A 60948-nucleotide genomic window follows, 5' to 3' on the forward strand; every position below is an offset into this window, starting at 1 on the left:
CACTGCATAGGCAATATCTGGCCTAGTGTGAGACAAGTAGATTAATTTTCCTACCAGTTTTTGATAACCAGTTATATTCGATAAAGGACCATTATTACTTTCCAGAAAACTGTTAACTACATGACTTTGATCTATGGGAACACTAAGAGGCTTACAGCCTAACATCCCATATTCAGTTAATAAATCTGTGCAATATTTTCTCTGAGACAAACAGACCCCATTTGCACAGGACAACACTTCTATTCCTAAAAATATTGCAAAACCCCAAGGTCTTTAATTAAGAACTTTGTTTTTAAGCTTTGTTTTATTTTTTTCAATTTCAGAAACAGAACTACCGGTAATCACTATATCATCTACATATACTAACAGTATAATACACACACCACTGGTATTTTTAATGAACAAAGAGGTATCACATTTAAACTGATAACCCTTGGGTATTGACATATAAACTTCCTCATTTAAATCCCCATATAGGAAAGCATTATTTACATCTAGTTGAAATAATTGCCAGTTATTTTGAATAGCAAGTGACACAACACATCTAACAGTAACAAGTTTAACAACCGGAGAAAAGGTTTCCTCATAGTCAATCCCCTCTTTTTGGCTAAACCCCTTTGCAACTAGCCTAGCTTTATACCTCTCTATTTCACCATTTGCCTTATATTTGATTTTATATATCCATTTGCAACCTACTACACTTCTATTAGGTGGTTTGTCTACAATATCCCAACTCCCAAGTACTATTTCTATGTAAAGCATGTATTTCATCATTCATAGCATTAATCCAATTAGGATCCTGCAACGCCTCTTTATAAGTACTTGGTTCAACACTTTTAGACAAGACCGATGCAAATGACTTGTTCTCAACAGACAAGTTAGAAAAATTAATAACCTTTTCAATCCCATATTTGACTTTGCTATCAACAACAAAGTCATCAAGTTTCTTAGGAAAAACAGAAGACCTTGTAGATCTTCTAGGTAACACTGGTAACTCAGAACCTACTGTGTCCCCCTCAGAAGCATTCTGAGCTTCATTTGTGGTACTCATATGCTCAGCCACGTCAGGTGATACACTGACCTCACTGGTTTGCTGAGTATTAGCCCTACCAGTCGGAGAATCAGGTAAAAGTGACTGCTGAGGATCACATGTTCCCACATCAGACTCACCTAGATCCCTTCTATCATCATCAGGAATATTCACAGTCGAAAAAATGTTCAGGGTCTGAGTTATCATATAAGTCAAAAAAATTCAGGGCATTTATAGTTTTTATTGGATTTGAATCAAAATTACAAAAAACAGACTGTTCTTTAAAAGGAAATATTGTTTCATAGAATTTTACATCCCTTGAAAACAACACGGGCTTTGAATCAAGACTATATACTTTATAACCTTTTTTCTCATGTGAATATCCAATAAAAACACATTTTTCAGCCCTGCTACTTAATTTGTCACTATCATGTAAATTTGTACAAAAACACAGACACCCAAACACTTTTAAATGATTTAAGAAGGGCTTAAATTTGTAAACTACTTCATAAGGGGTTTTGCCAGCCAGAACAGAGGATGGAGTCCTATTAATAAGATACGCAGCAGTTAAAACACACTCATGCCAAAACCTAACAGGGAGATTACTTTGGAAAAATAAAGCTCTAGTAACATTCAATAAATGCCTATGCTTCTTCTCAACAATACCATTTTGTTGAGGAGTATAGGCACATGTTGTTTGATGAACTATTCCTTTAGACTTGCAAAAACTTGACATTTGGTTATTAACAAATTCTGACCCGTTGTCACTTCTAAAACACTTTACAGATTGTTTGAACTGTGTTTGTACAATATTAACAAAACTTTGTATATTTTCAAAAACTTCTGTTTTAAATTTCATCATACACACCCACACAGCCCTGGAATAGTCATCAACAATAGTTAAGAAATACTTATGTCCTTCCCTGCTAGCAACCCTATAAGGTCCCCACACATCCAAGTGAACTAATTCCCCTATATGAGTACTTTTATGTTCACTTAAAGGAAAGGGATCCCTGTGTTGCTTAGCCTTATGACACACATCACAAGGACCATGATCAGTATCAAATGAGATTTTAAGAGAATCTTTGAAAACTTTAACAGCTTGATCAGCAGGATACCCTAACCTAGCATGCCATAGTTTATATAGAGTAGCACTATTAAAACACACCTCATTAGACATAACAGTATTTCCACAAACATACAGTCCTTCTAGTTGATTACCAATCACCAGGACTTTCTTTGTTAACAAATCCTGTATATAACATTTATGTTCATCAAACCCAACATACAATTTATTATCTCTTGTTAGCTTATGAACAGATATTAAATTCACAGAATACTCAGGGACAACAAATACATCATGTAGAATAACACCATCAACCAATTTTAAAGACCCAATTTTAGTTACAAGAGCATTTGTGCCATTTGGATGTTTTACTTGAATTTTCAAATTTGACACATCTACAAAATCTGATAAGTCTTTTTCAGACTTAACCATATGATTATTTGCCCCTGAATCAATTATCCAACCTGTACCTTTTCCAATATTATTCCCAAAAGAGTAAATGGGTTTGATAAACACATTAGAACAAAAAAACTCACCTGAAACGTTGCAACTCTGTGCTGTTTCAGGTACTTTTTCCTTTAACAAACTCAACAACTTAGACACTTGATCAGAAGTCAAAGAAGTAGCAGGCATATCAGACTCTTCTAAAAAAGTATTGTTACTAGAACTAGTTTTCCTTCTTGGATTCCCTCTTGGAGGTTTGATCCAAGAAGGATATCCAATCAACTCAAAACACTTATCAATAGTATGACCCACTTTGTTACAGTGTGAACATTTCAAACTTTGATTTGAACTTTTATTCATTCTCTTATTAAAAACAGTCCCCTGATTTGACTTAGATGTAAACCCCACTGTTTGATTCTTTTTAAAACTGTTATTACTAGAATTTCTATGCGACTCCTCTCTGGATACTACAGAAAAAGCTTCTTTAACAGTGGGCAAAATCTCTTTAGTTAACAAAGTGGTTCTAACAGACTGATAAGTGTCATCTAGTCCCATAAGAAACTGCATGAGTTTAATCATATGACTAAAATTATTAAACTCATTTGCAGCTTGACATGTACATGAAGGAAGTTGTAAGATTTGATCCAGTTGCTTCCACATAATATTCAATTTGTTATAATACTCAGACACAGATTGACCATTTTGACTAAATGAATTGATCTTTTGATATAAATCAAATACTACAGATCCCATCTATCTTATTATAAGTTTCTTTCAAGTCCTTCCAAACTTCAGAAGCAAGTTTGGAGTAGACTTGTCCTAAGAAAAGCTCTTCTGAAACAGAATTAAGTATCCATGTTAACACCACAGAATTGCATCTTTCCCATTGATTAGCCAAAACCTCATTTATTAAAGATTTCTCACAAGTACCATCAATAAACCCATACTTATTTTTAACTTTCAAAGCCAATGTTAAAGAATTAGCCTAAACAGTATAGTTTTCAGTACCCTTTAACTTTATACTCGTTATAGTTAAATTTGTAGTATCACTAGGATGTAAGTACAATGGATTACTAGGTTCAAGTTTGCTAATCAATGTTGCAAATGGATTACCCTCAATCTCAGCCATGACACACAAAGAAATCTATACAAGACAAACACCAAGTATTTCACACAGAACAACCAATCAAAAGTATGAACCAGATAGTAAAAAAACTCAAACCCAACAAAAACTGTGCCAGTGTCCAGATGGTAGGATCGTCACTCAAAAGGTGCCTACCCAAGTCTTTGCACAGACGCTGAACCCTATTTCAACTACAAGCAAACAAAACTGACACTAACTCACTAAAACAGCAAGAACAATATCAGCCAAACAGAAAACAATAACTCCCAGCAAGAACCAAAAAATCAGTCAAGCTAAAACAACAAACACAAACAAAGCATAGAGGAAATGCAACAGGAGATGGCCCGTCTAGTGTCCCAATCAATCAAGCCGGCCCAACTAGTCTGATAATAAGATGCCTAGATGCAAGACAAAAAAATAAAGAAAGCAATAACAAGAAACAATCTCACCAAGATAGCAAACCCCAGCAAGGGTTTCTCCAGTTCCGACAAGGATTTTACAACCTTCAAGGGTTGAACCCTAATCGGAACAGCAGCTTCCTTTAATCTCTCTTTATGAAGACGGAAGATATGAACCGACAAACCCTAGGTTCACCACGACTCCGCAGATCTTCAAACAATCACCAGATCCTGAGTCAGCAAACCCAGGCTCACCAAGACTAAAAGAACGATCGGACAAGATTTGTTACACGAACAAACCCTAAGAGAAGGGATCTTCACATAAACTTCAAGATCTGATAACAACAGTAATACTGCTACCCAGAAATCTGTCAAGAACACAATAGATGAAAAAACCCCCAAAATGCGAAACCCTAGTTCCTGATGTTGACCAAACAGACCGATGAATCAGCGGAAGCAAATACAAATGCCCAAGAGCTATTAATGCTCTGATACCATGTGAAATTTATGATATCAACTCTCAAACTCAGGAAATACCCAAACCTAAAAAAGTTTTATTAACCCAAATAAAGAAGCTGAACAATACAAGTGAGAACAGAGAACTTTTGACACTCTCTCTATCAAAAGATCATCAACACGATGATCTTAACTAAACACTCTAGAGATCACAACAGCCTGTGAATCAACACAATTCAACAGAATGAAACCCTAGTCTCTACTGAAGAGAGAGAACGATGTGAAAAGAAAAATATCTGATCTAGTTGATAAATGGACTTTGATGTCATATATATAGATCCGGACAACTACTTGATCCAACTTGATAGGAATCTTGTTATAACCGCATAGCTCCAAGCCCATCTCCTGCTAAGCCCAAAGCTTTGATCCAGGCCCATCACCAGCAACTTATTCATCCCATTTTATCCAGCAACAAAACATGAAAACATCAAAGTGAACATAAGTAAGTAACACACAGATATGTAAAATAAATGAAATTGAACCAACATATTTTTAACACCCCCCCCCCCTCAATTTCATTTCTTAAAAACATCAAAAAGCTTTAACTCTTTACATAACAGATGATGTGTTTTGACCAAAACTCCTTTAGTAAACAAGTCTGCCACTTGATTCTCAGACTTTACACCAACACATCTCAAAGTTCCTTTCGAAATCAAGTCTCTCAAGAAAAATAAATCAATCTCAAAATGTTTGGTCCGATCGTGAAAAACTGGATTCGCCGCAATAGAAATTGCAGCGTTATTATCACAGAATAAACTAATAGGAACTGATATATCTACTTGTAACTCTTTTAACAAATTTTTAAGCCATATTATCTCACATGCGGCTGCACACATAGATCTATATTCAGCTTCAGCTGAAGATCTAGATACCGTGGATTGTTTCTTGCTTTTCCAAGAAACCAAACAATTACCCAAAAATACACAACACCCGGTAACAGACTTTCTACTAGTCAGACATTTCGCCCAATCTGAATCTGCAAAAGCTTTAAGTTCAAAACTATCACCTTTGCTAAACAATAACCCTTGACCAGGTGCAGACTTTCAGTATCTTAATAAGTTAAATGCAAGTTTTAAATGACCATCAGTTGGACTATGCATGTACTGACTTAAAACGTGCACTGCATAGGCAATATCTGGCCTAGTGTGAGACAAGTAGATTAATTTTCCTACCAGTTTTTGATAACCAGTTATATTCGATAAAGGACCATTATTACTTTCCAGAAAACTGTTAACTACATGACTTTGATCTATGGGAACACTAAGAGGCTTACAGCCTAACATCCCATATTCAGTTAACAAATCTGGGCAATATTTTCTCTGAGACAAACAGACCCCATTTGCACAGGACAACACTTCTATTCCTAAAAATATTGCAAAACCCCAAGGTCTTTAATTAAGAACTTTGTTTTTAAGCTTTGTTTTATTTTTTCAATTTCAGAAACAGAACTACCGGTAATCACTATATCATCTACATATACTAACAGTATAATACACACACCACTGGTATTTGTAATGAACAAAGAGGTATAACATTTAAACTGATAACCCTCGGGTATTGACATATAAACTTCCTCATTTAAATCCCCATATAGGAAAGCATTATTTACATCTAGTTGAAATAATTGCCAGTTATTTTGAACAGCAAGTGACACAACACATCTAACAGTAACAAGTTTAACAACCGGAGAAAAGGTTTCCTCATAGTCAATCCCCTCTTTTTGGCTAAACCCCTTTGCAACTAGCCTAGCTTTATACCTCTCTATTTCACCATTTGCCTTATATTTGATTTTATATATCCATTTGCAACCTACTACACTTCTATTAGGTGGTTTGTCTACAATATCCCAACTCCCAAGTACTATTTCTATGTAAAGCATGTATTTCATCATTCATAGCGTTAATCCAATTAGGATCCTGCAACGCCTCTTTATAAGTACTTGGTTCAACACTTTTAGACAAGACCGATGCAAATGACTTGTTCTCAACAGACAAGTTAGAAAAATTAATAACCTTTTCAATCCCATATTTGACTTTGCTATCAACAACAAAGTCATCAGGTTTCTTAGGAAAAACAGAAGACCTTGTAGATCTTCTAGGTAACACTGGCAACTCAGAACCTACTGTGTCCCCCTCAGAAGCATTCTGAGCTTCATTTGTGGTATTCATATGCTCAGCCACGTCAGGTGATACACTGACCTCACTGGTTTGCTGAGTATTAGCCCTACCAGTCGGAGAATCAGGTAAAACTGACTGCTGAGGATCACATGTTCCCACATCAGACTCACCTAGATCCCTTCTATCATCATCGGGATCATTCACAGTCGAAAAAATGTTCAGGGTCTGAGTTATCATATAAGTCAAAAAAATTCAGGGCATTTATAGTTTTTATTGGATTTGAATCAAAATTACAAAAAACAGACTGTTCTTTAAAAGGAAATATTGTTTCATTGAATTTTACATCCCTTGAAAACAACACGGGCTTTGAATCAAGACTATATACTTTATAACCTTTTTTCTCATGTGAATATCCAATAAAAACACATTTTTCAGCCCTGCTACTTAATTTGTCACTATCATGTAAATTTGTACAAAAACACAGACACCCAAACACTTTTAAATGATTTAAGAAGGGCTTAAATTTGTAAACTACTTCATAAGGGGTTTTGCCAGCCAGAACAGAGGATGGAGTCCTATTAATAAGATACACAGCAGTTAAAACACACTCATGCCAAAACCTAACAGGGAGATTACTTTGGAAAAATAAAGCTCTAGTAACATTCAATAAATGCCTATGCTTCCTCTCAACAATACCATTTTGTTGAGGAGTATAAGCACATGTTGTTTGATGAACTATTCCTTTAGACTTGCAAAAACTTGACATTTGGTTATTAACAAATTCTGACCCGTTGTCACTTCTAAAACACTTTACAGATTGTTTGAACTGTGTTTGTACAATATTAACAAAACTTTGTATATTTTCAAAAACTTCTGTTTTAAATTTCATCATACACACCCACACAGCCCTGGAATAGTCATCAACAATAATTAGGAAATTGTCACACCCCCAAAATACCACTTAGGGAGTGTCCCTGATAGGCGTGTGACGTACCAGCAATGAGCCACTAATTACCTATAACCCATACATGTTTCTAAAATAAAGTTCTTGATTAATAATAAAACACCATCCAAGTTCAAAAGAAAACCAAAGTATTCAGCGGAAGCAAAACCAAACGAAGTTAAATAGTTTAAAACCAATATAAGGTATCAACAAATCAGAACACAAATCCCTCCAATCGACTCATGAGACTCCAGCTACTCCAGACAGCAAGTTCCAATGCAACAGCTAACGACCTACAAGCATGCAAACAAGTGTGTCAGACTACGCTGGTGAGTTCAAAGTATTGTTACCGAGTTTAGTTACCAGTCACATGTGTAAAACAGTTTAACAAATTTATTTGATTTGATGTCGTTATTAACTCGATTACCAAAATGGCTACAACATGTGTTTGCCCAACCCCAATGTCTCTATCAAAACATTGGTCATGCTTTAAGGAAATTAGTTCACGCCCGACCTCCCTGAGACGGTGTGAGGGTGCCAAACCTAATAGCGCTATCAACTAATAACCTCGTTGCCTTCCCGGCAACTGTCGGTAGATGTAAGGGGTCTTATATGATAGAAACTGAGTAATAACCAACATCCCAATAACCTGCATTCCCCCTGGAATGTTACCCAATATCCCTTCACGGGATGCATGCTTGGAAAAGAGCAGTGAACTCACCTTTGATTGCTCGGTTGAACTCTTAAAATAGCTTACGGTCAGGGTTGGTCAATCATGTCCTATCATAGGTATTTACCTCTAATCAGATTCACATACCATTAATCACGTATTCAAGTAGCACATAGATCACTTTTCATATAACCACACATACTTAGTCAAATTTCATGAACATTATCACATATTTGGATTTTAACCCCACTCACTAGATGTTTTTATTGTCATGTTTACGAACCACACTTCCTAACAACACGCTCAATACATGATATGTTCATGACTCGCTCTAAGTTTCGGCCCCCTAATAACCAAGATAGAACAAAACGAAACACAATATTTACTGAAGTTATCGGTCCAACAGTTAACATGCCATTCAAGTACTACCCAAAAAATCAAGCAGGTTCATTTAACATCTAACCGCCCAAAACTAACTATAATTCATCGGCCCAATCCAGCAAATACTTAAGGGGTTAGTTGGTCCATCCTTAGTTCGCAGCCCATATTGTAATTTCCCCGACACACTAATGAATTGCTATCATATAATTATAAGGAATGGGATCAACATGACCCACAAAAGAACCACACAATTTCCACTAATTTATTTGATGTCATCTTTGCTTCTTACAAATTAGAAAATAGTATAACAATAATTGAATTTCAAATGAATATTGTACAACACAATCATCACATGATTGGACCAACTAGTTAGTGGGTCTTGATGCTTTGGATTTTGATATTCAAATCAACTATCATTACTTTCACTGGCCGACAAGACTGTTGCTATATTATATGCAATTGGACCGAATATAGTACAAGATGAATTCATTAACCTCATGCAATTAAGAACACAAATTATATTACATGCGATTGGCCGACAAACATAAATTAAATCACATGCAATTTAGAATATAGTGGTCGAGAATTCACATGTATCCATCTCATGCTATCAAAATACAGTGTCCGATAATTATATATATATATATATATATATATATAGTGTGAGGTTCATTGGGGAATACTAAAAAAGTGGGGAACAGTGGGGAACCGACACAAACGAACTCCGATTGGACTCATTCCAGCGGCGTTGGAACCGTCCCGTCGAACCCTAACTAGGATCTCTAACCCTAAACCCTAAATCATAACCCCTAAACCCTAAATATATTAGGGTTTGGCTTTTAGGGTTTAGCTTTAGGGTTTAGCCTTAGGGTTTAGCTTTAGGGTTTAAAGTTTAACTTTAGGGTTTAGGGTTTAGCTTTAGGTTTTAGCTATAGGGTTTAGTTTTAGGTTTAGCCTTTAGGGTTTAACTTTTAGGGTTTATAGTTTAGCTTTTACGGTTTAGCTTAGGTTTTAGCATTATTTTTTAGTTTTAGGGTTTAGAGTTTAGGAGTTAGGATTTAGGGTTTAGGGTTAAGAGATCTTAGTTAGGGTTCGACGAGCCAGTTCCAACGCCGCTGGAATGAGTCCAATCGGAGTTCGTTTGAGCTGGTTCCCCGCTGTTCCCCACTTTTTTAGTGTTCCCCAATGAACCCTCCCCTATATATATATATATATATATATATATATATATATAGGGTAAGGTTCATGCGAGAACCGCCCTTATTGCGAGAACCGCGAGAACCAATGTGAACACGGGGCAATTTTGTAAATACATAAAACTTGTAAATTAGTCGCTCCTCCTCTCCCTGCATCTGTACTACTGGACTTCAAACAAAAACTAAATCACAATCTATCAAGAAATCACGTCCGACAATCCCACAAGCATCATCAATCTGCGATTCATCACAGCGATTTACAAAAAATCAAGTTCGACGCTCCACAATATCAGTAGTTCATCATCAAACTTCATCGTATGTTCGATATTAGTGCAAAAAGAACATAATCATCGATTTCACATTCCTCTTCGATTCGAAATTAGGGCAAAACGACCATAATCATCAAGATTTGTTGTATAGATAGGGATAATTTGAAGAACATATGTCGTTTAATGGAATCGCGTCTAACGGAATCACGTCTAACGGAATCACGATTCGTTGTTGCATCGTTCTGTGAATTTGTAAGTTCATACACTTTGTTTTGTAGTCGTATGTGACAATACAACTCTTAATCATCGATTCAGATATGTTATTATGTGATTATGACACTTAAACAGTCGTTTCATACCTGTTTCATATCTGCAATATTGAAAATTGTGTTATATATATGATTTTTTGAGTGAACAGGGGCGAATGTTGTGATAGAACTATATGTATTGGGGTAGTTATGTGTTTGTTCATGTAGTTTTTCTTGATGAATAATGTTACGTGAATAATGCTAGATATGATGGGCAACACACAACTTGATTTGGTAAGCGTTAGGGTTTTTTTTTACTGAACTATAACTGTTGATAAGTTATGTCATGTCGATGCACATGTGCATAGCTATAGTTATGCACATGTGCATATTTTGACAAGATATGCTTACACGGAACAGGATAATAAGGTAATGTTGTGATCTATATAGATATGCACATGTGCATATTTTCTAACAGAAACAGAACAAGATAATTAGGTAATGTTGTGATCTATATAGATATGCACATGTGCATATTTTCTAACCGAACAGGCTTACACAGAACATGTCGATTAGGTATAATTGTGTGATATATAGTTATGCACATGTGCATATCTTGACAGAATATGATTACACATAACAGGATGATAAACTAAATTTGTGATCTATATAGTTATGCACATGTGCATAAATTGTTATAATAGGTTAATATGCACCTGTGCATAGTTTGCAATAATAGTCTAACAAGGTAGATAATGTTGATGCATATGACTTTGATCTATATGGTTATGCACAGTTATGCTAACATGTATTTCATCTTGGAATATGTTAATAAGGTATAATTGTGTGATATATAGTTATGCACATGTGCATAGATTGTCAGAATATGTTAATATGCACATGTGCATAATTTATCAACATAGGTTCTTAAGGTATTTAATGTTTATGCACATGTATATAATGATGCACGTGTGCATATCTTATATGTTGATCATAAATTAATGTTGATACACATGCTCATTGTAGATCATCTATGGCAAAAAAATACACGGATTAACAGATGATAGAGTTAAGCATATGTTAGACGAAGAGGCGTTGAAGCAATAGGAATGCTGGGGTGTGCTCAACAACTGGAAAAGGAACAGGCAATATGATGTTATGGATGTTAGATGTGGGTGATTCAAGGATCGAAACTGTTGGGGCGGATACGTGAAATGTTGTCTGTGTGAAGATGGCGATGAAACAGCTGAACACCTTCTTTGTTCGTGCAGGGTCTGGTATCACATCAGTCAGTGGTGCAAGGTGAGTCCTTTTATCCTGTTTTTGGTTAAAGATATCATAATTGACTCTGAGTTTTGCAATCTGGATAGAGAAGTGAAAGTTGCTTTACATGGCATTATGTTCGTGACAAGATGGTGTATATGGTTAGCCAGGAACAATAAAAGGTTCTTGGAAACTCAAGTTAAACCCGGAGAGATTATCCGTAATATTAAGCCCATCGGTTTTTATGGTATAAGAATCGGTCCAAAAAATAGGTCCGTAAGTTGGAAAAGTGGTGTAGTTTCGATATAAGGTAGCTGCTAGTCTCCGGTCTTTAGGTTCTTGTGTTGAGTTGTTTTACGTTTTGATGTAGTGGTTTGTTCGACCGCCTCTGTTTTGGATGTTGGCTTCTGTGAATAACATTTACATTTAAAAAAAAAAACTTATGCACATGTGCATAGTTTGTCATAATGGTTTTGTTGCTAGTTAATGTTAAATATGATTGGTGGTATTACGAAATTTGATTGGTAAGGGTTAAGTTTTGTTATTGAAATAAACCTGTTGATAAGGTCAGTCATGTTAATGCACATGTGCATAGTTATGCACATATGCATATTTTGTCAGATTAAGTTAATATGAATGTATTAAGGCATATGCACACGTGCATTATTACCTTAAAACATAAACATTGTACATATTGTATGTAATATGTTTATTTCACATGTGCATACATGAAATAATTAATGTAAAATATGTAATGTATGCAGGAAAAAATTATTCGAAACTGCTCATGGATTGACAACAAAGGCGTATTTGATTAATAGGTTAACGGATGAAAAATACCAGGGAAAATGATGGACGAAGAGGCGCTGAAACAGGAGGAGTGTTGGAAGATAGTTATGAAATGGAAAGAAGATCAGAAGGTGTGAGGTTGTGAACTAATGCGAATGTTATGTAGGTAGTTTGTGGATATGCAATTTATAAAGACATTTTTTTTTTGTTTTCTTGATGTCTTTTGATTGTAATATGTGGGTAGTTTTTTACGATAATGGTTGATATAAGAAGTTTGACGTATACGATGTCTTATATGGTGGTTGATGGGTTAAAACTTTATTTGATTGTTCAGGTATATTGGTATGTTTGTTAATATTCGATGTATTATGTTGTTTGGTATAGAAAATGTTGGTATTGTACATGTGCAAAGTTTGATATAGCATATCATATTACGGATGTGGTACCCTATTACGTATGGGGTACCACATTGCATATGATTATGTATATGTAAAGGAAAACGAATTACATGTAGTTAATATATTCATGTATGCACATGTGCATTGGTCGAAACAATAACAATATGTAGTGAAACATTAAACATGTATGCACATGTTTATTGTTTGAAACAATTACCATGTGAGGAGAAACAGTAAATATGTATGCACATGTGCATTTTTCAAAACAGTAACCATGTTGGTAATATTTGTTAGGTGGTCAATAATGAAATTACATACGCTTATGTATAATAAGTAATTTAATTGATATCAAAGTATCATGATCACAATCATAACATATGAATACGTATACAGACAGTGCAAAATGTTTGTAAACAAAAAGAATAATGATTAGAAACTGTTTGTCATTATATATAGGATAATCAAGAATCGTTGAATGTTTTATGACGCCTGGATGAATGTCTACGAGGTTACTCAGGTTCATATATATATGCAGGGTCTTTAGCATCATCATCAACATCTTCATCAGTATCATTGGATTCAACGTACTCCCAACTGTTAAACGTACTGTTTATAATAGGGATGTATGCAGCATCAACATCGGGTATCCAATATGGTGTGCTATTAGGTGTAGAAGTCGTAATTGTTCCTGTATAAAGAAAAAAAGAGAAAAGCATATAAGATTATGATTAATATGGTATATGGTAAATGGTGTGTATACGCACGATGTATAAATGTTTAACATTTTTTTTGGTGATGAGTATGGGGTGTTGGTAATGTGATGCACATGTGCATAATTATGTACTGATGGTTAACAGTTTATATGTGATGAGATTGTTGGCACATGTGCATGTTCATGATAATGATGGTTAACAGTTTACGGATGACGAGTATGGGTGTTATCAACATAATGCACATGTGCATGATCAGTGACGAGTATGGGTGTTATCAACATAATACCTTTAGTCACAAATCGAATGAATTGCAACTCTTGATGTTCTGTATTTGTAGGTGTATTGTGACTGTCAAGTGTATTATCAGCAGATGGACCAACCACCACCGTAACCACCATTGTCCCCAAGCCCGATAATGGCGGTATTCAGCTCTCCTCTAACATGAGCAGGAACTGTCACAGTAGCTCTGCGCACTAAGAGTGAATTTGGTGATGCTGACATGGCATTTGTAGAACGGTTAAATCCCACGGGTTGGTTTCCTGGGAGAGACATTACCGTAGGGCCTGCTCGGGTGACATTTGGGGCTGAGAGTTGCGGACCAGGAGACGCAGCCGAATTGTTGGAATTAGTTGGTCCGGCTGATGGTTGACCACCATCGAAACCGTTCAACTCCTGAGCAACATGTTCCATGATGAAGGGCCGAAACTGTGGACAGGGTAAAGAACCTCCAACTGTAGGACCTCCTTTCGGTGGCGTTGCAGGTTGCAACCAAACTTGATCACCCGCAAAGCACCTCATGTTAACCGCAAAATATTTCCGGTATATTATCCGAATCCAATACGGGCCACGAAGAACAAACGACACATCAATCGGTAACAGAGTACTAGGAACGATTCCCATGCCACCTCCGCTAGCCACAGTAGAAGCAGTTAACATGGCAGATGCACCAGGGTTTCCACCAGGACCCGTACCGGGACCATAGACATGACCAACATTTGGGTTTGTACCATTTGGGATTTGCCCATTAACATTTGCTCTTGATAGTGTCGGGATAGATGAAGCCGCACCAGAAACTGCAGAAACCGGAGCAGCCCATGCAGGACGTGTTGCCGCATCAAGAGCATGCAAAGGTCCTGCTGTCAGACGAATGCAGTCCAAAAGAGATGAAACTTCCGTCCCATTGATAAAATCCTCGAGAAACTGAAAAAAAAAACAGAACTTTAAGCAATCAATCAATCAATCAAAAGTTTAATACCTGATAGAAGGATAAAACTATCTGAGTTTTCGCAGATTAGTACTGAAACATTCTTTTGCATGATTAGAGGCTTACACTTATTAAAATTTAACAGAAAGTAGACTTTTAATCTAATTTGCAACATAATGCACATGTGCATATGATTTAATACCATATCATTTACAATCAACATAATGCACATGTGCATATAATTTAATACAACATCATTACAGTAAGTATAATGCACATGTGCATAACAGTTAATACAATATCATTTACAAAGTATATACATCAGTCAACATAATACATTTAGTCACAAATTGAATGAATTGCAACCAGTAGATGTGGTGTTACCAGTAGATGCAGTGTCAACTGATAATGATTGATCAGGTAAATTAGCAGTCTCAGAGCCTACGTTGCCTGGTGTAAACATGGAATCAAACGTCTGTATTTCAAACCCATGAAAGGTGTGTCGATTTGCAACTGTTGTAAACACAGGATTGCAACTTTCATTTGGATTAACTGCAGGTAAGGTATTGACATCAACATCAGATGGACCCACGGCAGAAATAGGATTGAAATTGACATCAGATGGGCCAAAAAAACCAGAATCGGGATGTGGATTGTATGCAGACAATGTTGTATGATGATCATCAGATGCCGTAGGTTCAAATCCAACACGAGATGAGTCAGACAAAGCCATGTGTAGCCGAAATCAGTATACAAACGCCGAAATCAGTATCCCAATTGAATCCCCTGTAAGATGTGTATATCGCCGCCTATCGCCGCCGTGAATCTAGAGAGATTAGTCACCGCGGAAGATCTCCGTCGCTGATTATGAAAAATCTCCAGCGAAACCCTAGAATGTAAATGACGATAGTGAACAGGGGATGAAATAAGAGGAGTGCGTGTTTTTTATTAGATGTCACTTAATTACAAATTTGCCATGTGTTCACATTGGTTCTCGCGGTTCTCGCAATAAAAGGTGGTTCCTAACGGATCTTTATCCTATATATATATATATATATATATATATATATATATATATATATATATCATCACATGCATAACCAAGATTCACAAATACTATCATGTTGGAATCACCCTTAACACATATGATCAGTAACACTTATATGCACAACATAACCTAATATATTATTGTGACAACCCTCACTAAACCAGGTATCCGTACGATTTAATTAATAAATAATTGCTGCTTAATTACTGTGCTTAACTGAAACTGCTGACAAACTGCTACTTGATTTCTAGTACTTGTATATTCCTGCATCATACTTTGATTTCCGTCACTACATTATTTACAAGTTGAACCTTAGTGACAAACATGATGCACTAAAGCACAGTAGCATTAGAACGGATAACCTATTGAACATGCTGATAAAGCCAGCATCAGGCAGAGACACTGCCTCTAAGGGCCTGTACGAGCCAGAAATATTTTACTACACCCATAGTGAGTGTAGGGATACAAGGGTTGTAGAACTGCGTCTCTAGGAATAAGATATAATGATTGGATGTGCCTAAAACGTACTCTAAGCACGAAACACAGCACTTTTATTAACATACTAGCTTATGGCTAACTAATAAAGTGCCAAAACATGAGGAAATATTCCTGACACTTTGCAGAATAAGATGTGTCACTAAAAATATTATTTACGACGCTTAAAAGCTTACTTAAGCACTTTAACGGATTACTATCCAACCGAACAACCGGACTATACCCGGAACATGAAAATATTGACAATAATATTATTGGTCTTTTTCTGAGCCAGTTAGGGTCCCTGAATACCCTAACACCCGCGTTAAAGCACAACATATGACTAACCGAGTTAACCCCTAAATCTAACTTGGTTTAAAGTAACTAAGCACTAACCATTTGATTGAAATTGAACTAGGGACCCCCCCCCTAGGCCGATCGGTCACATTGTGACCAAACCATGTACCATTTCTTGATTATAATAATGCATGTTGTCTCAAATCTAGATGACACATGAACCATGGGATAATCACTTTCATGTTTGCCTATAAGTATGGACTTAAACACAAGAGATTTTCACACTTCACAACTCAACACACACACACTCTCTTGCCCTCCCTTGGCTCTCGGCCGAACCCACATCCACACATCCACCCATTTTCGGCTTTTGATCCATCCATTCCAAGCATACACAAGCCTTTCGGGTCACGCATAAGGAGTCTTGGAGCAAACGGAAGTGGAAGGACCTCGTCATCTTGCTTTTATCCACCACCTTTTCGCCTAGAATCTTCCCTAGCCTCGAGCTAGAGGTATAACACTTAAAACTCATACTCGGATCATTCTAAAGTGGTTAATAAGATTTGTAACGGTTAAAACTCGGAAACTTGCATTTTGAATCTCTAAAGTCTACTAAAACATGAATATAGTTGGTTAAAGGCTTAATACTTGTGTAAAAGTTGTAGTACTTGAAAGTGATGATTATTTAGGCCCGATCTACGTTGTGGTAGCTCGGATCATCGTTTAACCCGACTTTGTTAAGATCATGGATCTTGACATAAGCTTGTTTCGGACGGTACAAGGGTTAAAAGGTGAAACTCTACCACACGAAAAACATGAACTTGTGTAAAAGTATTTTTACTTGTAAAATAGTATTTAAAACTAGCGGATCTACGTATGTACAAGTGGTATTTTCGTAGAACCAAGTGCCGAGAAAATCATGTTTTATAAAAGTCGGATGACACACTAACAAATATGATTTTACAAACCACAAGTGCATAAACACTTGTGAAATGAAAAGTTTCGACAAAATAACAATCTTTGAGAAAGATGACGGGAAGTTGTAAAGGATGATTTATTCTAAAAACGAGGTTTTTACGGGATTAAACTATTTTATACAAAGATCCACCAAATATAACGGGATCTACGCTATAGTTTTCCGAAAAACTACAAGTTCATGTGAACATGCGATTTACATACTTGTCGACTAGTTTGATGTGTCGGAAATTGATTGGTTGATTTAAAGAAGTGCTGAAATTATTTTGTAAAAGAAAATGATACGCTTGAAAGCGTGGCCACCTCTAGTTACAGAGGAAACTCTGGCGAAATTTTTCTAAAACCTAACACTTAGAATTATTTACAAGTGTTAGAATTATTTTCGACATGTTTTCAAAATATATTTCGCCACGACTTTATTTACAAATATACGGAGGTGGGATTTTCACAAAGCTAAACGTGATAAATATATACTTAGTAAAAATATTTTCACCACACTGTTTATGATTATTTTGTGAAAATATATAAATATTATTTTTAGAGTAAAAATAATATTTCGAACGATAACAAGACCCAAAATAATACAAACGCTTACACGACAAACATATAAGTTACAACGGTAATTACTATTACCACACGACTACAAAAACGTAACTTACGCATTACACGGAAATATTCATGAACGCGTGTTTTGTCAACGTATTATTTTTGGAAGTATTATGTGAAGTGAAAATATAATATTTTTGAGAAGAATATTTATATTTTGGAAGTAGAAGTAAAAATATATTAAGTGGGACTTAATGATATACTACAAATACACATGTATTAAATCCCCCATCCTTGGGAAGGAGATTAATTACCAAAGTACATGCAAAATATAAACACGAAATAGTTGTCTAACTATTTCCCAAAAACTTAAACTATAAAGCTAAGGCGCGACCATCCGTCTAATAGAATTAGCACATGTAGGTCGTTGCACGGCTGCCTGACATTCGGAGTACTTGGTATAGCGACGCACTGACTGTGAGTTCATGTCCCCCTTTTCTCTTAACTGTTTTCAGTTTTCTAAACTGCGGGGGTGAAATACATGTTACATTGATTATGAATACTTTATACATGGTATGGTTAGCGTAAGGAGGTTTGTTACTTAGATCATGTGAGTGGGTAGGCGGAAACTTGAGGCCATTAATCCTCATGGTAGCACCGAGGGACAGGAGCGGTAGATCTATCTGGGTGTAGCGAGCCCAGCCCCAGGTCCAGCATAACGGACCTCGGGGTGACTTAGTGCCCGACGCATAAATCCGCTAGGTTTGAGTCTTCCTACTTGCACTTCACACATATCAATGGCCTTGCAAACCATTGGTGATCTCTTTTTCCTTATTTGCTACATACCAGGGTTTTTGATAAATACAAAGGTTTATTTACTCACATACACATGAACTCGCTCAACATTATTGTTGATTTTTCAACTTACATGTATTTCAGTGAATTAAAAGATCTGGCACGGTATGGCACGTTTTCCCGCTGCACTAGTTTCCAAGGTCATCCGGGGTTTAGGGAATGTGACTCTTTCCTGGACAAGTCACAATCCTTAAACTGTGTTTATGTTATGTTTAAGTTGTAATGTTTGTTGAACAAGATTATGGTTGTTAGGGTGTTTCCCGTTAAAACAATGTTATGGTATTTTCGGTTTTAACTTAATGGATGATCCTTGCATGTTTTTAATTCATATAGCTTTGGTATGATTAAGCTATGGTATTAAGAAGTCACACCAAATTAACCACGCTTCCGCAAAGCCAGGGTGTGACAATTATTCACTAACTACTACGTCAGTAATCAAGATCATAAGTTGGTGCAACTAATCATGCATAACAAAGAATTTAATTCAGAACATAAGGCGACTTACACTAACAAACGAGCAAGGTACTAGTATTTCTGGATCCGAAGTAAACTTCACGAGGGAAAAAAACTACAGCCGATTACAAGATTGAGAGAGGGGGTAGGGTTTGATTTTTGGTTTTGAGTTTTAGTCCATGAATTAACACAATACGTAAACATATATATGAGAGTTTGGGGCGGTGGACTTCATTGGCCGGTTGATGATACTGGGCTCAAGCCCAACAACTAATTACCGAGATTTTTATGTGGACCAAGGGGCGGCTGCCCAATTCTATTATTGTCATGAGCATTGCCCAATTATAGGCAAATACCCAAACACATTAAACATTTACTAAATAGTATCACCACATGTGTAATTCTTATTGTTATTATTTTTTTTATAAATATATATCTTCGTACGGAAAGTGAAAGAGGAATACAAGAAACATGATCACGTGACCAAGAGATACTGACCTTGAAAGTTCGGGTTGTCACATCATCCCCAACTTGAAGGAAATTTCGTCCCGAAATTTGACAAGTAATCACGAAAGAGTGAAATGAGAAATCAAGTTTGCTGCGGATTTTCCTCAGGTACGACATTATCCCCAACTTGATGAGGAATCGCCAGCTGCACTAGACCCAGTTTCACCAGGCTTAGACTTGTTCTTTGGGAATAAGTGTGGATACTTGAGCTTCATCTGATCCTCGCGCTCCCACGTGAACTCCGGTCCACGCCTTGAGTTCCAACGAACTTTCACGATTGGGATGCGACTATGCTTACGCACCTTGACCTCCCGGTCCATGATCTCTACAGGCTCTTCGACAAACTGCAACTTGTCGTCAATCTTTAGCTCTTGAAATGGCACAACCAGTGTTTCATCAGACAAACACTTCTTTAACTGCGAAACGTGAAAGACATCGTGAACATTACCCAACTCAGCAGGCAACTCAAGCTTGTAAGAAACTTTACCGATTCGCTCCAGGATTTTAAATGGCCCAACATAACGCGGATTAAGCTTGCCACGCTTCCCGAAGCGTACAACACCCTTCCACGGGGACACTTTCAACATAACTCGGTCATTAACTTCAAACTCCAACGGTTTTCTACGCTTGTCAGCGTAGCTTTTCTGGCGATCACGTGTCGCTGCCATACGATTCCTAATCTGAACAATCATTTCCGACGTTTCAAGAACAAGCTCAGGACCTGTGATCTGGCTATCACCCACCTCGGCCCAACAGAGAGGAGAACGACATTTCCGCCCGTATAATGCTTCGAACGGAGCCGCCTGAATACTAGTGTGGTAGCTATTGTTGTAGGAGAACTCTATCAACGGCAGATGTTTCTCCCAGCTCTTGCCAAAGTCAATAACACATGCCCGCAGCATGTCCTCAAGCGTCTGAATGGTGCGCTCACTCTGACCATCCATCTGTGGGTGATAAGCGGTACTCATATCGAGTTGTGAACCGAACGATTTATGCATTGACTGCCACAACTCAGAAGTGAAACGCGGATCCCGATTCGAGATGATAGAAGTTGGCACCCCGTGTCTAGAAACTACCTCTTTTAGATAAACTGCTGCAAGCTGCGTGAACTTATCTGTTTCCTTGATTGCTAGAAAATGTGCTGACTTCGTGAGACGGTCAACAATCACCCAAATAGTATCGTTTCCAGCCTGAGTTCTCGGTAAACCAGTGACGAAATCCATAGCAATCTGCTCCCATTTCCACATGGGTATCTTTAGCTGCTGAAGTAGACCCGAGGGTTTCTGATATTCCACCTTGACTTTAGCACAAGTCAAACACTTACTCACGTATGTCGCTATGATAGCTTTCATATTCGGCCACCAATACAAGACTTTGAGGTCCTGATACATCTTATCAGACCCCGGATGAATAGAGTATTGTGACTTGTGCGCTTCATCCATCACAAGTTCTCTGAGATCACCATACAAAGGAATCCACACTCTTTCCATAATATAATAGATGCCATCAGATCTCTACTCAAGCTGCTTTTTCATACCCCGCAAACCCTCAGCTTCAATGTTTTCTTCCTTTAATGCCTCAGCTTGAGCCGTACGAATCTTATCATGAAGGTTTGAATGAATAGTGAGTTGTAATGCGTGAACACGTTTAGGCTTTGTCTCTTTTCGGCTAAGTGCATCAGCTACTACATTAGCTTTCCCCAGATGATACTTGATAGCACACTCATAATCGTTCAAAAGCTCTATCCAACGACGCTGCCGCATATTTAATTCCTTCTGGTCGAAGATATGCTGGAGACTTCTGTGATCGGTGTAGATGGTGCATTTGGTACCGTACAGATAGTGCCTCCAGATCTTCAACGCGAAAACCACAACTCCTAATTCCAAGTCGTGAGTCGTATAATTCTTCTCGTGTACCTTCAACTGTCGAGAAGCATATGCTATCACCTTGTCGCGCTGCATCAACACACAACCGAGACCCTGAATCGAAGCATCACAGTAAACTACAAAATCTTCCGTACCCTCTGGTAGAGACAAGATTGGTGCGCTGCACAATTTCTGCTTCAAAAGTTGGAAAGCATCCTCCTGCTTCGCTCCCCAAGAATAAACTACGTTCTTCTGCGTCAAGGAGGTAAGAGGTTGAGCAATTTTCGAGAAATCCTGAATAAACCGACGATAGTACCCTGCAAGACCAAGAAATTGTCGCAACTCCGAAGGATTCTTCGGTGCCACCAAATTCCTAATAGCATCGATCTTAGCAGGATCCACGTGTATCCCCTTTTCGTTAATAATATGCCCCAGGAAGTGTACTTCTCGAATCCAGAAATCACACTTAGAAAACTTCGCGTAAAGCTGCTCCTTCCTCAGGAGCTCCAAGATAAGACGTAGATGTCGCTCATGGTCCTCCTCGTTCTTGGAATAAATCAAGATGTCGTCGATGAAAACAATAACAAAGTCGTCGAGATACGGTTTGCACACGCGGTTCATAAGATCCATGAAGACCGCGGGTGCGTTAGTCATTCCGAACGGCATAACCAAAAACTCGTAGTGGCCATACCGCGTTCGAAAAGCTGTCTTTGGTACATCCTCCTCCCTGACTCGTACCTGATGATAGCCCGACCTTAAGTCGATCTTGGAATAAAAACTCGACCCTTGCAGCTGGTCAAACAAGTCGTCAATGCGTGGTAAAGGGTAGCGATTTTTTATTGTCACCTTGTTGAGCTCATGATAATCTATGCACATCCGAAAGGACCCATCCTTCTTCTTCACAAATAGTACTGGGGCTCCCCAAGGCGAAGAGCTAGGTCGGATAAAACCCCTATCCAACAGCTCTTGGAGTTGATTCGACAACTCCTGTAACTCTCCTGGCGCAAGACGATAAGGAGCACGAGCAATCGGGGCTGCTCCTGGCGCAAGGTCGATCTAAAATTCCACCTGACGATGTGGAGGTAAACCAGGGAGTTCTTCAAGAAATACATCGTGAAATTCACGAACCACTGGAAAATCCTCGATCCTTCTCTCATCAGACTGCGAGTCAGAAACAAGAGCTAAAAGAGCAGGGTAGCCCTTGCGTAAACACTTCCGAGCCTTCATTGCCGAGATAATACCAACCATGGCACCACTATGATGACCCTGAACCGATAAGGATTCTCCGCTAGGGAGAGGAATACGCACGATTTTCTCCTTGCAAAGAATTTCCGCCTGGTGCTTGGACAACCAATCCATGCCAACGACTACGTCAAAACTTCCAAGAGTAACAGGGAGTAGGTCAATGTCGAACACTTGACCCATGAGGTCGAGTTTACAACCAAACAGAACATGAGAAGCCTCTATCGATTTACCATTAGCTAGTTCTACTATATGATTAGTGACAAGAGGTGTAGGACTCAATCCTAAACGACTACTGAACTCCAACGATACGTAACTGTAATCGGCACCAGAGTCGAATAAAACAGAAGCAAATATGTCGTTTATCGAAAACGTACCAGTCACTGCGTTGCCATCATTCCTAGCTTCCCCAGCTCCAATAGTGAACACCCTCCCGTGTGCACCATTCCCTCCATTGCCCCCATTGTTGTTGTTCCTGTTGTTATTGTTCCCAGCATTGTTGTTGTTGCATTCTGATTCAGCTGAGGGCAATCCCGCTTGAAGTGGCCCTCGTCCCCGCACTGGAAACACACTTTCTTAACACCCTGATTCTGCTGTGGTTGTTGCCTTTGTTGTCGCTGGTGCTGCTGGCTTTGCTGCTGCTGCTGCTTTGGTTGTGGGGCTCTACAGTCTTTGGCCTCATGGCCCACTTTCTCACATCTACGACAAGTTCGGAGGCACTGTCCATAGTGATGATAGCCACACTTGTTGCACTGTGGCTTCTTTCCAACATAGGAACCCTGATTCTGAGTGCTGCCCTGGCCTTGATTAACTGAAGAAGACTGACTGAAACTTCGATTGTGGTTGTTATCGGACCTTTTCTGGGATTGACCTGCACTGGTTGCTTTATCGGTATCGTTCCATTTGCGTTTATTATCACTAGCAGGTGTGGTGGCTGTAGCAGTCGAAGTAGTAGCAGAAACACGTGGCGGCAAATTGTTACGTTCGACCTCTTGGTCAGTAATCTTATGTGCTAAATGGACGATACGGGGCAGATTGTCTAGGTTTGCAGCAGTAACGTACCCCTTAACAGCTGGTGCTAAACCCTTGAGATACAATTCGATTCGCCGAGGTGGAGGTCGAGACAGGGCACAAGGTTGCTAAATCATTGGACCTCCTCGTGTATGCTTCAATCTCAGATCCTTCCATTTTCAGATTATAATACTCGTTCTCCAGTTTCTGAATCTCATCACGAGGACAATATTCCTCCCTCATCAACTCCTTAAAGTCATCCCAAGTGGTGGCATTCGCCATTTCGATACCCAACATCTGTACCTGGGCATTCCACCACGTCAGGGCACCATCCTCAAGCGTGCCCGTAGCATACTTCACTCTGTCCCCAGCAGGACAATTACACATCGCGAATACCGCCTCTGCTTTCTCAAACCATCGCAGGAGTCCTACAGCCCCTTCAGTCCCACTGAAGGTCTGTGGCTTACAATCCATAAACATCTTGAACGTACAAGCAGGTGGAGCAGGTGGATTGTTTTGATTCGCAGGTTGCCCTAAAACGAAAGAACGTACAACGCATATGTAAGATTCGAGTTTATGACGCAAAAAGAGAAAGTAATTGGCACTTATCGTACCAGCCTGGTAAGCTGCTAGGGCTTCAGCTACACGAGTGTTGATTAGGTTGGTAAATTCGGCCTGCGTCATAGCAATGTGGCCACGTCCACCACTTCGGCCTCCTCCACGTCCACTCATGGTTCTATATAAAAGAAGGGAAACTATCTTAAGGGTTGAAACGAGGTAAAATCAAGTGTCACGTTGAAATCTACAACTATCAAGTTTACACACAATAGGGCAGAATCCCTCTCACGTTCGTTAAGCCTCACTGGGACTTACATTCACGTTATTATTATGTGTGCACCCATAATAATAAGGCAATGTGCATGCTCATCTCAGTGCCTCTTAACTTGCACTAAAAGTTTTCCCCCGCATTCAAATAGCCAAGCAGTGGGTGCTACAGAATCATGATTCACAAAAACCGTAGGGTAGTGCTACACTATCAAACCTAGTATGTCGTTTTCATGTAGGTTGTGAGTGTGTGACTACTAAGCAAGTAATGCATAAAGTAACAGAAGACGAACCTTGCAATCTGGAGCTGAGTGTCATGGTAGATTTTCGAAGTTGTTCGGTTATAGTCTGGTTTTATAAAAACGTTTTAAAAACCAAGTTCACTATAACCAGTGGCTCTGATACCAAACTGTCACACCCCCAAAATACCACTTAGGGAGTGTCCCTGATAGGCGTGTGACGTACCAGCAATGAGCCACTAATTACCTAGAACCCATACATGTTTCTAAAATAAAGTTCTTGATTAATAATAAAACACCATCCAAGTTCAAAAGAAAACCAAAGTATTCAGCGGAAGCAAAACCAAACGAAGTTAAATAGTTTAAAACCAATATAAGGTACATAAATCCCTCCAATCGACCCATGAGACTCCAGCTACTCCAGACAACAAGTTCCAATACAACAGCTAACGACCTACAAGCATGCAAACAAGGGTGTCAGACTACGCTGGTGAGTTCAAAGTTTTGTTACCGAGTTTAGTTACCAATCACATGTGTAAAACAGTTTAACAAATTGATTTGATTTGATGTCGTTATTAACTCGATTACCGAAATGGCTACAAGATGTGTTTGCCCAACCCCAATGTCTCTATCAAAACATTGGTCATGCTTTAAGGAAATTAGTTCACGCCCGACCTCCCTGAGACGGTGTGAGGGTGCCAAACCTAATAGCGCTATCAACTAATAACCTCGTTGCCTTCCCGGCAACTGTCGGTAGATGTAAGGGGTTTTATATGATAGAATCTGAGTAATAACCAACATCCCAATAACCTGCATTCCCCCTGGAACGTTACCCAATATCCCTTCCCGGGATGCATGCTTGGAAAAGAGCAGTGAACTCACCTTTGATTGCTCGGTTGAACTCTTAAAATAGCTTACGGTCAGGGTTGGTCAATCATGTCCTATCATAGGTATTTACGTCTAGTCAGATTCACATACCATTAATCACGTATTCAAGTAGCATATACATCACTTTTCATATAACCACACATACTTAATCAAATTTCATGAACATTATCACATATTTGGATTTTAACCCCACTCACTAGATGTTTGTATTGTCACGTTTACGAACCACACTTCCTAACAACACGCTCAATACATGATATGTTCATGACTCGCTCTAAGTTTCGGCCCCCTAATAACCAAGATAGAACAAAACGAAAACAATATTTACTGAAGTTATCGGTCCAGCAGTTAACATGCCATTCAAGTACTACCCAAAAAATCAAGCAGGTTCATTTAACATCTAACCGCCCAAAACTAACTATAATTCATCGGCCCAATCCAGCAAATACTTAAGGGGTTAGTTGGCCCATCCTTAGTTCGCATCCCATATTGTAATTTCCCCTACACACTAATGAATTGCTATCATATAATTATAAGGAATCGGATCAACATGACCCACAAAAGAACCACACAATTTCCACTAATTTATTTGATGTCATCTTTGCTTCTTACAAATTAGAAAATAGTATAACAATAATTGAATTTCAAATGAATACTGTCCAACACAATCATCACATGATTGGACCAACTAGTTAGTGGGTCTTGATGCTTTGGATTTTGATATTCAAATCAACTATCATTACTTTCACTGGCCGACAAGACTGTTGCTATATTATATGCAATTGGACTGAATATAGTACAAGATGAATTCATTAACCTCATGCAATTAAGAACACAAATTATATTACATGCGATTGGCCGACAAACATAAATTAAATCACATGCAATTTGGAATATAGTGGCCGAGAATTCACATGTATCCATCTCATGCTATCAAAATACAGTGTCCGATAATTATATATATATATATATATATATATATATATATATATATATATATATATATATATATATATATATATATATATCATCACATGCATAACCAAGATTCACAAATACTATCATGTTGGAATCACCCTTAACACATATGATCAGTAACACTTATATGCACAACATAACCTAATATATTATTCACTAATTACTACGTCAGTAATCAAGATCATAAGTTGGTGCAACTAATCATGCATAACAAAGAATTTAATTCAGAACATAAGGCGACTTACACTAACCAAACGAGCAAGGTACTAGTATTTCTGGATCCGAAGTAAACTTCACGAGGGAAAAAAACTACAGCCGATTGCAAGATTGAGAGAGGGGGTAGGGTTTGATTTTTGGTTTTGAGTTTTAGTCCATGAATTAACACAATACGTAAACATATATATGAGAGTTTGGGGCAGTGGACTTCATTGGCCGGTTGATGATACTGGGCTCAAGCCCAACAACTAATTACCGAGATTTTTATGTGGACCAAGGGGCGGCTGCCCAATTCTATTATTGTCATGAGCATTGCCCAATTATAGGCAAATACCCAAACACATTAAACATTTACTAAATAGTATCACCACATGTGTAATTCTTATTGTTATTATTTTTTTTATAAATATATATCTTCGTACGGAAAGTGAAAGAGGAATACAAGAAACAGGATCACGTGACCAAGAGATACTGACCTTGAAAGTTCGGGTTGTCACATCATCCCCAACTTGAAGGAAATTTCGTCCTGAAATTTGACAAGTAATCACGAAAGAGTGAAATGAGAAATCAAGTTTGCTGCGGATTTTCCTCAGTCACCACATTATCCCCAACTTGATGAGGAATTTCGTCCCGAAATTCGCCAGCTGCACTAGACCCAGTTTCACCAGGCTTAGACTTGTCCTTTGGGAATAAGTATGGATACTTGAGCTTCATCTGATCCTCGCGCTCCCACGTGAACTCCGGTCCACGCCTTGAGTTCCAACGAACTTTCACGATTGGGATGCGACTATGCTTACGCACCTTGACCTCCCGGTCCATGATCTCTACAGGCTCTTCGACAAACTGCAACTTGTCGTCAATCTTTAGCTCTTGAAATGGCACAACCAGTGTTTCATCAGACAAACACTTCTTTAACTGCGAAACATGAAAGACATCGTGAACATTACCCAACTCAGCAGGCAACTCAAGCTTGTAAGCAACTTTACCGATTCGCTCCAGGATTTTAAATGGCCCAACATAACGCGGATTAAGCTTGCCACGCTTCCCGAAGCGTACAACACCCTTCCACGGGGACACTTTCAACATAACACGGTCATTAACTTCGAACTCCAACGGTTTTCTACGCTTGTCAGCGTAGCTTTTCTGGCGATCACGTGCCGCTGCCATACGATTCCTAATCTGAACAATCATTTCCGACGTTTCAAGAACAAGCTCAGGACCTGTGATCTGGCTATCACCCACCTCGGCCCAACAGAGAGGAGAACGGCATTTCCGCCCGTATAATGCTTCGAACGGAGCCGCCTGAATACTAGTGTGGTAGCTATAGTTGTAGGAGAACTCTATCAATGGCAGATGTTTCTCCCAGCTCTTGCCAAAGTCAATAACATATGCCCGCAGAATGTCCTCAAGCGTCTGAATGGTGCGCTCACTCTGACCATCCGTATGTGGGTGATAAGCGGTACTCATATCGAGTTGTGAACCGAACGATTTATGCATTGACTGCCACAACTCAGAAGTGAAACGCGGATCCCGATCCGAGATGATAGAAGTTGGCACCCCGTGTCTAGAAACTACCTCTTTTAGATAAACTGCTGCAAGCTGCGAGAACTTATCTGTTTCCTTGATTGCTAGAAAATGCGCTGACTTCGTGAGACGGTCAACAATCACCCAAATAGTATCGTTTCCAGCCTGAGTTCTCGGTAAACCAGTGACGAAATCCATAGCAATCTGCTCCCATTTCCACATGGGTATCTTTGGCTGCTGAAGTAGACCCGAGGGTTTCTGATACTCCACCTTGACTTTAGCATAAGTCAAACACTTACTCACGTATGTCGCTATGATAGCTTTCATATTCGGCCACCAATACAAGACTTTGAGGTCCTGATACATCTTATCAGACCCCGGATGAATAGAGTATCGTGACTTGTGCGCTTCATCCATCACAAGTTCTCTGAGATCACCATACAAAGGAATCCACACTCTTTCCATAATATAATAGATGCCATCAGATCTCTGCTCAAGCTGCTTTTTCATACCCCGCAAACCCTCAGCTTCAATGTTTTCTTCCTTTAATGCCTCAGCTTGAGCCGTACGAATCTTATCAGGAAGGTTTGAATGAATAGTGAGTTGTAATGCGCGAACACGTTTAGGCTTTGTCACTTTTCGGCTAAGTGCATCAGCTACTACATTAGCTTTCCCCGGATGATACTTGATAGCACACTCATAATCGTTCAGAAGCTCTATCCAACGACGCTGCCGCATATTTAATTCCTTCTGGTCGAAGATATGCTGGAGACTTCTGTGATCGGTGTAGATGGTGCATTTGGTACCGTACAGATAGTGCCTCCAGATCTTCAACGCGAAAACCACAGCTCCTAATTCCAAGTCGTGAGTCGTATAATTCTTCTCGTGTACCTTCAACTGTCGAGAAGCATATGCTATCACCTTGTCGCGCTGCATCAACACACAACCGAGACCCTGGATCGAAGCATCACAGTAAACCACAAAATCTTCCGTACCCTCTGGTAGAGACAAGATTGGTGCGCTGCACAATTTCTGCTTCAAAAGTTGGAAAGCATCCTCCTGCTTCGCTCCCCAAGAATAAACTACGTTCTTCTGCGTCAAGGAGGTAAGAGGTTGAGCAATTTTCGAGAAATCCTGAATAAACCGACGATAGTACCCTGCAAGACCAAGAAATTGTCGCACCTCCGAAGGATTCTTCGGTGCCTGTAGGTCCCCTTGATGTATGGATCTTTAACAGAATCGTCTTTCCAATCAAGAGTGCGGAATCCTCTTGATCAGAATTAGCAGAAACGTGTAGAAACAGAAATCATCAATTCACTTTCAAACCGGATCTTTATTGATTAACTATCAAACTGATTACAATCAATCAAGATCCCTCACAAACCCTAATTTCGTCCAAGACTTGTCTCTCACGAAATTCTATCTCTCACAGATTCTGTTCAGGCTGATTAACTGATTAACCTTAAACCCTAATGTCTAACCTTGTTTATATAACACAAGGTTTACAACTGGGATAGGTCAAACATCATGGGCTGCGAATTGGACAGGCCCAATTCGCCCCCCATCACCCAATTCTTTGGGTTTAGTTAGCCCAAACATTACAACTAACTATTACAAAGCTAAACCCGCTAACTGTTTATCGTTTAACCAATTACAAGATATCCAAAGACCAAATCTAAGCTGTTGTCACAAATATGCACCAACAAACTCCCCCTTGACAATAGCTTCATAAAAACTTTGTCTTGAGTCAAAACTTTGTCTTCAGTCTTCTTGCAATCTTCATATAGTCTTGCACTGTCTTTTGGTCCTTGGATAGCTTCAGCTTCAATAGCTTCTGTCAGCAACAGACTCCCCCTAAGCTGATGCATCCAATCACCAAATCTTCAACACGTTAGCGTTTGAGTAAACTCCAGTTCAGCATTGGCACAGCAATCTTCAAACTCTTCACTCTTGTCTGCAATTTAGAAAGGAGGTTCTACCATGCAGCCAATCAAACTCTCATCTTCACACTTCACAGCAACTTCTCAGCAACAATACCGCTTCAATCTGTATACTATAAAACAAACATCTCGAGAAACCATAAGAATTTTTCAACATAAGTTAAATAAATTATTATTTTTCAAGAGATTAGGTAAACTGTATAACAGATTAAGCTTTTTCAATTTCATCACCAACACGCAAAACTTTTCATTTAACACACAAGAACCTGCCTGATTGAAAATTTTGAACTCACTTTCTAACACCGTCTCCCCCTATCGGTAACAATTCTTCCAAGAATAACAGTTTTCCGTACATTAAGAATTTTAAACAGAAAAAGACACTATTTTTGGATTTTTATATTTTTCTGAAAGCAAGTAAATACAAAAACAAAAAACACTCTATTTTTGTGAGAATCACTGGTAAGAAGATCATATCAGCTCAATAAAACTGTTTCACACAATTAGATAATTCTTTGTTTAATTTCTAGTGAAAAGCAGTTCAAGACGATTACCAGTATGTTTGTCCACCTAAACAAAATGCATGAACATTTCAAGTACCATTACCGTATGATACGTTAAGGTAATTTTATTATACTGAAATATTAGCGTGTCCCACAACAGGATATACCCCCACGATCAAGGTATGCACAAAGATTCATCGTAGTAGGTGAGTATACTGAATGTCATCCTTTAAGATATCATGACGGTGTCTAGGTCTGCATATAATCTGTGTTATCATGTTTTGATTTCTTAACAATGAACACCCAAATAAATACTAATCAAATCCTGGAAATATAAACAGCACACTCTATCATGCAAGTATCTTCCCTACCACATATTTCACAAGTCCAATCCAGATTTCTGAAATCTTAACTGGGAATAGGTTGAGAAGAGAACAGAATAGATCTTTAGTAGAGATGGTATAATATACAGATCAAATGAGATTTTCTCAGTTTGATATAGGTTTCTTGGGTTTCTTTTGGGCACTTGAGGGCCTCTTTCGGGTGTATTAGATCTATAGCGCGACAACGTACAGCTAGGTCAGCATGTATCTTGATGCAGCAGAAGCTGTCGTTGCCTAGCACCTCCAGGTCAGCATATATCTGGATGCAGCAGAGGAGGTACACGACTTTTTTTTGGAGAAGATTTCAGAATCAGATCAAAATTGTGTGTATCGGGACACATACAAACATTCAAATAGAAATGAGCTAATTCCAAGTGACTATCTTTCTTGGGGTCATGTACAATTTTAGTTCTAACAGACAGACAGCCAAGATATCCCTAGTTGAAACAACAGTATAAAGACCCAAAACTTCAGATTTTGGCAATCTATCAACGCAAGAATTAAGGTCATTAAACCATACACCACTAATGTGTTCCCCACTCATATTCAGTTCATTTAAGTTTATATCACATTGGTAAGTTGATTAGTTCATGCTTTTTGCCTACTGGTACATCATATAATGAAGCTGCTATCACACTTAAGCAATTTATTATTCAAGTTCAGTGTGACAGTCTAACTTGCTGATGTACTATCATTTCTCCTTTTCACACAGTGATAACTCATTTTTGATTTTCTAATTTTTTTATGTTTTTGATTTTTCAATTTTTTTGTGTTTTTGATTTTTAAGAAAAGCAGTAAATTATTTACAAAAATTCTTATGAAAAACCAGTTATTCAGGATTCCTCATCTGTAACACCCCAAAACTCGAACTATTTAGTTGCTAGAATGTTACTACATCTAAAAGAAGGAAATGTAATAACTAGGTTATTAAACCTAGTTAAATGCTTTGTTAAAACAAATAAGGATATGAAGTTGGGTTAAGTATGAACAAGGGACAAACATGAGGGGTTGAAAATGGGCAAAGAGAAAGGCAAAATATAAAACAAAAATTAAAAATCATAAAAGCCCATTCTGGGCGTATGTGTGTGTTCGAGCAGAGGAGAAGAAAAGAGGGGGAGCCCTCTCAAACCCTAAATCACAGAATCAGAGTGGAATTCAAGATTGAATCTTGTGCATGGACCTAAATACACGATCATCTAGCCCTAACAAACACATGGTAAGTTGTAATTTTGGATTTGATGATGTTTGTATGAATTGGGTTATGATCAAACTATGAAATTGTATGAAATTGTGCATGTAGAGGTGTTAGAATCACCATTTAGATTATGTGTTATGAACAGGTTCAATTAATTTGATGATTTAAAGTGAAACCCACAATTATGAATGAAAGTGGCGACATGGGTGTTCTACCCATGTCCAATTCTTGTTTGATGTACTTGTTCCTAGCTTGAAATAGGTTATGTGATGTTAGTCTAGGGTTAATTCTATGAATGGAATGTGATTTTGAGCACTCTCTTAATGATTGGAATTTAGAAGGAGATGACTATGCCTAAACTAGTTGTAAACTATGCATAGTAGGTTGTATGCACACCAAGTGTTTGATGAAATGCTTAACTAGTGGTAATAGATGATATTGTGTCCGTGAAGAGTGTAAATTCCTAGCATAATGAGTTGGTTGTGTTAGTGTTAGTAAATATGCAAAAAGGAAGGTGTCTTGAGCGAATTTCATGTTTCAATTATAATAGTTATGTAATCGGTAAAAGATGGCATCTTTGAGGTCCATGAACCTTGTTGTTATAAATGATACATATTATGTGATTCATTAGTTTGGTAAACATGAAAGTAATGTGTTGTAAGGGATGACATGTAGAATCTTAATCGAAAGCATTGATGCTAGGACCATGTTTCAACGATTAGTCTAAATGTGAAAAGGTTAGGTGGATAGGATCACAAGTACGTGTGTTGATATTGAATGCTCGGAAGTCAACATGACATGAAAGCCGATTGTTGATGTGATTAATTACCATTGGCTTGTGGATTAACATTCACGTGTATGTAAATGATAATGAAGGATAGGCCCTCGGAAATGTGGACTTATACCTTCGGAGTTAGCAAGACAAGGGAAGCGGTATATCAAGTAAGAAGCATGGGGTCTATGAGGTAAGTGAATTTTGGTTCACTTCTTAGTACGTATAATAAATGTTGATATTTATGAATATGGTTTTATCTCGTAAGATTATGTATCCATCAGAAAATACTAGGTTAAGTAACCTTTTAGTAAGACAAAGATTGTCAATTAAGTAGAAAGCAAATGGGTGGATTTAAACGGGTCGAATAATGTGCACAAGTAATGTATTGTTAATGAAATTCGGGTAGAATAAGGTCCCGAGGTAGGGACTTTTAGTTAGTAATGTAAGGAATAAAATTACATATAATTTAGGATTAAGCTCCAAGTTGTTCGGATGCAAAAAGAATGAGTTAAGAGAATTTTTGCCTTAAAACAGGATGTAGAACTGGGCACCACCGTAAGCTACGGTGCTCACCGTAGCTTACGGTGGGTGCTGGTCTTTTCTCTTCTGCCGTAAGGCAGTCTCTGGTCACCGTAAGCTTTTTGGAGCTTACCGTAAGCTACGGTAGACGCCGTAGCTTACGGTGGAGCTCTGGCGCCCCGCGTAGGAAGTAGACAAGGCTGTCGCGGCCCGCGACAGACCTTGCAGCTGGCAAATTAATTTTGTTTGTTTGTTTTGTGCGTGGAACTAGTTGTAAATGCTTTTCAGGGCCTCTTAATTGTCGTATATGCTAATTTTAAATAAAGTGTTGGTTATGGGCCTTCGTTTCCCCACAAGGTACTCTAGAATCCCAATTAAGAGGCGTTTAGGAAGCGTGGTCACGAGTAATATGTGCGGGTAAGAATGTAAGGGATTGAACTAAGTTTTGCGTTATTTAATTTTATTTACACATTATGCATATGGAATAAATTACCATCCAATGGTTGGAACTTATAGGTGTTAATGATGAGAAGTAAGAAGGCATGCTAGGTCATATGTACATGGTTTAATTGTATGGAAGCTCGTGATTAGCATACCTTAGTAAACTTAGGAATGATTTAAGTGTTATAACGGAGTTGTAAGTTTGTATGGGAGTATGTAATCATGTGTGGAGGTTCATGTTTATGTATATACATATGTATTTGTGCCTATGTTTGAAGTAAGATTCAGTGTTTATGAGCTACCGGAACCTGTGTATATGTTTGTGCAGTTTGACCAAACTGAAGAATTAAGTTACTAAACCATTGTTTTGAGCATGAAATGAGAATGCAGGTATTCTGTTAATGTCATTCTCAAGGTTAAAGGATTTTTGGAATGCTCGAATGCACACGGAAAGCATATTCATGAGGATTCGTATGGGAAGATGGAACGCGAACTGACCACTGATTATGTATGACTAGTTTAGGAATGATGTCATTAAATCTAACCGATGCATATGTATGTGGTGAATGCAGGTGACGTGGACTTAGCATCATTATGAAGAAAAGAAGGTTTGAAGACCGAGTCAGGAGCGAGGGTTGTACGGGAAGGATCGGTCACATAGTTTGACAAATATAGGTCCTGAAGCATTAATATAATAGAACGTGGTAAATCCTTTTTAATGAGTGTATGACATTCTGTATTTGAACCTCCCTGTAAGTATTATGTTTATTACCAGAACGAAATTTTGGGTTCATATTTTCCGCTGTGTCGTATCTTTTAGTTATTACAAGTTAGTCTTACAGGGAATTGTTCATAATACGAACGGGTCATGCCCGATTTTTGTTAAATAATAGTATGATAATATCACATTTGGGATTAGAAATTTTGGGCGTTACAAGTTGGTATCAGAGCCATGGTTTGAGGGAAATCAAGTATGTGGAGGTAAATACTTGAACTCAAACCATAGTGCTCTTGTGACAAGGGACCCGTACAATCCAAGACTCGATAAAAATTTAAAGGTAGAAGCTAATGTAAGTGTGTATTTAAGCATGTATATATATATAAAAAAAACTAACAGTATGTTATGTGAAGGGTAAGCATAGTTGTTGGAGAGGATGATCCACGAGTACCGTCTTGGACTGACACCAAGGCACATAGTAAGATAAATTGATTCCAGGTACGTATATTTAATATGTGTAAGTACCTGTAATGGTAAAATTTAGCAAGTGAAAGAAAAAATTTTAAGTAAAATGTAATAATGGAATGATAATGAAATTTTGAAAATGTTACACGTGCCGAAACTTAATTCTTCGGACATAAGGTGGCGATTACACGAAGACACGAAACTAGTATGCGGATTGTGTACCTGGCCAGTACACAAGAAACATATGACGTTCGTGAGACCGTGATAATTGTTACAGGTATGTTCGCTAGATCTAGGTAGTAGGTGGACGTGGGGGTGAAGAGGAATGTAAGACTTTCAGAAATGAAAGTATGAATGATGTGTTAGAATCCGCGAGACAGATTCGAAACATGAAAGGAATGAAAGCATGAATGATGTGCTAGAATCCGCGAGACGGATTCGAAGCATGAAATGAATGAAAGCATGAATGATGTGCTAGAATCCGCGAGACAGATTCGAAGCATGAAATGAATGAAAGCATGAATGATGTGCTAGAATCCGCGAGACGGATTCGAAGCATGAAAGGAATGAAAGCATGAATGATGTGTTAGAATCCGCGAGACGGATTCGAAGCATGAAAGGAATGAAAGCATGAATGATATGTTAGAATTCGCGAGACGGATTCAAAACAAAGAAAGAATAAAAGTAGGAATGAGATGATATAAACCGCGGGACGGGTTCGAAACATAATGAATGATAAGAAAAGAAAAGAAAAGAGGATATTATCCAAGTTATGTCTTAAACTTATATATATATATACACAAATACGTTTGTATGCAAGAATGGTTAAAGGGACAAATGAGTCATGCGGGTCAAATGGTAATCGCCATTTAAATCCGATATTTAATGTTTTGGTTTGTTAAGTTTTATACTTATAGGTGAGCTTGATGAATGGGCACGCAATGTCGCTAATTGGAAAGAAAGGACCATCGTAAGGTATGAATAACAAATCAATGAATTTTGCTTACATTAGGTATGTAAAAATAGGGTTATACTTTTAATAGGAGCTTATGACTCAACTAGAGGCGGATGTGTCAGAATAGGATAATTGATACGCATATGTAAGAATGAAATTACAAATTAGACTTCCAGAAGTCAAACGCAATAAAATGATAAGTAACAAAACAAGTAATAAAAGAATGGATAGAGCAGTCTGGTCCATTAAGTAAGTAAATATAAAACTTTGAAAACGGTTGATGTGGCAAGAAGTTTTAGTTGTAAGAAATAAACCTTAGATAAAATCAAGCATGAGATATGTTAATACTCGACTCTAGGGAGTCAAAGGAATAACGGGTTATGACCCGGGCGGAAGGCTTATGTTTTAATGGAAAAGACAAGTATACGTGAGAAGCACTAAAGCATGAAACAATGAAATTGTATGCATGCTTGAATCGACAAGAAGTACAAACGCGTGCTTCGTTGTGTGTATTTATAATAAGAAAGAAGTGATAAATTGACTTTGAAAAGTCAAACTGCAGAAGTTGACAAATAAGCTAAACAATTGCAAGGGAACGGTTATGTATTGACCCGTCGTAAACGGGTCAAACAACGGAAGTAACATGTTAGGTAATGGTCATGTATTGACCTGTTTAAACAGGTTGAACGTACTAATGTTTTGAAGAAAAAAAAAAGAAAAAAAAAGAAATCGAGAAAGAATTAATATATAATCAAGGAGATGCAATAAACATTATGTCTGAACAAAGTTGAATGTATTGTGTGAGCCCCTAACCTTATAATAAGAATGACAGGGATCAGGACACGATGAACCTATCGAGGACAGTGAAAGAATGCTCGTGAGCGGAGGCTCATCACAAGGATGAATCAAGTTAAGTTAGAGATGGTATGAATGGTAACAAGGAGGTTCGAATCGCTTTTGCTTGTCGTAATATTGCGCCAAAATAGTAAGGTCAGTGAAGTGTTTAGCATCCGAAAATGAACATCCGCATGAATTTTTGATAGCGCAAATGTGACACAAAAAGGGAGGTCTGACTCTTATAGGTCAGCCAAGGAATGAATTTCAACTCGAACCTAATATCATCTAATTGTATGAATGCTAGTGCCTAATAAGTAATCTTTGGGACGAGATTAACCAATAAGTAGTAACCGTAAGTTAGGGCTAGTAGCCGTAAATCGCAGCGGGATCAAGACGAAAGTTCATGAGACCGGCTGATCCGGGCTCCGTCCCGGAACTCATAAAGGTGCGCATTAAACTTTAAAACCCATATATGAATAGAATTTGAAGATATAAATGTGTTAAAATATGATATTTGTACGAAAGAAGTCGGTTAAGTGGCGACTCGTTAAAGAAGGTCGCAAGGGTTTAAATTTTATTAATGATAAAGAGAAATACGAATATATATATGCATTGACCGTTATGAACGGGTCGGATGAAATATATGTTCGGTGTTTAATGAATGTTACGTACAAATCTAGATAGGATGATTTATTGAATGGGATGGAGAACGGATTTCTGGAAAAAAAAATGGTTTTAAAGTTATGACCTTACTTATGCATAAACCAATATTGATGAAGTAGGTTTCGGGGACGAAACCTTCTTTAAGGGGAGTAGATTTGTAACACCCCAAAACTCGAACTATTTAGTTGCTAGAATGTTACTACATCTAAAAGAAGGAAATGTAATAACTAGGTTATTAAACCTAGTTAAATGCTTTGTTAAAACAAATAAGGATATGAAGTTGGGTTAAGTATGAACAAGGGACAAACATGAGGGGTTGAAAATGGGCAAAGAGAAAGGCAAAATATAAAACAAAAATTAAAAATCATAAAAGCCCATTCTGGGCGTATGTGTGTGTTCGAGCAGAGGAGAAGAAAAGAGGGGGAGCCCTCTCAAACCCTAAATCACAGAATCAGAGTGGAATTCAAGATTGAATCTTGTGCATGGACCTAAATACACGATCATCTAGCCCTAACAAACACATGGTAAGTTGTAATTTTGGATTTGATGATGTTTGTATGAATTGGGTTATGATCAAACTATGAAATTGTATGAAATTGTGCATGTAGAGGTGTTAGAATCACCATTTAGATTATGTGTTATGAACAGGTTCAATTAATTTGATGATTTAAAGTGAAACCCACAATTATGAATGAAAGTGGCGACATGGGTGTTCTACCCATGTCCAATTCTTGTTTGATGTACTTGTTCCTAGCTTGAAATAGGTTATGTGATGTTAGTCTAGGGTTAATTCTATGAATGGAATGTGATTTTGAGCACTCTCTTAATGATTGGAATTTAGAAGGAGATGACTATGCCTAAACTAGTTGTAAACTATGCATAGTAGGTTGTATGCACACCAAGTGTTTGATGAAATGCTTAACTAGTGGTAATAGATGATATTGTGTCCGTGAAGAGTGTAAATTCCTAGCATAATGAGTTGGTTGTGTTAGTGTTAGTAAATATGCAAAAAGGAAGGTGTCTTGAGCGAATTTCATGTTTCAATTATAATAGTTATGTAATCGGTAAAAGATGGCATCTTTGAGGTCCATGAACCTTGTTGTTATAAATGATACATATTATGTGATTCATTAGTTTGGTAAACATGAAAGTAATGTGTTGTAAGGGATGACATGTAGAATCTTAATCGAAAGCATTGATGCTAGGACCATGTTTCAACGATTAGTCTAAATGTGAAAAGGTTAGGTGGATAGGATCACAAGTACGTGTGTTGATATTGAATGCTCGGAAGTCAACATGACATGAAAGCCGATTGTTGATGTGATTAATTACCATTGGCTTGTGGATTAACATTCACGTGTATGTAAATGATAATGAAGGATAGGCCCTCGGAAATGTGGACTTATACCTTCGGAGTTAGCAAGACAAGGGAAGCGGTATATCAAGTAAGAAGCATGGGGTCTATGAGGTAAGTGAATTTTGGTTCACTTCTTAGTACGTATAATAAATGTTGATATTTATGAATATGGTTTTATCTCGTAAGATTATGTATCCATCAGAAAATACTAGGTTAAGTAACCTTTTAGTAAGACAAAGATTGTCAATTAAGTAGAAAGCAAATGGGTGGATTTAAACGGGTCGAATAATGTGCACAAGTAATGTATTGTTAATGAAATTCGGGTAGAATAAGGTCCCGAGGTAGGGACTTTTAGTTAGTAATGTAAGGAATAAAATTACATATAATTTAGGATTAAGCTCCAAGTTGTTCGGATGCAAAAAGAATGAGTTAAGAGAATTTTTGCCTTAAAACAGGATGTAGAACTGGGCACCACCGTAAGCTACGGTGCTCACCGTAGCTTACGGTGGGTGCTGGTCTTTTCTCTTCTGCCGTAAGGCAGTCTCTGGTCACCGTAAGCTTTTTGGAGCTTACCGTAAGCTACGGTAGACGCCGTAGCTTACGGTGGAGCTCTGGCGCCCCGCGTAGGAAGTAGACAAGGCTGTCGCGGCCCGCGACAGACCTTGCAGCTGGCAAATTAATTTTGTTTGTTTGTTTTGTGCGTGGAACTAGTTGTAAATGCTTTTCAGGGCCTCTTAATTGTCGTATATGCTAATTTTAAATAAAGTGTTGGTTATGGGCCTTCGTTTCCCCACAAGGTACTCTAGAATCCCAATTAAGAGGCGTTTAGGAAGCGTGGTCACGAGTAATATGTGCGGGTAAGAATGTAAGGGATTGAACTAAGTTTTGCGTTATTTAATTTTATTTACACATTATGCATATGGAATAAATTACCATCCAATGGTTGGAACTTATAGGTGTTAATGATGAGAAGTAAGAAGGCATGCTAGGTCATATGTACATGGTTTAATTGTATGGAAGCTCGTGATTAGCATACCTTAGTAAACTTAGGAATGATTTAAGTGTTATAACGGAGTTGTAAGTTTGTATGGGAGTATGTAATCATGTGTGGAGGTTCATGTTTATGTATATACATATGTATTTGTGCCTATGTTTGAAGTAAGATTCAGTGTTTATGAGCTACCGGAACCTGTGTATATGTTTGTGCAGTTTGACCAAACTGAAGAATTAAGTTACTAAACCATTGTTTTGAGCATGAAATGAGAATGCAGGTATTCTGTTAATGTCATTCTCAAGGTTAAAGGATTTTTGGAATGCTCGAATGCACACGGAAAGCATATTCATGAGGATTCGTATGGGAAGATGGAACGCGAACTGACCACTGATTATGTATGACTAGTTTAGGAATGATGTCATTAAATCTAACCGATGCATATGTATGTGGTGAATGCAGGTGACGTGGACTTAGCATCATTATGAAGAAAAGAAGGTTTGAAGACCGAGTCAGGAGCGAGGGTTGTACGGGAAGGATCGGTCACATAGTTTGACAAATATAGGTCCTGAAGCATTAATATAATAGAACGTGGTAAATCCTTTTTAATGAGTGTATGACATTCTGTATTTGAACCTCCCTGTAAGTATTATGTTTATTACCAGAACGAAATTTTGGGTTCATATTTTCCGCTGTGTCGTATCTTTTAGTTATTACAAGTTAGTCTTACAGGGAATTGTTCATAATACGAACGGGTCATGCCCGATTTTTGTTAAATAATAGTATGATAATATCACATTTCGGATTAGAAATTTTGGGCGTTACAAGTTGGTATCAGAGCCATGGTTTGAGGGAAATCAAGTATGTGGAGGTAAATACTTGAACTCAAACCATAGTGCTCTTGTGACAAGGGACCCATACAATCCAAGACTCGATAAAAATTTAAAGGTAGAAGCTAATGTAAGTGTGTATTTAAGCATGTATATATATATAAAAAAAAACTAACAGTATGTTATGTGAAGGGTAAGCATAGTTGTTGGAGAGGATGATCCACGAGTACCGTCTTGGACTGACACCAAGGCACATAGTAAGATAAATTGATTCCAGGTACGTATATTTAATATGTGTAAGTACCTGTAATGGTAAAATTTAGCAAGTGAAAGAAAAAATTTTAAGTAAAATGTAATAATGGAATGATAATGAAATTTTGAAAATGTTACACGTGCCGAAACTTAATTCTTCGGACATAAGGTGGCGATTACACGAAGACACGAAACTAGTATGCGGATTGTGTACCTGGCCAGTACACAAGAAACATATGACGTTCGTGAGACCGTGATAATTGTTACAGGTATGTTCGCTAGATCTAGGTAGTAGGTGGACGTGGGGGTGAAGAGGAATGTAAGACTTTCAGAAATGAAAGTATGAATGATGTGTTAGAATCCGCGAGACAGATTCGAAACATGAAAGGAATGAAAGCATGAATGATGTGCTAGAATCCGCGAGACGGATTCGAAGCATGAAATGAATGAAAGCATGAATGATGTGCTAGAATCCGCGAGACGGATTCGAAGCATGAAATGAATGAAAGCATGAATGATGTGCTAGAATCCGCGAGACGGATTCGAAGCATGAAAGGAATGAAAGCATGAATGATGTGTTAGAATCCGCGAGACGGATTCGAAGCATGAAAGGAATGAAAGCATGAATGATATGTTAGAATTCGCGAGACGGATTCAAAACAAAGAAAGAATAAAAGTAGGAATGAGATGATATAAACCGCGGGACGGGTTCGAAACATAATGAATGATAAGAAAAGAAAAGAAAAGAGGATATTATCCAAGTTATGTCTTAAACTTATATATATATATACACAAATACGTTTGTATGCAAGAATGGTTAAAGGGACAAATGAGTCATGCGGGTCAAATGGTAATCGCCATTTAAATCCGATATTTAATGTTTTGGTTTGTTAAGTTTTATACTTATAGGTGAGCTTGATGAATGGGCACGCAATGTCGCTAATTGGAAAGAAAGGACCATCGTAAGGTATGAATAACAAATCAATGAATTTTGCTTACATTAGGTATGTAAAAATAGGGTTATACTTTTAATAGGAGCTTATGACTCAACTAGAGGCGGATGTGTCAGAATAGGATAATTGATACGCATATGTAAGAATGAAATTACAAATTAGACTTCCAGAAGTCAAACGCAATAAAATGATAAGTAACAAAACAAGTAATAAAAGAATGGATAGAGCAGTCTGGTCCATTAAGTAAGTAAATATAAAACTTTGAAAACGGTTGATGTGGCAAGAAGTTTTAGTTGTAAGAAATAAACCTTAGATAAAATCAAGCATGAGATATGTTAATACTCGACTCTAGGGAGTCAAAGGAATAACGGGTTATGACCCGGGCGGAAGGCTTATGTTTTAATGGAAAAGACAAGTATACGTGAGAAGCACTAAAGCATGAAACAATGAAATTGTATGCATGCTTGAATCGACAAGAAGTACAAACGCGTGCTTCGTTGTGTGTATTTATAATAAGAAAGAAGTGATAAATTGACTTTGAAAAGTCAAACTGCAGAAGTTGACAAATAAGCTAAACAATTGCAAGGGAACGGTTATGTATTGACCCGTCGTAAACGGGTCAAACAACGGAAGTAACATGTTAGGTAATGGTCATGTATTGACCTGTTTAAACAGGTTGAACGTACTAATGTTTTGAAGAAAAAAAAAAGAAAAAAAAAGAAATCGAGAAAGAATTAATATATAATCAAGGAGATGCAATAAACATTATGTCTGAACAAAGTTGAATGTATTGTGTGAGCCCCTAACCTTATAATAAGAATGACAGGGATCAGGACACGATGAACCTATCGAGGACAGTGAAAGAATGCTCGTGAGCGGAGGCTCATCACAAGGATGAATCAAGTTAAGTTAGAGATGGTATGAATGGTAACAAGGAGGTTCGAATCGCTTTTGCTTGTCGTAATATTGCGCCAAAATAGTAAGGTCAGTGAAGTGTTTAGCATCCGAAAATGAACATCCGCATGAATTTTTGATAGCGCAAATGTGACACAAAAAGGGAGGTCTGACTCTTATAGGTCAGCCAAGGAATGAATTTCAACTCGAACCTAATATCATCTAATTGTATGAATGCTAGTGCCTAATAAGTAATCTTTGGGACGAGATTAACCAATAAGTAGTAACCGTAAGTTAGGGCTAGTAGCCGTAAATCGCAGCGGGATCAAGACGAAAGTTCATGAGACCGGCTGATCCGGGCTCCGTCCCGGAACTCATAAAGGTGCGCATTAAACTTTAAAACCCATATATGAATAGAATTTGAAGATATAAATGTGTTAAAATATGATATTTGTACGAAAGAAGTCGGTTAAGTGGCGACTCGTTAAAGAAGGTCGCAAGGGTTTAAATTTTATTAATGATAAAGAGAAATACGAATATATATATGCATTGACCGTTATGAACGGGTCGGATGAAATATATGTTCGGTGTTTAATGAATGTTACGTACAAATCTAGATAGGATGATTTATTGAATGGGATGGAGAACGGATTTCTGGAAAAAAAAATGGTTTTAAAGTTATGACCTTACTTATGCATAAACCAATATTGATGAAGTAGGTTTCGGGGACGAAACCTTCTTTAAGGGGAGTAGATTTGTAACACCCCAAAACTCGAACTATTTAGTTGCTAGAATGTTACTACATCTAAAAGAAGGAAATGTAATAACTAGGTTATTAAACCTAGTTAAATGCTTTGTTAAAACAAATAAGGATATGAAGTTGGGTTAAGTATGAACAAGGGACAAACATGAGGGGTTGAAAATGGGCAAAGAGAAAGGCAAAATATAAAACAAAAATTAAAAATCATAAAAGCCCATTCTGGGCGTATGTGTGTGTTCGAGCAGAGGAGAAGAAAAGAGGGGGAGCCCTCTCAAACCCTAAATCACAGAATCAGAGTGGAATTCAAGATTGAATCTTGTGCATGGACCTAAATACACGATCATCTAGCCCTAACAAACACATGGTAAGTTGTAATTTTGGATTTGATGATGTTTGTATGAATTGGGTTATGATCAAACTATGAAATTGTATGAAATTGTGCATGTAGAGGTGTTAGAATCACCATTTAGATTATGTGTTATGAACAGGTTCAATTAATTTGATGATTTAAAGTGAAACCCACAATTATGAATGAAAGTGGCGACATGGGTGTTCTACCCATGTCCAATTCTTGTTTGATGTACTTGTTCCTAGCTTGAAATAGGTTATGTGATGTTAGTCTAGGGTTAATTCTATGAATGGAATGTGATTTTGAGCACTCTCTTAATGATTGGAATTTAGAAGGAGATGACTATGCCTAAACTAGTTGTAAACTATGCATAGTAGGTTGTATGCACACCAAGTGTTTGATGAAATGCTTAACTAGTGGTAATAGATGATATTGTGTCCGTGAAGAGTGTAAATTCCTAGCATAATGAGTTGGTTGTGTTAGTGTTAGTAAATATGCAAAAAGGAAGGTGTCTTGAGCGAATTTCATGTTTCAATTATAATAGTTATGTAATCGGTAAAAGATGGCATCTTTGAGGTCCATGAACCTTGTTGTTATAAATGATACATATTATGTGATTCATTAGTTTGGTAAACATGAAAGTAATGTGTTGTAAGGGATGACATGTAGAATCTTAATCGAAAGCATTGATGCTAGGACCATGTTTCAACGATTAGTCTAAATGTGAAAAGGTTAGGTGGATAGGATCACAAGTACGTGTGTTGATATTGAATGCTCGGAAGTCAACATGACATGAAAGCCGATTGTTGATGTGATTAATTACCATTGGCTTGTGGATTAACATTCACGTGTATGTAAATGATAATGAAGGATAGGCCCTCGGAAATGTGGACTTATACCTTCGGAGTTAGCAAGACAAGGGAAGCGGTATATCAAGTAAGAAGCATGGGGTCTATGAGGTAAGTGAATTTTGGTTCACTTCTTAGTACGTATAATAAATGTTGATATTTATGAATATGGTTTTATCTCGTAAGATTATGTATCCATCAGAAAATACTAGGTTAAGTAACCTTTTAGTAAGACAAAGATTGTCAATTAAGTAGAAAGCAAATGGGTGGATTTAAACGGGTCGAATAATGTGCACAAGTAATGTATTGTTAATGAAATTCGGGTAGAATAAGGTCCCGAGGTAGGGACTTTTAGTTAGTAATGTAAGGAATAAAATTACATATAATTTAGGATTAAGCTCCAAGTTGTTCGGATGCAAAAAGAATGAGTTAAGAGAATTTTTGCCTTAAAACAGGATGTAGAACTGGGCACCACCGTAAGCTACGGTGCTCACCGTAGCTTACGGTGGGTGCTGGTCTTTTCTCTTCTGCCGTAAGGCAGTCTCTGGTCACCGTAAGCTTTTTGGAGCTTACCGTAAGCTACGGTAGACGCCGTAGCTTACGGTGGAGCTCTGGCGCCCCGCGTAGGAAGTAGACAAGGCTGTCGCGGCCCGCGACAGACCTTGCAGCTGGCAAATTAATTTTGTTTGTTTGTTTTGTGCGTGGAACTAGTTGTAAATGCTTTTCAGGGCCTCTTAATTGTCGTATATGCTAATTTTAAATAAAGTGTTGGTTATGGGCCTTCGTTTCCCCACAAGGTACTCTAGAATCCCAATTAAGAGGCGTTTAGGAAGCGTGGTCACGAGTAATATGTGCGGGTAAGAATGTAAGGGATTGAACTAAGTTTTGCGTTATTTAATTTTATTTACACATTATGCATATGGAATAAATTACCATCCAATGGTTGGAACTTATAGGTGTTAATGATGAGAAGTAAGAAGGCATGCTAGGTCATATGTACATGGTTTAATTGTATGGAAGCTCGTGATTAGCATACCTTAGTAAACTTAGGAATGATTTAAGTGTTATAACGGAGTTGTAAGTTTGTATGGGAGTATGTAATCATGTGTGGAGGTTCATGTTTATGTATATACATATGTATTTGTGCCTATGTTTGAAGTAAGATTCAGTGTTTATGAGCTACCGGAACCTGTGTATATGTTTGTGCAGTTTGACCAAACTGAAGAATTAAGTTACTAAACCATTGTTTTGAGCATGAAATGAGAATGCAGGTATTCTGTTAATGTCATTCTCAAGGTTAAAGGATTTTTGGAATGCTCGAATGCACACGGAAAGCATATTCATGAGGATTCGTATGGGAAGATGGAACGCGAACTGACCACTGATTATGTATGACTAGTTTAGGAATGATGTCATTAAATCTAACCGATGCATATGTATGTGGTGAATGCAGGTGACGTGGACTTAGCATCATTATGAAGAAAAGAAGGTTTGAAGACCGAGTCAGGAGCGAGGGTTGTACGGGAAGGATCGGTCACATAGTTTGACAAATATAGGTCCTGAAGCATTAATATAATAGAACGTGGTAAATCCTTTTTAATGAGTGTATGACATTCTGTATTTGAACCTCCCTGTAAGTATTATGTTTATTACCAGAACGAAATTTTGGGTTCATATTTTCCGCTGTGTCGTATCTTTTAGTTATTACAAGTTAGTCTTACAGGGAATTGTTCATAATACGAACGGGTCATGCCCGATTTTTGTTAAATAATAGTATGATAATATCACATTTCGGATTAGAAATTTTGGGCGTTACATCATCCCGTTGAGTTCGACTAAGTGTTCAAAGTGAGCCCTGTCAAATGCTTTAGTATAAAGATCTGCCAGGTTATCTTCTGTGTCGACTCGATGTAATTCAATCAGTCGCTTTTCAGCACAATCCCGTATAAAATGATGACGTATGTCAATATGTTTTGTGCGACTGTGATTCACGAGAATATTAGTTATTGAAATAGTGGCATTATTGTCTATCATAATAGGAGTACGAGTGAAATCCAAACCGTAATCGTGCATCTGCTGTTGTATCCAGAGAACCTGAGAGCAGCAGCTTCCAGCAGCAATATATTCAGCTTCACACGTAGATGTAGACACACAGGATTGCTTCTTGCATTGCCAAGACACGATCCTGCCTCCTAAGAACTGACAACCACCTGTTGTAGATTTTCTGTTCGATTTGCATCCTCCAAAGTCTGAGTCAGTGTAAGCAACAAACGTCAAATCACTATCAGCTGGATACCACAACCCAAGTTTAGGTTTCCCCTTCAAGTAACGAAGAATCCGCTTCACTGCTTTCATGTGTGACTCTTTAGGATTCGCCTGATATCTGACACACAAGCATACGGCAAACATGATGTCGGGTCTTGAAGCAGTCAAGTACATTAGAGAACCAATCATTGCCCTGTATTGAGTAGGATCAACGTCTTCAGTACTTTCATGATCTGGGCCAAGATTGTGATTTTCACATATGGGTGTGTTGGAAGTAGTGCAATCATTCATTTTGAACCGACTCAAAATGTCATACACATACTTTGTTTGATGAATAAACATCCCATCCGCCTTCTGTTCAACTTGTAATCCCAGAAAGTAAGACAGCTCACCCATAGCACTCATTTCGAACTTGCTCTTCATCACCTGCTCGAACTCTTTACACATGCTTTCATCTGATGACCCAAAGATGATGTCATCCACGTACACCTGTACCAGCAGAAAATCTTCCTTCTTCCTCTTGATGAACAGTGTACTGTCAATCTGACCTCTTTCGAAACCATTCTTAATCAGATGTGTAGACAGTGTCTCGTACCACGCCCTGGGAGCTTGATGTAACCCATATAAAGCCTTATCAAGTTTGTACACTCGATCTGGATAATCTGGATCAACGAACCCATCTGGTTGTGAGACATACACCACTTCTTGGACTTTCCCGTAAAGAAACGCACTCTTCACGTCTAGTTGGTAAACTTTGAAGCCCTTGAAAGAAGCAAAAGCTAGAAACAAACGAATTGCCTCCAACCTCGCCACTGGTGCAAACACCTCATTGTAATTTATCCCTTCTTTGTTTGTCACTCATTTGTGCTTCACTATTTTTGTTAGGACAGCAGCTAGCTACATGTCCCTTTATGTGACACCTGAAGCACGATCTCCTTTTCAAAGACTTCTTAGTAGGAGTCTCTGAGGTAGATCCTTTATCGGAAGGTGATGATGCCTTGGAAGAATTTTGTTCAGTTTGCTTAATTTCATATTTTTCTTTGTTCTTATTTTTTGCAAACTCTACATTGGATTCTTTTTCAATAACAGCGGTTTCATTTTTCATATCACTACCTTGAACAAAATTAATCTTTTTAACAAAAGTTTGATTTTTGCTCTTAGGAGGTGAATTTTTCTTTTTCAAAGATTCCCTGTTATTGTTCTTCCTAGCATCACCACTCTCAGACCCTTCACCTTGACTTGATGTAGATCCGAAACTACTTGGTGCGGTTGACATATAGGCTGCTAGCTCTTCTTCATCAGGGAGGAAAGAATAGTCATGACTAAGAGGAGGTGGGACTTCATTAAAGCCCTGGAAGCCCACAGTGGTCTTGTCATTACTTTTCTTTAACCCACCCATCATGTGTTTCATTACAAAAGACGAATCTCTGAATTGACTTAATTTCTGTTCAAGTTCAATAATTTTGAGTTGTGCATCTGACAACTCTTTGCATTTTTCAGAAATCTCTTTTGTTTTCTCAGCCATCATTTCGTGAGCTAAGTCTATTACTTGAAGTTTTTCGTTTAATTTGCATGTTAAAGCTTCGATTTCACTTTCATAACCTTTTATCTTCTTCAAGTATAGAGATTCATTTCTTTTAGCAAAAAAGTTTGACTCTTTTATGCTAGACATCTCGCTCACCAGACTTTGATTTTGAGTTGACAACCTGTCAACCTCACCCTGTAGTTCACGACATCTTAAACATACAGAATTAGATTTTACCTCTTCCTCATGAACTTCTGTAGTTTCATCAGCAATAACCTGTTCAGCTTCACTCTCTTTCTCGACTTCAGCATCCACCTTTTCTTCAGCATTCTCCACTTGAGATTCAGCATCACTCACAGTAGTTTCAGCCTCATGAACTGGCACTATTTCTGCCATGAATGCCTGAGTGACACTTTCATTTCCCTGATATCGCTTCAGTAATGCATCCCACATATCCTTTGAATTTGTGTACTTTGAGAAGGTATGCTTGATGCTATCAGGTAAGGATGTCTTTATTGCAGCTAAAGCTCTCTTTTCAGCCTCGTAGATCTTTTTATCATCCTCTTTCATGTTCACGTAGTCCGTTCTACGTGGTCTGCCCTCAAAATTATGTACTGGGTTTACGTACCCATCTTCAATACATACCCACATGTGTGCATCCTGAGATTTAATAAAGGATTTGAAGCTGTCCTTCCAAGTAAGATAGTTCTCCACCTTCATCATCTTAGGAGCATTCAAGTTGGTCATGTTCGACATTTTAAACGAAACAGACTGACAAAACCGTACAAAATATCTCCGAAAATAGTGGTTACCAAATTACACCTTTAGAATCGTCTCGAAAAGACGAATCCAATTATATATAATGTCAAAAACCGATTTCGAGATTTTCCAATCACACGAATTCAACGGTGCAGACGGTTTCTTTAAATGAGTTACGGTTCACTTTCTATTTGCAAAACACTGAAAATTTTCCTACGCTTGCCAATGGAAATTGCACCACTTTTAAATTTGCTGGTTTTAAATTTGCTGCTAAATTCGCTGGTGAACCAGGTTAATTTCGCTGGACAACTGTTAAATTCGCTAGGTTATGCTGTTAAATTCGCTGGGTCACTTAAATTTGCTGGTAATTATGCTGGTCTATTTCACTGATCAAGTTCGCTCAGATTAATTTCGCCGGTAACCAGTTCGCTATTATAACGACTGGTAAAATCGCTGAAACCGTGATAATTTCACTGTGGAAAATTACACGATTACCAAAATCGCCTTTGGATTTAAGTTCGCCGATCACCGAGATATAGGGTCTCAAATTCGCTGATCAGTCAGCAAATTTGTTAAATTTGCTGATGCTGCAAATTCGCTGGGCTGCAGATTTGGAAATTCAATCTTCACAAAATTCAGCAGATTTCGTATCAATTTCCTGCAAAATCGAACAAGCAAATCAACAGACTTTTGACACAAATTTAATGAATCTAATGAAGAACACGAAGAACAGTCTTCGAATTCCAGCCAAATATTCTTCAAAAACAACCAAAAATTGTCCCGAAAACCTGCAGATTAGCCAAATCAAACAAACAACTGATCAAACCACCAACAAATTCGCAGAATATTATCAGAATTAAAAGAAATTTTCGAAACCCTAGTTTCAGGTTTCTAAATTTCGAAAATTTTAAATCGTAATTCTCAAGAATCCTAAAAACTCCCTGTTTCTGCAGAACACAATTCTGAAACCGAGCCTTCAAGAGCCCAATTCCTAATAGCATCGATCTTAGCAGGATCCACGTGTATCCCCTTTTCATTAACAGTATGCCCCAGGAAGTGTACTTCTCGAATCCAGAAATCACACTTAGAAAACTTCGCGTAAAGCTGCTCCTTCCTCAGGAGCTCCAAGATAAGACGTAGATGTCGCTCATGGTCCTCCTCGTTCTTGGAATAAATCAAGATTTCGTCGATGAAAACAATAACAAAGTCGTCGAGATACGGTTTGCACACGCGGTTCATAAGATCCATGAAGACCGCGGGTGCGTTAGTCATTCCGAACGGCATAACCCAAAACTCGTAGTGGCCATACCGCGTTCGAAAAGCTGTCTTTGGTACATCCTCCTCCCTGACTCGTACCTGATGATAGCCCGACCTTAAGTCGATCTTGGAATAAAAACTCGACCCTTGCAGCTGGTCAAACAAGTCGTCAATGCGTGGTGAAGGGTAGCGATTTTTTATTGTCACCTTGTTGAGCTCACGATAATCTATGCACATCCGAAAGGACCCATCCTGTCACACCCCAACCGATGGCGGAAACATCGGGATGAGACGTACAAACTGCTCAAAGACATCATAACACTAAATGTGACAATATAATTAAGTTCCATTTATTAAAATTTCAAAGTTTCATACATTGTCATGAAAGGAAATAACAACCATTAAACATAGTTTATTTCAAAGGTGGGTTTCTAGGCCATCCTATTTATTTCTTCAAATCTTGACTTCCTCATCCTGCAGTATGCATTTAAAATAAAGTCAACAAAACATGTTGGCGAGTATACAAGTTTGAATATAGTATAATATGTTTGAAATAGTTTAACATGCTCAAATCCACGTGACTACATGAGTTCATATTAACAGTTATACTCGTAACGATGAAATCTATGTATTCAAACCAAAGTTTAACGCAATTAACATAGCCTAACCCTAGAAGGGTGGTAACATGAGTAACATAGAATAAACCTAACACCCATAATATTATGGGAGGGGCGTTTCTCAACCTACAGCGCTGCCATTGTTAGGGGAGGCTTGCAAAGTTAATGAACACACAGTCATAAATGTTTAACAGTAGCATAACGTGATTAACATGAGTCAAATAGATTCACATGAAATGTGGATTGAGGGTGCAAAAATGTTTAACATAGTGTGTTTTGATATAGAAATGCATACTACACCCAAAAGTGTAAAATAGAAAATGGGTCGTGTATACTCACCTTAGGTTGCGTTGCGTTTTCATGGAAAAGATTAAGAACAGGAGATTGCCCAAGAGTATGTGCACAAGAGATTTACCGTATTAATTTTGAGGATTTGTTAAATATTGGGAATTTAGAGATTATTTAAATAACAAGGCCTTTATAAAAATAATATTAACATTTCTAAAATAGCAATCATATGTCTCATATTTTGTATTTAATGAAATATATGACAATTTATTTATAAATAAATGAGTAAAATAAATATTGATTTTTATATATTATTATAATAATATTATTGATTTTACCCAATATATTATAAATACTATTACTAAAATTCTGGATTTTATATAAATAATAATTCTGATTAATATTAATAATATAGATTAATAATTCTGATTTAAAATAATAAATCTGATTATATATATATATATATATATAAAATAACAATTCTAATCTAAATAAATAGTAAGTCTATTTATTATATAATAATTCTGATTTAGATAAAATAAAATAATAATTCTGATTATATAAAATAATAAATCTGATTAATAATTCGGATTTAAATGATAATTTAAATAATAATTCAGATTATTATAAAAACAATAATTCTGATTATTATAAAAAACAATAATTCTGATTATTATATATATATATATATAATGATAATTCTGATTATTGTAAAATAAAAATTCTGAATTTTAAAATATAAATTCTGATTTAATAAAATAATAATTCTAATTTTAAAATATAAATTCTGATTAAAATAATAATTCTGAATAAAATCTGATTAAATAAAAAGTAATAATTCAGATTTTAAATAATAAATTTAATAATAATAATTCTGAAAATTCCTAAATAAATCTGATTTATTTTGTTAAAATTCTGATTATGTAATAATTCTGTTATATAATTTAAGATTTAAAAATAAATCTGTTTAGTAATATTTCTGATAATATTAATATATAATAATAATAATAATAATAATAATAATAATAATAATAATAATGTTAATAATAATAATAATGGTAATAATAATAATAATATTACAGAACTGAATATATAAAAGAAATAGGAATTCGGAAACGAAATCGATTTACCGGCGATTCGACTGTCTTCTCCGGCGATTCGCAGCGGCGAAGGTGGTGATCGGTGGTTCTCCGGCGGTGGTGCAGGATTCCGGCGACGAAGGTGGTGGTCGGAGGTCCGGCGAGGGTGCGAACGGGTCGGTTACGGTTTGTTTCGGGAATCGGGTGCGAAGGGAACGAATGATGATGAGTTAGTCGGGTATATATAGGAGATGAATGACAGTTACGATCATGAAAGGTCGACGGTTTCCGGCCATTAATTCAATCGGAGAAGACGATCAGTTTGGCGGTTACTTTATTTAAATTCGGCACATTTAATGTCATGTTAAATACGATACGGGTTCAAGGTATGTCGGATGTGGCATGCCTGGCCGAGTGGTTGAGTTGTTGTTTGTTATCCGAGAGGTCCCGGGTTCGATCCTGGTTCCACGCGGTTCAACCCCCTTTTTTTTACAAACAGTTAATCTGACTAACTGGGTTAGTCACTAACTGAGTTTTCTAACTCAGTTAGTGCTGCCCTTTGATAAAATTAACCTGGTTAGCTGATTTAACCAGGATTTAGCTAACCAGGTTAGTTTAACTAACCAAAATACTCAAAAATCATAAAAAAAATTCAGTTTTAAATATCTATTTATTTAATTTTAATTATTAGTTTACTTATTTAAAATATTAATAAAATAACATAAAAATTATTTTAACCCAAATTTTGATATTTTTACCGAATTAACGTATAAATTCTCGATTTTTGTACGGTTTAGGGTAATCTCTTGGCAATGATGAATTTGAGAGCTGAGATTAAGATGTATTTTCACTATTTTTACGTGTTTAACATAGTTTAACATGTTATCAATTGTTTTGACAATACATAGTATTCAAACACAAATATGAATAAAATAATGCACTTTCATTATGATTTCAAGTCTCGAGTACAATTTGGGAATAAAACCAAATACCACAAAGGTACAACTTACAAAAATAGAAAGTACAAGTAGACTTGCCAAAAATGGAAAGATTGAAAATACGAGGTGTCACAGTCTCCCCTACTTTAGGAGATTTCGTCCTCGAAATCTTAAAGAGAAAGGACTGAATGAAGAGTAAAGTAATGGTCACAACATGGATGAGACTTTAATCATAATGTTTTTGTTTAGGAAAATTGATTTCATGTATGCATCACATAGCACATTGTTTTTCACATAATTTGTCAAATAGTTTCACATAGAATAACATAGCATTGCACATAAGATAACATGATGTTACACATAGAATATCATGTATGATGAAAGCAAGATAAATTTAGTTTGTTCACGATGGAGTAATTATTAATTGTTTTAGATTGTGATAATAACGTGATTCGTGTTCCCAAACTTGAAATGAAGATAACGCTCAAATGTAAATCACATAATAATTGAGATAACATAAAAAGAGATTTATCATAAAAATATGGATTGTCACGGAACGTAACATAAGACTATTCCAAAGTGAATCGAAATCCTTTTCGAATTAAGAAGACGTGCTTTGGCCTAATAGACAAATACTCTCATCGAGGAGCGACTAACGATATTTGTCCTTCCAGTTACTACACGTCCTTAATCGATTGGGAAAATCGAAACTTTGGCGAGATTGAAAATCAAGGAATGGGACTAGTTAACAAGATGCGAGTTTCACCTCTAACTTGATAACATCGTACCCTGATGTGGTTGGTACTCATCCAAAGATGAGGGTCCACTAGAATATGAAATGGAAACTCCCATCAAGGTTTGGATGTCACTCCTAACTTGAGGGTAGGTTTCGTGCAAAAATCAAATTTAAGCTGAATGAAAATCATCACCAAATATGGGAATCACCCCTGTTTTGATGACTCATTTCGATTGTGTTACATGAGTGTCTTCACAGCTTCCATGTGTGTATTGTGTTAGCCTTAGGAAAGGCTTGTATATTAGAAGTCCAAAAGAATAGAGGGAAGCAAGGAAGAGAGAAGGGAATATTGTCTTAAACGGCAAATAAATGAGAAAGCTCCTAAACTATAGACTAGGTAAAAACATTCCTACTTTTCCTAATTCCCTATAGTTATGGCTCTGATACCAATCTGTCACACCCCAACCGATGGCGGAAACATCGGGATGAGACGTACAAACTGCTCAAAGACATCATAACACTAAATGTGACAATATAATTAAGTTCCATTTATTAAAATTTCAAAGTTTCATACATTGTCATGAAAGGAAATAACAACCATTAAACATAGTTTATTTCAAAGGTGGGTTTCTAGGCCATCCTATTTATTTCTTCAAATCTTGACTTCCTCATCCTGCAGTATGCATTTAAAATAAAGTTAACAAAACATGTTGGCGAGTATACAAGTTTGAATATAGTATAATATGTTTGAAATAGTTTAACATGCTCAAATCCACGTGACTACATGAGTTCATATTAACAGTTATACTCGTAACGATGAAATCTATGTGTTCAAACCAAAGTTTAACGCAATTAACATAGCCTAACCCTAGAAGGGTGGTAACATGAGTAACATAGAATAAACCTAACAATACCCATAATATTATGGGAGGGGCGTTTCTCAACCTACAGCGCTGCCATTGTTAGGGGAGGCTTGCAAAGTTAATGAACACACAGTCATAAATGTTTAACAGTAGCATAACGTGATTAACATGAGTCAAATAGATTCACATGAAATGTGGATTCAGGGTGCAAAAATGTTTAACATAGTGTGTTTTGATATAGAAATGCATACTACACCCAAAAGTGTAAAATAGAAAATGGGTCATGTATACTCACCTTAGGTTGCGTTGCGTTTTCATGGAAAAGATTAAGAACAGGAGATTGCCCAAGAGTATGTGCACAAGAGATTTACCCTATTAATTTTGAGGATTTGTTAAATATTGGGAATTTAGAGATTATTTAAATAACAAGGCCTTTATAAAAATAATATTAACATTTCTAAAATAGCAATCATATGTCTCATATTTTGTATTTAATGAAATATATGACAATTTATTTATAAATAAATGAGTAAAATAAATACTGATTTTTATATATTATTATAATAATATTATTGATTTTACCCAATGTATTATAAATACTATTACTAAAATTCTGGATTTTATATAAATAATAATTCTGATTAATATTAATAATATAGATTAATAATTCTGATTTAAAATAATAAATCTGATTATATATATATATATATATATATATATATATATATATAAAATAACAATTCTAATCTAAATAAATAGTAAGTCTATTTATTATATAATAATTCTGATTTAGATAAAATAAATAATAATTATGATTAAATAAAATAATAAACCTGATTAATAATTCGGATTTAAATGATAATTTAAATAATAATTTTGATTATTATAAAAACAATTCTGATTATTATAAAAAAACAATAATTCTGATTATTATTATTATTATTATATATATATATATAAAATGATAATTCTGATTATTGTAAAATAAAAATTCTGAATTTTAAAATATAAATTCTGATTTTAAAATATAAATTCTGATTAAAATAATAATTCTGAATAAAATCTGATTAAATAAAAAGTAATAATTCAGATTTTAATAAATAAATTTAATAATAATAATTCTGAAAATTCCTAAATAAATCTGATTTATTTTGTAAAAATTCTGATTATATAATAATTCTGTTATAAAATTTAAGATTTAAAAATAAATCTGTTTAATAATATTTCTGATAATATTAATATATAATAATTATAATAATAATGTTAATAATAATAATAATGGTAATAATAATAATAATAATAATAATAATAATAATAATATTACAGAACTGAATATATAAAAGAAATAGGAATTCGGAAACGAAATCGATTTACCGGCGATTCGACTGTCTTCTCCGGCGATTCGCAGCGGCGAAGGTGGTGATCGGTGGTTCTCCGGCGGTGGTGCAGGATTCCGGCGACGAAGGTGGTGGTCGGAGGTCCGGCGAGGGTGCGAACGGGTCGGTTACGGTTTGTTTCGGGAATCGGGTGCGAAGGGAACGAATGATGATGAGTTAGTCGGGTATATATAGGAGATGAATGACAGTTACGATCATGAAAGGTCGACGGTTTCCAGCCATTAATTCAATCGGAGAAGACGATCAGTTTGGCGGTTACTTTATTTAAATTCGGCACATTTAATGTCATGTTAAATACAATACGGGTTCAAGGTATGTCGGATGTGGCATGCCCGGCCGAGTGGTTGAGTTGTTGTTTGTTATCCGAGAGGTCCCGAGTTCGATCTTGGTTCCACGCGGTTCAACCCCCTTTTTTTTACAAACAGTTAGTCTGACTAACTGGGTTAGTCACTAACTGAGTTTTCTAACTCAGTTAGTGCTGCCCTTTGATAAAATTAACCTGGTTAGCTGATTTAACCAGGATTTAGCTAACCAGGTTAGTTTAACTAACCAAAATACTCAAAAATCATAAAAAAAATTCAGTTTTAAATATCTATTTATTTAATTTTAATTATTAGTTTACTTATTTAAAATATTAATAAAATAATATAAAAATATTTTAACCCAAATTTTGATATTTTTACCGAATTAACGTATAAATTCCTGATTTTTGTACGGTTTAGGGTAATCTCTTGGCAATGATGAATTTGAGAGCTGAGATTAAGATGTATTTTCACTGTTTTTACGTGTTTAACATAGTTTAACATGTTATCAATTGTTTTGACAATACATAGTATTCAAACACAAATATGAATAAAATAATGCACTTTCATTATGATTTCAAGTCTCGAGTACAATTTGGGAATAAAACCAAATACCACAAAGGTACAACTTACAAAAATAGAAAGTATAAGTAGACTTGCCAAAAATGGAAAGATTGAAAATACGAGGTGTCACACATCCTTCTTCTTCACAAACAGTACTGGGGCTCCCCAAGGCGAAGAGCTAGGTCGGATAAAACCCCTATCCAACAGCTCTTAGAGTTGATTCGACAACTCCTGTAACTCTCCTGGCGCAAGACGATAAGGAGCACGAGCAATCGGGGCTGCTCCTGGCGCAAGGTCGATCTGAAATTCCACCTGACGATGTGGAGGTAAACCAGGGAGTTCTTCAGGAAATTCATGAACCACTGGAAAATCCTCGATCCTTCTCTCATCAGACTGCGAGTCAGAAACAAGAGCTAAAAGAGCAGGGTAGCCCTTGCGTAAACACTTCCGAGCCTTCATTGCCGAGATAATACCAACCATGGCACCACTATGATGACCCTGAACCGATAAGGATTCTCCGCTAGGGAGAGGAATACGCACGATTTTCTCCTTGCAAAGAATTTCCGCCTGGTGCTTGGACAACCAATCCATGCCAACGACTACGTCAAAACTTCCAAGAGTAACAGGGAGTAGGTCAATGTCGAACACTTGACCCATGAGGTCGAGTTTACAACCAAACAGAACATGAGAAGCCTCTATCGATTTACCATTAGCTAGTTCTACTATATGATTAGTGACAAGAGGTGTAGGACTCAATCCTAAACGACTACTGAACTCCAACGATACGTAACTGTAATCGGCACCAGAGTCGAATAAAACAGAAGCAAATATGTCGTTTATCGAAAACGTACCAGTCACTGCGTTGCCATCATTCCTAGCTTCCCCAGCTCCAATAGTGAACACCCTCCCGTGTGCACCATTCCCTCCATTGCCCCCATTGTTGTTGTTCCTGTTGTTATTGTTCCCAGCATTGTTGTTGTTGCATTCTGATTCAGCTGAGGGCAATCCCGCTTGAAGTGGCCCTCGTCCCCGCACTGGAAACACACTTTCTTAACACCCTGATTCTGCTGTGGTTGTTGCCTTTGTTGTCGCTGGTGCTGCTGGCTTTGCTGCTGCTGCTGCTTTGGCTGTGGGGCTCTACAGTCTTTGGCCTCATGGCCCACTTTCTCACATCTACGACAAGTTCGGAGGCACTGTCCATAGTGATGATAGCCACACTTGTTGCACTGTGGCTTCTTTCCAACATAGGAACCCTGATTCTGAGTGCTGCCCTGGCCTTGATTAACTGAAGAAGACTGACTGAAACTTCGATTGTGGTTGTTATCGGACCTTTTCTGGGATTGACCTGCACTGGTTGCTTTATCGGTATCGTTCCATTTGCGTTTATTATCACTAGCAGGTGTGGTGGCTGTAGCAGTCGAAGTAGTAGCAGAAACACGTGGCGGCAAATTGTTACGTTCGACCTCTTGGTCAGTAATCTTATGTGCTAAATGGACGATACGGGGCAGATTGTCTAGGTTTGCAGCAGTAACGTACCCCTTAACAGCTGGTGCTAAACCCTTGAGATACAATTCGATTCGCCGAGGTGGAGGTCGAGACAGGGCACAAGGTTGCTAAATCATTGGACCTCCTCGTGTATGCTTCAATCTCAGATCCTTCCATTTTCAGATTATAATACTCGTTCTCCAGTTTCTGAATCTCATCACGAGGACAATATTCCTCCCTCATCAACTCCTTAAAGTCATCCCAAGTGGTGGCATTCGCCATTTCGATACCCAACATCTGTACCTGGGCATTCCACCACGTCAGGGCACCATCCTCAAGCGTGCCCGTAGCATACTTCACTCTGTCCCCAGCAGGACAATTACACATCGCGAATACCGCCTCTGCTTTCTCAAACCATCGCAGGAGTCCTACAGCCCCTTCAGTCCCACTGAAGGTCTGTGGCTTACAATCCATAAACATCTTGAACGTACAAGCAGGTGGAGCAGGTGGATTGTTTTGATTCGCAGGTTGCCCTAAAACGAAAGAACGTACAACGCATATGTAAGATTCGAGTTTATGACGCAAAAAGAGAAAGTAATTGGCACTTATCGTACCAGCCTGGTAAGCTGCTAGGGCTTCAGCTACACGAGTGTTGATTAGGTTGGTAAATTCGGCCTGCGTCATAGCAATGTGGCCACGTCCACCACTTCGGCCTCCTCCACGTCCACTCATGGTTCTATATAAAAGAAGGGAAACTATCTTAAGGGTTGAAACGAGGTAAAATCAAGTGTCACGTTGAAATCTACAACTATCAAGTTTACACACAATAGGGCAGAATCCCTCTCACGTTCGTTAAGCCTCACTGGGACTTACATTCACGTTATTATTATGTGTGCACCCATAATAATAAGGCAATGTGCATGCTCATCTCAGTGCCTCTTAACTTGCACTAAAAGTTTTCCCCCGCATTCAAATAGCCAAGCAGTGGGTGCTACAGAATCATGATTCACAAAAACCGTAGGGTAGTGCTACACTATCAAACCTAGTATGTCGTTTTCATGTAGGTTGTGAGTGTGTGACTACTAAGCAAGTAATGCATAAAGTAACAGAAGACGAACCTTGCAATCTGGAGCTGAGTGTCATGGTAGATTTTCGAAGTTGTTCGGTTATAGTCTGGTTTTATAAAAACGTTTTAAAAACCAAGTTCACTATAACCAGTGGCTCTGATACCAAACTGTCACACCCCCAAAATACCACTTAGGGAGTGTCCCTGATAGGCGTGTGACGTACCAGCAATGAGCCACTAATTACCTAGAACCCATACATGTTTCTAAAATAAAGTTCTTGATTAATAATAAAACACCATCCAAGTTCAAAAGAAAACCAAAGTATTCAGCGGAAGCAAAACCAAACGAAGTTAAATAGTTTAAAACCAATATAAGGTACATAAATCCCTCCAATCGACCCATGAGACTCCAGCTACTCCAGACAACAAGTTCCAATACAACAGCTAACGACCTACAAGCATGCAAACAAG

At 37.4% G+C, this 60948-nt stretch overlaps 1 protein-coding gene and 3 long non-coding RNA genes across 4 annotated transcripts; 3 read left to right on the plus strand and 1 right to left on the minus strand.

Moving 5' to 3' along the window:
* Positions 1-14678: 14678 nt before the first annotated feature.
* On the minus strand, positions 14679-15604 carry LOC110886485. The gene is made up of 2 exons (XM_022134292.2): positions 15153-15604; positions 14679-14764 (listed from the first exon to the last, which is right to left on the minus strand). Exons 1-2 carry the CDS (start codon positions 15499-15501, stop codon positions 14679-14681), a joined length of 435 nt encoding a protein of 144 aa, XP_021989984.1. The 5' UTR covers positions 15502-15604.
* Positions 15605-32620: 17016 nt separating this feature from the next.
* LOC110883429 lies at positions 32621-35229 on the plus strand. The gene is made up of 3 exons (XR_002560463.1): positions 32621-32750; positions 33606-33694; positions 35037-35229. It is a non-coding gene; the product is annotated as an uncharacterized LOC110883429 (long non-coding RNA).
* A 3267-nt stretch (positions 35230-38496) lies between these two features.
* Positions 38497-41105, plus strand: LOC110883427. The gene is made up of 3 exons (XR_002560462.1): positions 38497-38626; positions 39482-39570; positions 40913-41105. It is a non-coding gene; the product is annotated as an uncharacterized LOC110883427 (long non-coding RNA).
* A 3268-nt stretch (positions 41106-44373) lies between these two features.
* LOC110883426 lies at positions 44374-46982 on the plus strand. Its single transcript, XR_002560461.1, has 3 exons — positions 44374-44503; positions 45359-45447; positions 46790-46982. It is a non-coding gene; the product is annotated as an uncharacterized LOC110883426 (long non-coding RNA).
* The last annotated feature ends 13966 nt before the right edge of the window (positions 46983-60948 follow it).

The sequence above is a fragment of the Helianthus annuus genome, chromosome 10, assembly GCF_002127325.2.
Source record: "Helianthus annuus cultivar XRQ/B chromosome 10, HanXRQr2.0-SUNRISE, whole genome shotgun sequence".
Taxonomy (NCBI): domain Eukaryota; kingdom Viridiplantae; phylum Streptophyta; class Magnoliopsida; order Asterales; family Asteraceae; genus Helianthus; species Helianthus annuus.

Excerpts from the sequence above, each read along its gene's own strand:
- LOC110886485 (XM_022134292.2), bottom strand. The coding sequence starts at position 15,501 with ATGGCTTTGTCTGACTCATCTCGTGTTGGATTTGAACCTACGGCATCT. Across the intron at positions 14,765-15,152 it reads AGTTGACACTGCATCTACTG|TTTCTCGAGGATTTTATCAA; the intron begins GTAACACCACAT and ends TTTTTTTTTCAG.